The sequence below is a fragment of the Chanodichthys erythropterus genome, chromosome 9 (genome assembly GCF_024489055.1).
Source record: "Chanodichthys erythropterus isolate Z2021 chromosome 9, ASM2448905v1, whole genome shotgun sequence".
Taxonomy (NCBI): domain Eukaryota; kingdom Metazoa; phylum Chordata; class Actinopteri; order Cypriniformes; family Xenocyprididae; genus Chanodichthys; species Chanodichthys erythropterus.
In genome coordinates, this window is record NC_090229.1 from 5,239,651 (window position 1) to 5,292,227 (window position 52,577).

The 52,577-nt window shown below is 35.0% G+C and overlaps 4 protein-coding genes across 5 annotated transcripts; 2 read left to right on the top strand and 2 right to left on the bottom strand.

Moving 5' to 3' along the window:
• Positions 1-431: 431 nt before the first annotated feature.
• Positions 432-15,933, bottom strand: abtb1 (ankyrin repeat and BTB (POZ) domain containing 1). The gene is made up of 12 exons (XM_067394334.1): positions 15,693-15,933; positions 14,657-14,719; positions 14,515-14,570; positions 11,785-11,929; positions 11,537-11,696; positions 9,198-9,243; positions 8,987-9,103; positions 6,274-6,386; positions 5,667-5,765; positions 5,280-5,447; positions 3,082-3,282; positions 432-1,701 (listed from the first exon to the last, which is right to left on the bottom strand). Exons 1-12 carry the CDS (start codon positions 15,746-15,748, stop codon positions 1,495-1,497), a joined length of 1,431 nt encoding a protein of 476 aa, XP_067250435.1. The 5' UTR covers positions 15,749-15,933; the 3' UTR covers positions 432-1,494.
• A 1,488-nt stretch (positions 15,934-17,421) lies between these two features.
• si:dkey-222n6.2 (keratin, type II cytoskeletal 8) lies at positions 17,422-25,966 on the top strand. The gene is made up of 9 exons (XM_067393475.1): positions 17,422-17,522; positions 19,032-19,118; positions 20,247-20,455; positions 21,206-21,266; positions 24,331-24,426; positions 24,505-24,669; positions 25,156-25,281; positions 25,487-25,707; positions 25,899-25,966. The coding sequence occupies exons 1-9, from the start codon at positions 17,517-17,519 to the stop codon at positions 25,909-25,911; spliced, it is 984 nt and encodes a 327-aa protein (XP_067249576.1). The 5' UTR covers positions 17,422-17,516; the 3' UTR covers positions 25,912-25,966.
• A 527-nt stretch (positions 25,967-26,493) lies between these two features.
• Positions 26,494-40,186, top strand: si:ch73-233m11.2 (NACHT, LRR and PYD domains-containing protein 12). The gene is made up of 9 exons (XM_067394335.1): positions 26,494-26,783; positions 31,322-32,882; positions 34,353-34,514; positions 34,721-34,885; positions 34,989-35,156; positions 36,824-36,994; positions 38,034-38,207; positions 38,311-38,478; positions 38,997-40,186. Exons 1-9 carry the CDS (start codon positions 26,762-26,764, stop codon positions 39,064-39,066), a joined length of 2,661 nt encoding a protein of 886 aa, XP_067250436.1. The 5' UTR covers positions 26,494-26,761; the 3' UTR covers positions 39,067-40,186.
• A 144-nt stretch (positions 40,187-40,330) lies between these two features.
• Positions 40,331-51,702, bottom strand: gpd1a (glycerol-3-phosphate dehydrogenase 1a). Of its 2 annotated transcripts, XM_067394336.1 has the most exons (8): positions 51,566-51,702; positions 50,415-50,592; positions 47,594-47,734; positions 47,292-47,430; positions 47,089-47,201; positions 45,403-45,639; positions 41,240-41,346; positions 40,331-40,829 (listed from the first exon to the last, which is right to left on the bottom strand). In XM_067394336.1, exons 1-8 carry the CDS (start codon positions 51,607-51,609, stop codon positions 40,733-40,735), a joined length of 1,056 nt encoding a protein of 351 aa, XP_067250437.1. In that variant the 5' UTR covers positions 51,610-51,702; the 3' UTR covers positions 40,331-40,732. The 2 variants fall into 2 exon arrangements, with proteins under 2 accessions (XP_067250437.1, XP_067250438.1); XM_067394337.1 differs by lacking the exon at positions 45,403-45,639.
• Positions 51,703-52,577: the final 875 nt, after the last annotated feature.

Sequence of the window (52,577 nt, forward strand, 5' to 3'; positions counted from 1 at the left end):
GAGACGTGATGCAATGATGCAAAGATGAACAGCGACATGCTTGACTTTCCCGCGGAAACCCACCAGTACCACCCAAATTAGAGATAATTTTGAACACTGGCTGGTTATGTGCTTGCTCAAAAACTGATTTTGGATAATGTTTAACCAAAAAAGTTACGGACTGCAGCTTTAATGCATTAACTAAGATTAGCTTTACACCCAAGACTATATTACATATTGTAAAAAGGGGCATTATAGGTGACCTCACACAAACAACACAAGACAAACACTCGATTGTCAGGATCCTGTCACCAAACTTAGACCAGTCAAGGTGACTAAATAGAACCAGAGCAATGCAGGAAAAAAATGTTTTAGGTGGAGAAATACATTTGTGAAGGCAAATCAAACAGACCCACAAGTAATACATTATTAAATAATATTTATTTTTTCTCACCTATGTACAGTACATCCCATTCAGTCACAGAATCCCACCCATAAATCACATGAAAGGAAATTGCAATGCCAACGCATCCGATCATAAACCGATATTTCATGACTTTGACATTCATGAATGTTCATACACAAAAGCGTCATTTGTGGGATATTCTCCTTAGCACCCAGTTCAGTAACACAAACCTACACAAACTCAAGTGCTGTGACAGAAATGAGCTAAGGATAATGCTGAAGATTTAAACCACATCGTGCAGACGTGTCACTTTAAGACCAGCATAAAATAGAATAAATAAAAGGCTATGAAATAAAATCAAAGCAATGCAGGAAAAGGAATTTAGGTGGAGAAAGATTAAGGACAATCAGGTTTAGGAGCACGTTTCCTGATTATAATATTGATATTAAATGCAAATATTGCATGCACATTAGCAGAAGTCTTTCCTGTGGATGCAAAGCAGAGAAACTTCTATATCAGCGCTGGAAGATACATTTGTGAGTGAACGCACATTTAGAGGCATTAATAATAATTTGCTTAAACAAATGGTCACACATCAGAGAAAACACAAGTGAGATCTTCCTTTCAGAAGAAATTGCCTCATCGTTGATTAAATACTGACTCAAACCATATACGGTTTTGACTCTGCATCCACAACACTTCACAACAAGTTTCCTCTAGAGTTTGTTAAATATTCTGCTACATGATGCATCTGGAAGATTGAACAGTACATTTCCAAACATCATGAAGAACTAATATTAACTTAAACACAATGCTCACTACCAGCGAACATCAAAATGTCAGGCTTTTATCTCTTTGGAGGGAGTCTGTTCATGGAAAACAACAAAAACTAGAGACAGCAAGCTTCACTATATCACAACAGGCCACTGCGATATGATGCATCTGACTGCATATGTGCATGTGCAAGTGTGTTTTTGGTTAGAATCGACCATATTAGTTTGTTACTGCTAATGTGATGCTAGTTTGCTACAGATTATTTGTGCATGTAAAGCATTTCATAAATCATTCAGCATCCTGCTCCCTCCCAACCTCGAGTTCCTTGTTGTTTTTCAACACTCCAGCCCAATGCTGGCCAGCAGGAGCTCCAGGGCGCTGAGTTTCTGGTTGGCTTCCTCGATTTCGCTGTACGTCTGAACATCACTGGCGATGTGGAATCGGATCTCGTCCACCAGAGGGATGGAATCGGTTTCCTGCCTGGCGGCCACGTTCCCAGCGTCCTCTCTGATCATATCAGCAAACTCTGGCCTTTCCACCAGCTGAAACAAACATGACTTCTTTTTTTGAGCAAAATCTCCCAATGAAATGTATATGCAAATGTTTATTAATATGGCTGCTGGAGCAGAAGACATTGAATCTTGAGTATTAAATGGTATTTTTGTCATCAGGATTAATTCATGTTGAAATCAAGTTAAAACATGATTTTCGTAACAAATTTAACTTATGCAATGTGAAATTTTTACCAGTGAAACTGAATAATCAGTGGAAAATGGGACAGGACTTAATTTTATCCATCAATTAGAGGTTGTTACGCTTAAAAAAAAAAAAAAAAAAAAATTATATTTATGTAAATTGTTTTGTATTAAATAATTTATTTTTATATTTAAAAATAATATATATTTATATTAATAATATAAATATATATTTATATAAAAGAAAATGTGTTTTTGTATTTAAAAATATATATATATATATAATAATATGAATATATAATTTTATAAATTTATTATAATATATTAATAATATAAATCCATAATTTCATATACCAGTCAAAAGCTTGGACACAAAAACATGATTTTTAAAAACATTTTTTTTAAGTCTGCTCATCAGGCCTGCATTCATTTGACACACAAAAAAACAAAAAAAAAAACAAAGAAAATCTGACTGAAGACTGGAGTAATGATGCTGAAAATTCAGCTTTGCATCACAAAAATAAATTATATTTTAAACTAGAATAAAATAGAAAACCATAATTTTAAATTGTATTAATATTTTACAATATTAAAGTTTTTTCTGTATTTTTGATCAAATAAACGCAGCCTTAATGAGCATAAGAGACTTATTTAAAAAATGTTAAAAATAGTAATGTGTCCAAACTGTATATTGTATCTTTATATTATATAACAAATTTATATGTATAAATAGTTAATATCATTTGTATATTAAATAATTGATTTTTATATATAGTTATTTTAAATGTTAATTAATTTTATATATAATATACATATAAATTAATTTTAAATATTTAATATTTTTTAATGTATTTCTATATTTAAAAATATTACAATATATATATTTTTATATAAATATACATGTATATTTACATAAAATCAAATACTATTTCTATTAAACAACTCTTTTTTTATACTTAATTTTTTTATTATTAATAATAATAATAATAATATTAGAAACATTTATATAAAAAATGTTTATAAATATTTATAAATAATACAATATGTTATATGAAATCATTTATTTTTACATTTATAAATAATTTTATAATAATATTAAAATTAAAATGCACAATTGGCCCACAATAACACCAGGGACATTTATGAAGGATGTAAATAATGTGAATTTTGAGAAACATAAAAGCAGCATAACTGTGAATGAACACACGGCTGCTGTCCGTGACATACCCGCTCTATAATCTTGGCCATGTATTCTGTGCACTGGTCCTCCAGACGCGAGAGACGGAACAGTTTGGCCGTCTTCCACACGTGCAGCACGTTCTCCTCATTGAGCAGCGCGGCCAGAGTCCTTCCACACAGACGCTTCAGACCCGGTAACAGGTACATGTCGGCCACACACAGAACCTCATACACGTTCTCATGAGAGAGCTGGAAAACAACGACATTCCTGAAGCATTTATGAAGCATGATTTTAGCTCAAGAAGTACAATTTATGATACCACTGTTGTCAGGGTGCTTTATTAGCATCTTAGCAGCAAGAATGCAGCTAAATGATATGACTTTCCTTAAAAGTAGTGGAAAACTGTCCTGTAAAAGTATATGTTGAGACTGTTTAAGGTGAAAGTGGCACACCTCTGGCTTCTGGTTTCCTTACATATGAGATCTTCTAGTGTTAATGACTCCTAAATTTAGTAAGGCCCCTACGGGTGCCAGGTCTTTCAGTCAGGTTGTGTAATGCTCTACCTCAAGACATCCATCAAGGATCCTCCCTTCTTTCTTTCAAAAACATCTTAAAAACATTTTTTTTGTCACTGAGCTCTCTTTCACATCTTGTACTTGAGTGGACAAATTCACACAAAATTATGTTAAAAAATAGCGAGTATCCTAGCAAAACATGTTGTGTCTTAAATGAACGTAAACAGTCGAGAAAGTAAACGCATGTGTACAGTATCAGTATATTAGATCTGTGCATTCGCTCTTAAAGTGACAGCAGCCTAATATTCCTGCTGCTGTCTGTTTTTAATGTTAATCCAACAACAAAGGACAAAGAAAAAAATCACTCACTGCTCTTGACTGAATAATTTAATAAGGATTAATTAATAGGGATGTTTAATTTATACAGTGAAGACTATGCAGCGTTATTTTACATTTGCTTACTTTATTAAATTTCTACATGAAAAACCTAAAAAGCACTGTTTATTTCATTAGTATCTTTGTAATATTGTATTTATTTGTGCTTTTGCTTGTAATTTGATTATTTGTTCTTATTTTACTACTGGCTGTCTTTAATAATGTTTTACATTTTGTTTTGTAGTTTTAGTTTATCGAAATTGGAGCAGAGAATTGTGAATTTTCACTGGTATCTAAAATTTAGGTGTCATTACTACCTGTTATCTTTAAATATTTATGGCCGGTACATTTTCTTAAGTTGCATAATCGGTGTATAAATCGGTGTATAAAGCTAAATATATATATATATATATATATATATATATATATATATATATATATATATATATATATATATATATATATATATATATATATATATATAGCTTTAATTCAGTTTTATTTCAGTTTTAAACTTAAAAATTAAAGGATTAGTTCACTTCAGGATTAAAAATTTCCTGATAATTTATTCACCCCAATGTCATCCAAGATATTAATGTCTTTCTTTCTTCAGTCGAAAAGAAATGAAGGTTTTTGAGGAAAATATTCCAGGATTTTTCTCCACATAGTGGACTTCACTGGGGTTCAACGGGTTGAAGGTCCAAATTACAGTTTCAATGCAGCTCTGCAAGCCACCACTCATTACGTAATCATGTTGGAAAGGTCACGCGTGACGTAGGCAGAAGTACGGAGCAAGTGTTTACAAAGCGAACGTGCAAAGACTAAGTCAAATAACCTTTCCAATGTAATTACATAATGCGTGGTGCATCGCAGAGCAGTGCAAGATGAGTATTTGTGTTTAAAAAGTATATACATTTGTATTTTTTTTAGAAAATGAGCGATCGTTTCTCTAGATGAGACTCTTATTCCTCGTCTGGGATCATGTAGAGCTCTTTGAAGCTGCACTGAAACTGACATTTGGACCTTCAACTCGTTGAACCCCAGTGAAGTCCACTATCATCAAAAATTTATTTTCGACTGAAGAAAGAAAGACATGAACATCTTGGATGACATGGGGGTGAGGAAATTATCAGGACATTTTAATCGTGAAGTGAACTAATCCTTTAATTCAGTTAGTTGCCAAGGTTTTTTTAAGATTAGGATTATCATATAATATTTATATTTTATTTGTTTTAGTTAACGATAACAACACTAATAAATATCAGTTTGTTTTCTGCTAGAACTACACTAAACTTTAAAGTGTTCTTTTAACAGAAAATGTTAAGTTTCAGCAACTCTACAGACGTGTCTTGTACCTGAGTGTTGTCACTGTAGATGTAGTAAAGGATTCTTGTAAACAAATCGTGAGACACATCGTGAAGGCTGATGACAGGAATACTGGGATGAGCCTGTAAAGTTTCACCCTCGCTGAAATGATCCTCCAACAGAGCTTTGAAATAATCACTACGGCCACAGAAAAACGCCTGCACACACACACACACACGTTTAATCTTCACAAATACCCTTTTTAATCAACCACAAATAGAATATTAAAGCACAACTCTCATTATAATAATCAATTCAAAGTGATTAAAAATATAACCAAAGACTGATATTAGACTGATGTCTTTATTGCATTTGGGATGCCGTCCCAAATACAACAACCAGGGATTATATAATTATCAACATTACCAAACGCTGACCTTATGACAGAGGAAGTCATAGCCCTCCACCCGGAAACAGATATCAGGATAACTCGGAAAGCTGTCAGTTAGATCGAAAGGAAGCTGACCGTATCCAACCTACAAATCAAACAGAGTTTTAATCAGTTATGAATGTCACAACACAAAACAAAATATCACTGCAAACAGAATAGAAATAATATGTAAGGCAATATGGGAATAATAACTGTTCATATGCGACTTTTTTATTAACATGAGTGATTAACTTTATAATAAGTCTATAATACTGCAGCTCAACACACTTATCAACAATACCGTTCAAAAGCTTGGGGTCAGTAAGAATTTTTAATGCTTTTAAAAGAAGCCTCATGCTCACAAAGGCTGCATTTATACAGTTAAAACAGTAATACTGTGACATATCATCATTTCAAAATGTAATTTATTTCTGTGATGAGGAAATGACATTTTGAATATTACTATTTTAACCACCAGTTGCTAGGCAACCACACATCCCAAAATTGTAAAAATAGCACTTAAGTCACAGACCCTTCTCGTACGAATCCTCACCCTAGTGATAAGAGGCTATAGGTGTTCGAAGTGAGAAACGTGAGCGTGTGCCTCCTCTCACCCTGAGCTCCGCAGGAAGTGCACTGTCAGCCAGCAGAGCCATCCCATCCTGCAGCTGGAAGTCATGAGGATCCAGTGTCAACACCTTCACACACGTCCCGGGCTTATTAGACACTGACAAAGAGAGAGAGAGTGTGTTGAGAAGTTGGATTCATTTTAATAAATCAGTTTGTTCAGATGGTTCGCTGCAATAAAACATCTGATTTTTTTTACAAATCATAAGCAGCGTTGAGGGTAACGCATGAGTTATGTAATCAGATTACTTTTTCAAGTAACTAGTAAAGTAACATTACTTTTTCAACTTACAATAAAATATCTAAGTTAGCTTTTCAAATAAGTAACACAAATGACTTTTTCACATTTATCGACTGACAGCTCTCCTGTCCTCGTGTTGAGAGAAATAAAGGTCAGAACATGCATTTACTCATCGCACTTGAACAAAAACATTTATTATTCCTCAAAATTAATAAAAACAGTGAATTTTTATGCAAACCTGTAATAATTAACTATATTGAATTGCACAAATATAAGGTTTGTTTGAGCTGCGCCCTCTACCATACAGACGTAAATATGCATTTCCTTCAGTCATACGGTCTCTCTATTATTGTGAAGCTATGGGTTGTAAGTAGTTATTTTAAAAGTACAAAAATATATGTTATAACTTTTGAGTTTCTAAGCTACTTTAGTGATAAATCACAGGACAGCGTCTAAAATAGCTTGAATGTCCAAACTGGTAAGCCTTAAAGGGTTAGTTCACCCAAAAAATGAAAATTCTGTCATTTATTACTCACCCTCAAGCCGTTCCTCACCCGTAAGACCTTCATTCATCTTCAGAACACAAAGATATTTTTGTTGAAATCCGATGGCTCAGTGAGGCCTTCATAGGGAGCAATGGACATTTCCTCTCTCAAAATCCATTAATGTACTAAAAACACATCTAAATCAGTTCATGTGAGTACAGTGGTTCAATATTAATATTATAAAGCCACGAGAATATTTTTGGTGTGCCAAAAAAACAAAATAATGACTTATTTAGTGATGGCCAATTTCAAAACACTGCTTCAGGAAGCTTTGGAGCGTTATGAATCTTGTGTCGAATCATGATTCGGATCGAGTGTCAAACTGCCAACGGCTGAAATCACGTGATTTTGGCGCTCCGAACCGCTGATTCGAACCACTGATTCATAACGCTCCGAAGCTTCCTCAAGCAGTGTTTTGAAATCGGCCATCACTAAATAAGTCATTATTTTGTTTTTTTGGCGCACCAAAAATATTCTCGTCGCTTTATAATATTAATATTAAGCATGAACTGATTTAAATATGTTTTTAGTATATTAATGGATCTTGAGAGAGGAAATGTCACTGATCCCTATGGAGGCCTCACTGAGTCACTGGATTTCAACAAAAATATCTTAATTTGTGTTCCGAAGATTAACGAAGGTCTTACATGTGTGGAATGGAATGAGGGTGAGTAATAAATAACATTATTTTCATTTTTGGGTGAACTAACCCTTTAAAACACATACAACTGAAAGTTTAGTGAAGACGCAACTGGACGGCGCCAAGTCACGTGACTACACACGCGGTAGTATGTTTTTAAGGGGATAGTATTAACAGGATTAAAAAAACTAAATAACCGACATGGGAAAACTACATCAGTTAGAGGTTCTGAACTACTTTTCGTTTAATCGTCCAGCCCTACGCAAAAGTCATGTAACGTATTACTTTACATAAAAAGTAACTAAGTAACACTAAGTAACGCAATATTGTAAGGCATTACTTTTAAAAGTAACTTTGCCCAACACTGATCATAACTCAACAGTTTTCAAAAAACTCCTGAAATGACTGGGGAGTTTGTTTTTTTTTGTAGAAAAAAATATACAAAAACAACAAAAAAAACTTTCTTCAGTACTGAATTTTTGAAATACTGCTATTATCACACGGTTTTAAATTTTAAAAATGTTAAATACATTAATGCATATGGTATCATGAACTAATATTGAACAATATTTTGTGCAAGATAAATACTATTCTAATTTCTGGAATTAATCATACAAGTTGCATAGCAGTATAATTAGAAACATATTACCCCCTTATAAACCACTGCTCAAAAGTTTGGGGTCAGTAAGAATCTTTTTAAAGGAAATTAATACTTTTATTCACTTCTATTTAAATAAATTCTGTTCTTTTTTGAACTTTCTATTCATAAAAAAAATCATGGTTTCCATGAAAATATGAAGCAGCACAGCTGTTTTCAACATTGATAATAATCAAAAATGATTCTTTAGAAGCAAATCATCATATCAGAATGATTTCTGAAGGATCATGTGACACTGAAGACTGGAGTAATGATGCTGAAAATTCAGCTTTGATCACAGGAATAAATTACATTTTAAAATATATTCACATAGAAAACAGTTATTTTAAATTGTAATAATATTTCACAATATTACAGTTTTTCCTGTATTTTTGATCAAATAAATGCAGCCTTGCTGAGCAGAAGAGACTTCTTTAAAAAACATTAAAAAAGCTTACCACCTCCAAACTTTTGCACGGTATAGTGTCACTTCAAGGCAGTCAGTTTCTTAGCTACTGCAGTGCGGCTAAGTTTTTCTTTCAAAAGGACAGCTTGACTGTACAACAGCTACTTTAATTTACGAGTTTCAATTTAGCTGTACAGATTCACTGTTGTGTAGATTAGACTGGCTCCTCACCAAACTCATAAACCTGTTTGCACTTCACTTCCAGCTCCTCAATCAGCTCGCTGATCTTGCACTGTTTCGCCAAACGCTTGCAATCCTCCACGTAATTCACATCTATGTCCAAACGACCTGGAAAAAAAACAGCACAGGGTGAGGAAACACAGTGTCTGGCAGAAGATTACTAACACAAACTACTAACTCTTGGTCTTGGTCCGACGCTCACCAGTATAGAAATACTGCATAATTGCACCAAATGCAGCTGGATTGACCTGAAAAAAAGGAAATTGAAATTGACACATTAGGATCATGAAAGTTTGAAGCATGCTTGTGAAGTAAAAGGTTATAAGAGTGCTTCTTATTAATTTAACACAACCCTGGGGAGACGATAATTAAAGCAGCGCAGGAAGATGTGAACAGTAGCATTAACACTTTCTGAAAAAACTAAATAATCCGCTTTCATGTTTAATCCTAAATGATAAGAAGGTGGCACAACTTAATCAGAAAAAAAAAAAATGACACTTCCCAATTTACATATATTTTTATAAAGGTATAAAAAAGCAAATTGGTGGTGGTAAAGTATGCATAAATAAAACACCTTTGACATAATCTCACATACTTCAGGCAAGTGTTTTTTAATATCACTGAGATACTATTATAGCTTTTAATTAATATTTTGAATCAGGTTTTATTTTTATATTTTCTTTTTTCAAAGTTTAAGAAATGCTTAAGAAAATTTTAAATATGTCTATATAGTTTTTTATTAACTTCAAATATATATTATTTTAAATATATATAATTTTTAATATATTTATATATGTTCTAATTTTATTTTTAAATGAATTTAATAATATTTAATAACAATAAGAATAATATTTTATTTTATTATTTTATTTTAATATATATGAATAAAACATATATATATATTAAATATGTCTATATAGTTTTTATTCATTTCTAAATATATATATATATATATTAGGGGTGTAACGATACGCTCAGGTCACGATACGATACGTATCTCGATACGGAGTTCACGATACGATACGTATCACGATATTTTGAACAAAATGAAACTGAAATTCAAACAAGATTTATTAAAAAAAAACATTAACAAATTTCAATAATTGTCCTTGTTTTACACACAAGATCACATTTCAATAAAATAAATATAAAATTTTAATAAAAACCTTCTGTATTCAAATTAACAGTTGAATAGGGCTGTCTGTCACTAAAAATTTTTTTTTAAATTTAACATGAACTTAGAATTATGAATAGGGGCCGTTCACATATTGCGTCTAAAAACGTGTGGAAGGCGCGGCCGCACCGCTTCTCCTTCTTTCCAAAGCGCTTGCGCTCACGTGGCGTCGGTCGTTGCTATGCAACCTTGAACTGGGCTCTCCAAGAGGATCAGAGGAACAAGAGGATGTTTCTGCAAAGGATAAATGATTTCTAGCCCTTGCATTAGTTTTACTACGAGATATATTGATGGAGATAAGATATAAAAACCACCATGTACAGCTATGATCAGCTGTTCAGCTGAGCTTTTGATGTTTTGTTACGGAAAGGCCATAGCTGATCGGTTGATTCTTGTCACACGACCTGCGGTGCGCTTGCGGCATTCTGAGAAGTTGAGTATTGCATGCGCGTCGCGACCGCGTTGATCCCATTATGAGCGCGCCTGCCGCGCGGCTACTTTTGAAAATAATAACTGACTTGCACGCGGAAAAGACGCAATATGTGAACGGCGCCATAGAACTTAAAGCAAAGCATCGCAAGCGTCTTTTGCTTTTCTGTGAGCACAGCTGTTGCTGTGCACTGCGGTGAAAGAAAGCCACGACTTTTCTCACGCGACCATGCAAGAGACTGACATGAGAAACGTTTAAACCTGCTTGCAAGATTCAATGTGTGTCCGAAACACTTACTGAACTAGAGAGCTGATTGAGACACACCATCTACGATAAATCGTTACACCCCTAATACTTATAGTAATTTAAAAATGTGGTAGCATTGGATCTGGACAGGAAGGATAACTCTGGGAGTTGGAAGGGGTGTGTCGCGATTCTGCCTTCTCAAATCGCGATAGGTTCGTGGACCTGCGTATCGCGATTTCGATATCGCATATCGTTACAGCCCTAATATATATATATATATTATTTTAAATATAGATAATTTTTAATAAATTCTTATATATATATTCTAATATATGTATTATTATATTTTAAAATAAATTTAATAATATTTATTAATAATAATAATAATAATAATAATTTATTATTTATTTTTAATATATGGTAATATAACATTATGTATTATATATATATATATATTATAAATAAATTTAATAATATTTTATTTTTGTTATTTATTTTAATATATATATTAAATATGTCTATATAGTTTTTAATAATTTGTAATTAAATATATTCATTTCTGATGATTTATGACGTTTATTTCCAGTAAGAAAAATGTTTTTAGTTCTCTATAATTACCCTGCTACAGGCAGGAGGAATAGTATTGGGATGAATACAAATTGGAGTTTTTGTGTAGCCAAACAGCGCCTACCAGTGGATGTTTGAGTGCAATCGCACTCTTGCCCTTCCACTTGGTCTCCAGCATATGTGCGAAGTATTCAGATCGGGCACTCAAGATACACCGGTGGGCCTTGAACATCTCCCCGTGCACCAGAAACGTCACATCACTGTAGTTACCCTGCTCCAAAAGCCTACAATGAGGCAAAGCACCAGTGAGTTTGTGACAGTGACTGTGGTTTGGGTGTCTTGTATGTGTTTGTATGTGTTTGTGCTCCTCACGTCTGCAGGAACTGGTCGTAGTAGTCTCTCTGCATGGCCTTCGCAGTGATACGCTTGTACTCTTTGAGCAGGCGGCGGATGGGGTCGCTCAGCGCTCCGTACAGACAGCGTTCGCCGTCAAATGTGTTCGCCTCACACTTTGCTCCTGCCACAACAATGATGTAATTTACTTACACAAATACCAACAATACACTTGGTGCAATTCTTAAATTTTTTTTTAAAATAAAATACATTTAAAAAAAATCATTACACGGATAGTTCACCCAAAAATGTTGTCATCATTTACTCACACTCAAGTTGTTTCTTTCTTCTGTTGAACACAAAAGAAGATATTAAGAAGAATGTCAGTAACCAAACAGTTGATGATTTACGTATTTTTCCTGCTATGGAAGTCATTGGCTACTGTCAAATGTTTGATTACCAACATTCTTTAAAATATCTTCTTTTGTGTTCAACAGAAGAAAGAAACTCATACAGTTTGGAACAACTTGAGGGTGAGTAAATGATGACAAAATTTTCATTTTTGGGTAAACTTTAAGGACACAAAGTCCATTTTTCTTAGTGTGACCTTTTAAATAAAGTAATATGAAAATTTTGTATTAAAAAAAAAAAAAAAAAAAAAAAATTCATTGATCTTGACTGAATCCAATTCGAATCTTAAGTAATGAATGGTATAAAAAACTCAATTATTGTAAAAAGTCTTATAAAATGTATATATTATTTTTAATTATTTATATATATATATATATATATATATATATATATATATATATATATATATATATATATATATATATATATATATATATATACATACATACACACAAAATTTATTCGACACCTTGAACATTTTATTCATTAATACAGTTTATTCACTATAGTTTAAAAAAGGGTAATAAAATATGACAAGATCTCAGAGTTAAACTGTGTCAGAAAAATTATGTCAGATAACACTTAAACAAAACATGGTCAGGTCAAAGTGTCTGAATAATTTTTGGTTCCAAATTTGTATATATGAAGTATGAAGAATTTTTGGGTATAATACGTCACAGTTTACTTTATTTTGCTATCCTCACTTACATAAATGAACTATAGTTCCCTGAACTATAGTTTACCCACTAGTAAAAATATATAAAAAATATCTGAATCATTTTTGGTTTGACTGTATATGTATGTGTATACATGTGTATACAATTTTTTAACTACCTAAAACATACTATTTAGCTCAGTACCATATTTTGCAAACAACCTTGTTATGATCCCAAAAAATAATAAAAAAATTAATTGTGAAAAGCAGTGCAAAGCAGTTTTGTCTTTATTTTATTTTTTGTCTTAAATGGAAAATATAGGTTTATTAATTATTGAATTATTTATGAACTAAGCCATTATTTTTGCCCAACTAACTAAATCTAGGTTTCTAAATCTGGTTACCCATTCTGAGGTATTTTGTTTTCATTTATTTTATGGATTTTGTTATTAAATATTTATTTATTTTGTTATAAAAATATATGTATTTTTGGTCATTTTGGTAATAGGGACCTCATATACAATAAAAGTAAAATTAAAAAGCGCATATAAAGTTAAGTTTTATCACCTGAATGTTTTTTGAAGGTTACACACCGGGGGCCCGTTTCAGAAAGGAGGTTAAGTGAAAACTCTGAGTATGTTAACCCTGAAATGAGGCAAACTCTGGGTTATCCATTTCAGAATGAGAGGTATGTCAAACCCGAGAAAGCAGGTTAAGTCAAGCCTGTTTCTGAAAGAGAAGTAACTTATACTCAGAGTCAGTTACCATGGTAACTCACTCTGTGAACCTAACCTGGTCGGGATCAGGTTTTCTTCGGTAAACCCAGAGTTTCCTTCGGTCTCCTCCCCCTTTTTAAAGTGCAAGTGATGTTTAAATAGTTCAGTATTTTTGGCCATATTTCAAGTACAAATATCTAAAAATTCTTAAATCAAGATGGATTTTCTATATAACAAAAAGATATAAGATATTTAGTCTTGTTTCCTGGGGGGGGATCTAAATTAAGTGCATTTTTAAGTAAAATTATCAATATCTACCAGTTTGGTAATAAAAATAATCTTAATGCAAATGGAAAACAAGATTATTCAAAATGTCTATTTCTAAGTGCAAATTTACAGTAGCTCCGCCCACCAATGTCTGACCAGGTTAAAATTAATGTACGTTCTTGTTGCTGCAGTGGTGTGGGCGATAGTGTGTCGGGTTCGGAGAATTAACGTATGATGCGATTGACTGGGTTCAAATCCGCCTTCTGACGAGCTCGTTATTCTCCTTTTTCCCATCCCATATTGCATCAGAAAGGCATTTATTTTTAATAAAAATTAAGAAAATGTTCTAAAAGTGGAAGTAAATTGCCTAACAAGTGTTTAATAATGATAAAATCACTTACACTGTTATTATTGCATCCTGTTAAATTATTATTTTCTCCTTTTTTTGCATGTGGGATACCATGAAAATGAATATTAGTTCAATAACTTGCCATTCTACTAGTTTTCACCTTTGATATTATAACAGTGATAAGAATTAAACTTGCATTGACTCAGAAGTATGCGGTCATCATTTTGCTTGTTTCCGCCATGGAATAAAGAATTAAAAAGGTAATTGCAACTTTTTATCTCACAATTCTAAATTTTTTTCTTGCAATTGCGAGCCATCTTCGGAACAGATTACAACTCCCTGGTGAATTATAAATAATCGTTAACATTTACCGTTGGCAAGCAGGTACTGCACCAGCTCTTCATGTCCACAGAGACATGCGTAATACCTGAAGACAAAGACAAAAAGATATCAGTGGCTTCATCAAAACCGACATGTCAGACGGTAAAAATGGAAATAAGCGAGCAGTCTTACAGAGGTGTGCTGTCCCACTTATCTCTGATGTTCAGCTCTACATCTCTCTGTTCAACCAGGTATCTGGAGAAGATGAAAAATCAGTAATCAAATGCATTACAAACAACCAGCATAATAACTGAGAGAACCACACAAGCTCCAGACTAAGTACAGTAACTCTAGTACTGTATATGGGCCAATACAGCGACAACATGTTATCTGTCCCTCTCACATGCTTTTCCTTCTAATTCTGAGGCCTCACAGGGTCTTTCACAATTATATCACTGTAAATATTATTAAAACAACAAAATGACCCTGATAAACAACCCTGGTATATTATGGTGTTACAAGCAAAATATGAACACATTTTTCAATCAAAGGTGCTAGAAAGCGTAATTCTACACTGCAATGTAACATCATCTAAGCAACTAGATAATATATATGCCATGCAGTTGCTTAGAACTGCATATACAGTATCAATATAGCACATTTTGTTGCATGTGCAGTCTCTACAGACAACATTGGTCATGCACATTTGTTTATACAGTATCTAAAACTACATAGCCCATGCACAATGGTTGAAATGCACATTTGCTTCAATATGAATATAGAGAATATACATATTTTATAGGCTGTGCATATTTACTTTTATATGCATATAGGCTAGATCTAAAACAATACAGGTCATGCAAATGTGTTTAGATATGCATATGCAATGTCTAAATACTATATAGATTATTCACATTTGCTTAGATGATATGCATTGAAAAACTTGCACATACGGTTTATAGGAGTACATACACATATTTTTTTATAGAATACATTAGTTTAGGTATGACTAAACTGTATGTACAGACTATATAGCACATGCAAACTTGGTTAAAAATAAATCAGAGTCTAGAGTTTATTTAGGCTGTGAATATTTACTTGTGTAGTGTCTATGTCGTGTATATATATGCATATAAAATATTTTGAGAGTAAAGAAGCCATGTATATGTGTCCACATGCAAAACTTCAAACTAAAACAACAACAACAAGAACCCATCAGCTGTCTGACCTCACTCTGGCAATGTCGCCCTTTCTGCAGCTTGAAAACAGATCAACGGCGTCCATCTGCGCGGCGGTAAAGCTTCTCTGAAATGCATTGAAACGGCCTGTCTAACAGACAGGATCGGCTGCAGGCGCACGGACGTCGCTGTGGATGTGAAATCTAACGCGGAGCCTGTTTCCAGGTGCGATTTGCGATGTATGCGGTCTCTTTTCGGACTGAAAGTGCTCAGAAAACGTAAACAGGAAGAAGATTTGTGTAACGTTACGTACAGCTGAGTTTTGCGTGCGTCCCAACAGCGCCCTCTAAAGGATTGTGTGGGAATTCACCGACTGTTGCTCAAGCGTTCAACTGTTGAGACCTTTTTTACAGTCTATGGTTGAGACCTATTGAAATATATATATATATATATATATATATATATATATATATATATATATATATATATATATATATATATATATATATATATATATATATATATATAACAGTTATAGTTCATGCTATACTAAACGAAGAAATCAAATTGCGTTTTTGATGATTTTGAGAATTTGATTTATATTATTTGACGTGATTTTAATTTTGTTAGGAAAAATATAGTTTGTAAATATGAGAATATACAAGCTTAAATATAGATAAAGTTAATTTTCTTTAGATATTTCAACATGAGGCTTGATTGGTTCAGACAAAAAATAATAATTTGTCTAGTTAGATTCTCAACACAGAAGGCTATGTATAAATAAATAAATGATTGTGTTAATCACATGGCTGTGTGTACATAGCGTTCCATCATAAAAAGCAGAAAAAGCCATACAAAATATACTCATTTGAAGCAAATAGCCTGTATTTTTATATGTACACTGCAAAAGCAACAGAAGATTTGTGTGAAAAATCAATGTAATTTGTTCAGAAGCCACGGAGATACATAGCTACAAAAATTTAATGAAAAATTAAAAATAAAAATACAAAAATCGAAATGATTACATTGAATTAATGGGGCTTCACTGAGCTTATTGCTTTTATAAAACGGTTAGATAAAAAAGTAAAATAACTAAAAGCGCATCTCCTTCCGCTGGAAAAACTAGTCCCAACAAAAGAAGTTACATTATTACGCCATTAGATGGCGGCAGAGTACTTACTTTATTAGCATAGATATATATCTATGCTTTATGAGTAAGTAAAGTCAGTATAGTGAAATCTTTTACATTGAAAGAACCGAAACTTTTGAACACGGAACAAGACGCAACTGACAAATGCTTTGACTAGCGCTGTCAGTATCAGGGCGCGAGGAAACCCATTAACTGTTAAAAGACAATATCGCAGCGAACATTCAAATTGATTTTTTATTACGAACAGACTGACCTGAAGGAGACCGCTATGTGCAGGTACACTCGCTCACTCGATCCCTCTCTCACAATACAACTATATTACAGTAAGCTTCAATTAACAACAAAGACTACAGTCTTAAATGGACATCATGATTCAGATCGCATGTCACAAACCGCCAAGCTGTTGAAATCACGTGACTTTGGCGCTCCGAACCGCTGATTCGACACAAAAGATTCATAACAATCCGAAGCTTCCTGAAGCAGTGTTTTGAAATCGGCCATCACTATTTTAATCGTTATTTTGTTTGGTTTTTTGACGCACCAAAAATAACCACGTACTGTACTCACATGAATTGATTTAAATATGTTTTTAGTACCTTAATGGATCTTGAGAGAGGAAGTGTCATTGCTGACTATGCAGGCCTCACGGAACCATCCAATTTCAACAAAAATATCTTAACTTGTGTTCCGAAGATTAACGAAGTTCTTACGGGTGTGGAACGACATGAGGGTGAGTAAATAAATGACATTATTTTCATTTTTGGGTGAACTAACCCTTTAAGCAACTGAATGCCAGTGGGCGGGGTCTATGGTGCAATGATGTATAACTATTTGTCAATATCTTGCCCTTGTTACAAATCTTCCAATATCAAAACGAGCTGTTTTATAGCTTGATTAAATAAATGCTTTGTTTATAACGAGGAGGATGTTTAAGCTATGAAACTTGCAGGATATTTTAAAGGAGACCTATTATGCCCCTTTTCACAAGATGTAATATAAGTCTGTTGTGTCTCCAGAATGTGTCTGTGAAGTTTCAGCTCAAAATCCCCCACAGATCATTTATTATAGCTTGTCAAATTTGCCCCTATTTGGGAGTGAGCAAAAACACACCGTTTGTGTGTGTCCCTTTAAATGCAAATAAGCTGCTGCTCCCGCCCCCTTTCCAGAAGAGGGCGGAGCTTTAACAGCTCAACAACAACAAAGGTGGAGAATCTCACGCAGCCAAAATGAGGATTGTCAGTAACGGTGTTCAGCCTTACATTGTTCAAACCGGAGTCGACACTGATGGAGAGACTCAGGAAGAAGTTACAACTTTTAGAATGAAACTGGACGTTTCTGAATGGTTAGTGGATACATTTCTGTAGTTGCTGTGGAGTTGATTCAACTCATCCACTAGCATGTGCCGTCATGTTCATCTTTTGTGCAAATCCAGTGTTGAATTGATCCTCGTTTGTGAAGCAGTCCGGCGTAAAATGACAACAACACTCTACTACAACAACTCTTCCTCTTCTCTAAAGCAGAGTTTGTTGCATGTTCTCAGGGGCGGGGTTATGTAAATTTTAGGGTTAGTGATGTCACTAACCTGGGAAGAAGCTCATTGTAGTCCCAACCAGCAGTTTGTTGTAGTCCTTAAAAAGTGTATTCTGTAAAAGCAAATATCTCTCTTTGCATTGAACTTTGAGTGTCGTAACTTTGCAGATGTTGTTTATGCTCAAACAGCAACATTACACACTAACTAAAGTTAAAAAAGTGAAATCATAATCAAGAACCCCTTTAATCAAGACAATCAGTAACAGGAATATTTTCATAAACTCTTGTCTAGATATCTTAGTACTGAAATCAGTAGTTGTGCTTGTCATGTCAGTTTCTGTGAGAGTGCATGAATGTGGAGTATGTTTGCTCTGAACAGGTTTTTCGAAGTGAGGAATGCTGGTATATCCTCATTTATTAACAAACACACCCACCTGTCAGCAGTCATAAGTAGCCGAGCTCTGAGAAACCAGCGTCTGTCTACCTGTCCTCCCTCTGCACCACATCTCTCCATCTCTCCGTCTGTCTGGCCATGAGCGCTACAAATAATGACTTCAGCAGCCGCTCAGTGGGCTCAAACCCCCGCGCTGGTGCACAAATACCCCGTCGGGGTAACTCGTATTTCGGGTTTGGGAACGTGTCAGAGGTTGGGGACCCCATCAAGCCTGTGTCCGTTAACACGAGCCTTCTGACCCCTGTGGATCTTCAGCTGGACCCCGACCTGCAGGCTGTGCGGATCCAGGAGAAAGAACAGATCAAAACTCTCAACAACCGCTTTGCCACCTTCATCGACAAAGTGAGACATCTCTCTGCCTACTTTACCCTGCTAATCACTCATAATACATTACTGAGATGGTTAAAGGTCAGCTTTGTGATTAAATGTATTTTTGGACATGAAAATTATCAAAAACTTCTGAATATATTCTTATTTAGGCCTATTGTATGTTTTTATACTTATTTTTTTCTTGTTTGAATCTCAGCAGCCAGATCTGTTAATAAACTGTAGGAAAGAAATATTTATTCATTATTACTAATTTATTTTTTTCCTTTTATATATATATATATATATATATATATATATATATATATATATATATATATATATATATATATATATATATATATATATATTTTGATTTGAGCAGCCAGATCTGTTAATAATGTGTAGAAATGATTGAATAAATAAAAAAATAAATATTCTTATTACTTTTTTATTATTTATATATTTTTATATCTCAATCTTTACAACCAGGTCTGTTAATAAGCTGTCTATTAATATGGTTATTTAGTAATATTAATATATATTAATGTAATATTCATATCTATTAATAGCTATTAATATTAAAATATATTTAATAAATAAATAAAAAGATATGTTTACTTAATTGGTTCAATCTTTGAAATTTGTTAATAATCTGTAGGGGGAAATAAATAAATATTTTAAAATAATTTCTAATTAATTTAATTTTTATTTATTTTTATATCTCAATCTCAGCAGCCAGATATATAACTATCTATTAATATGATTAACTATTATTATTAATAATTAATATTTAAATAAATAAATATTTACTTAATTTCCTTTTTATTTTTAAAAATGTACTCACTCTCAGCCAGATCTATTAATAACCTGTTGGAGAGAAAAACCACAAATGATTTAATATATATATAAGTCAAACAGACTTTTCAATAAGTCTTCTATGAAAAAGACTATCAAAAATCTGAGATTTCAATATAAAGTCTTTCTCATTAAATTTTCACAAGATAAAATGATCTGAGCTGCCTGCTATCCATATTCATTTCACAGCATATGTATGACAATTATTGCCTGTTTTGTTTATATTTTGTATTATATTTCTACATTTCTCAGTTAAGTTGCAAGAGTGACATTTGAACAATAAACTGTTCTCATAAACACACACAGGTTCGTAAACTGGAGCAGGAGAACAAGCTTTTGGAGACTAAATGGGAGCTGCTGCAGAAAGAGTCTAAACCCGAGTCTAAGCTGGAGCCCATGCTGAAGTCCTACATCAGTTCCCTGCGGGCAAAGCTGGAGCGGGTGAAGAAAGACAAAGAACACCTGGACACCGAGCTCAGGAATGTCCACACACAGGTTGAGGAACAAAAACAAAGGTCTGTAATCATACACTTCATCTTCAGTCTTGAGCCCGACTCGAAACTACATTCAAACTATCATAAGCAGAACAGAGTCTTAATATTTGACTCAATATTCTTAATATTAATAGTCTCGACATTCTTACATTCAATATTACTTCAAAATTCAATGCAAAATCATGTATGGCATTGCTGTGAAAACTCTGTTTTGGAATCTTTATTTTTAAGAATGTAAACAACAACATTCCTAGCAATCATTTACCACGGTAACCACAGTTTTAGCCAAAATACCATGTGTTCATGAGGTACTAGTTTACTTGAATGTATGCCAAATATGATAATAGCAGGTTAAGATGATAATATGTTAAGAATCTGACAAATGTAAGTAATTTTACTGTGGTAAAACTGTGGTAATCTGGGTTTAACCATCACTGTCATCAGAAAACGAAAAATTAATTAAAACAACTGAACAAATCTGAGACATTCTTACACTGTTTGAACATTCCATTTTATTAGTTTTCTTTAATATTTCTATTTAGCTTTTATTAATTTGTATTTCAGTTTAGTTTTAATAATTTTATTTCAGTTATTTGCCAAGGGAACATTTCTCATTTTTGTTGTTGTTGTTTAAGTTTTTCATCTAATATATATAGATTAATATTTTGTTTCAGATCAATTTCAATAAATGAAAACTATTTTGAATTGTAGTTAACAAGCACAGCAAAGTTAACAGGGATGTATATATTAACATTCAGTTTGCTTTTACAGGTATGAAGATGAGATTAACAACAGAAACAAAGCTGAAAATGACTTTGTTCTTCTGAAGAAGGTAAGACAAATCTACTTACAGAAGATAAATAGCACAATAAATGTCTAGATAAATCTCTGATCATCAGGGCTGTTGCTTGCATTTGGCAGACACATTTATCCAAAATGACTAACATTGCATTCAAGATATACATTCATGCTTTCCCTCAGAAACAAACCCACAACCAAGAGCTGCACGATTCTGGTTGATAATCACAATTTTTTGTTTCAAATAGATATTGTGATCCTCCCGTGATTCTGAATAGAGAACTAAAACAAAATAAGGTAATTTACTCGAGGTTCTGACAAAATGTTAATCGCTGCAGTTTAGTTTAAAATGTTTAGTTCATTTGAATTAATTATTTTTTAAAAATCGGTTTGAATTAATGATTCAATGGCTCACTCATAAAGCAGTGTTTTTGAACAAATCTTTTTAACGAATGATTCAATGACAAATAAATTTTTAACAGCCACTTGTCGCCACCTAGTGGCGTAACGATGTAATCGATACAATTGACTGTTCGCAAAGACCCACCTCCTTGCTGTCTCACGCCACACATCATGTTCTCATGCAGTGAAAAATAAATTTTTCGGCAAAGAGGACACAAGACAGAGCAGGTTACTTTCTATATGAAACAAATTGTGTAATTTTTTAAAGAATTTAAACAATAAATACCATTTTGTGGCTCTTTAATGTGTTGTGACAGATCGCCTCAGATCAAGCGGCTCATGATCTCTTCTTATTAGTTAATTTATATCATTATATAAACATGAATGAACCACATTTCAACCACAGAAAGATGTCAGTACACAACATTTTTCAAGTTCAAGTCCACCAATGTTAATCTACTAACTCCCCTGACTGCTTTGTCGGACAAAATGGCGGATTTGGCGTTATGATTGGTTAGATCGCCTGTCAATCAAACTCCTGGCGAAGGGTCAATTGTTATTTGAACTGCCAAGTTACTTTCAAAAGGCGATTTGCTCTATTTTGATTGGCCTTCTGTGATTATGGATGAATATTTGTAACTAGGGGTGGGCGATATACCAGTAGACATATAAACCATCAAATAACTAACTTAAAACAAATGTATTTAAAGAACGAACACTGTATAACTAACATCAGCATGATAAAAACTGCCTAAAATGACAGAAACCATCTTTGGAAAAAAATATTTGATGTGTAATTTGATTGTTCAGTTTGTCTCAGGATACATTAGATTACATGGAGAGGGCGGGGTTTATGACCTATTCTGCATCCAGCCACCTGGGGGCAATCGAGACACTTTGGCTTCACTTTTCAGGACTGGTGTGGCACGCATGTTAAAGGTGCTCTAAGTGATCCTGGGTGGATGTAACTTCCTGTTGATGTTCGAAGTGTTGACAAAAAAAACAGAGGCTACACTCTAAAAAATGCTTGGTTAAAAACAACCCAAGTTGGGTTAAAAATGGAGAAACCCAGTGATTGGGTTGTTTTGACCCAGCTGTTGGGTTGAATCTTAAACCCAACCTGCTGGGTAGATTTATTTAACTCAACTAATGTTTAAAAATTACTTTATTGATCACTTAAAATGAACCCAAAATAGGTTAGAAATTAACATTTATTAATATGTTTAATTAATAATAATTAAATAATAAACATGTATTAAATTGCTTTTTAATAAATGTTCACCTTTTGCTATTATTGTTGCCTCTAGTATTTATGTGTCTGATTTGTAATTTCCAGTATATTTTGGGCTCATTTTAAGCCAGCCATATAGTCATTTATAGTCACCCAGCAGGTTGGGTCAAACATTTAACCCAACCACTGGGTTAAAACAACCCAATCACTGGGTTTGTCCATATTTAACCCAACTTGGGTTGTTTTTAACCCAGCATTTTTTAGAGTGTAGCTAGACCCTCCCTCCTCCTCCTCCCCCTCCCTTCCATGCTTCCTGAAACAGTCATGAACGCGCATTTAAAATCATTCTTGTTGGTTATTGGCTGGAGCATGTTTATTATGTTTCGTGGTCCAGGCTGCACCAGTTTGTTTTTATTGCCGTTCTTGGAGCTTGTGGTGACTACAGAGACCGCGTTTTTTTACAGTGTGTTCAGGGACAGGCAGCTAGCGGATAGTGAGGAGATGTTTGCTGTATGTGACAAAAAATGTTTTGGCCTAAAAACACGTGACATCGCTTAGAGCACCTTTAAATACACAAACATACATATGCGTAAAAGTGACATGTATTTGCAAGTAAACAGAGTAATTTATGTCTTAAGTCAACATAAACAGTTGAGAAAGAACTGAGAAATTGAGGAAGAACAACACACGAATATAATGGTCTTCAAGTGACAGCATCCGAATTTACCTGCTGTCATAAATGCTAATCAAACAATAAAAAAGAGAAAATCTCTCACTGCTCTTGAATGAAATCACTTTTGTAACTTAAATAAGAATAAATGTATATTTAATTTACACAGTAAAAACTATGCAGTGTTTGTTTAAACATTTGATTGCTTTATATATTTTATGTAGTATTTCTAGTGCTTTTTCGGGTAGGTCTATTTCATCTGTCTTTTTTCTATTGCAGTTTGTTTTCTTTTTTTCTGTTTATTTGTCTGCAGTAAGCTTTTTTAGGCTAGTATTATTTTTTGAAATGATACTGAAAATGGTACTGAATTATGAAATTTCAGTGGTATAAATTTTTTCTGACATTATAAAAACATTAATTAAAGCAAAAATAACTATATTGTGATATATATTGTGAAATAACAATACTGTGTGGTTGAAAAGACTGTTTGTGAAGCTGTTTAATGCCTAAACATGACAGCGGCTCTCTCTGGCTCAGCGGCAGCACCAACACAGATCTGAATGTTCGCTGTGATTTTGTCAAAGGTTTAACAGACACAGGAGAATCATTGTCATTTAGGAATAAGATTGTGTGGGTGCTTGAATCGAGATTGAGATCTTTTAACGATTAATCTAGCAGCTCTTTTTCACAACCCACGGCCCTGATGGTCAATATAACTGTGTCGAATTCTGCCTATATTAGTTGTTTGGTTGCAAAAAGCATCTTCCTTTCTAACAAGTGTAAATGCCCTGACAGGATGTGGACTCAACATACTTGCGTAAAAATGCACTGGAAGATGAAATAGCAGCAGTTCTGGATGAATTGAACTTTTTCAAGTGCTACTATGAACAGGTAATTCAAACTTAGATACATGAATGCAACACCTAAACACCTGAGGATCTTACAGCACCTCTCTCTCTCTCTCTGTAGGAGCTGCATGAGAAGCAGGCTGATGTGAAGGACACGTCTGTGGTGGTGCAGATGGACAATAGCAGGCAGCTGAACATGGAGAAGATCATCGCTAGCGTGAAGAGCCAGTATGAGGAGATTTCAGCCTGCAACCGAAAGGAAGCCGAGGCCTGGTATAAGAACAAGGTGAAGATCAGATCTCTGACTTGTGATTATCTTGGCAAATCTGTGCACATTTTGAGAAGTTGAGATCTGAAACACTAGAGGAGAAACATGAGATTATTGGAGCCTTTTCTCAAGAGAAAAAAAATCTGAGAAGTTGAAAAAGACTCAATTTACTTAATTTAATCTCATTGAACAACAGTTGAGATCTCATTTGTTATTTCCTGGAGGTTCTCATGTTTCAAACTGTTGTAATCACACACTTTAGACTTTTGAAACAGCTGCTATTTATATTTAGCATATTATAAATATATGTGTATTCATTTCTAAGCAGTTGACATGAAATTTAAAGTGGTTTAAAGGTGTGGTTGATTATGATTTCACTTTTTTAACTTTAGTTAGTGTGTAATGTTGCTGTTTGATCATAAACAACATCTGCAAAGTTACGACACTCAAAGTATATATACATACATTTCCTAATTGTGGATTTACCTGTGTTTTCCTCCTTAGTTTGACATGATCTCATCACAGGCTGACCAGTGCACCACTGAGCTGAAAAACAATACAAGTGCAATAGCTGATTTGAAAAGGCAGATAATGCGACTGCAAAATGACATAAGCTCAGCTAAATCACAGGTAACAGATCAAGATAATACTCTGCTATAGCAAAAGAGGATTTCTGCGTTTGAGCACTAGAACAACCATGAGCATCCTCAATAAACACACTGATAACTCTAACGCAGATATGATTTTTAAATGTCAGGGCTGTGAATGCATGCAAGCATCCTGTGAAATGACAATTTAAAGTACATTGTACGGTAATTCTCTGATATCATTACAGCGTGAGAGCATGGAGGAGCAAATCAAAGAGGCGGAGCGTTGTGGGGAGGAGGCGGTGCTTGATGCCAAAGAGCAAATTAAATCACTGGAGGACGCACTGAAGAAAGCCAAACAGGACATGGCAAGACATCTTCGTGATTACCAGGAGCTGATGAATGTCAAACTGGCTCTGGATATTGAGATCGCCACCTACAAGAAACTACTGGAAGGAGAAGAGAACAGGTGAAACTGTAAACCGAGTGCTTAATATAAAGTTTAAATGATATTTTTATTGTAATATATTATAGAAAATGTAATATATATATTATATGAATTATGAATTATCTGAAATAAGTGGCCAGAAGTAGGTATAAATAAAAAGTAAGAAGGTTTCAAATAATAACTCCGCAAATTTGACCTCTCTCCTGTTTTAGGCTTGGGCTGTAATCCAACATAAACATCCATCCAGACCATAAACACTAATGAACAGCAAGAATCCATCTGTCCACACATTCACATCACGTGTCAGTCAATCAATCTCTGCTTGTCATTGCTGAGTGAAGACTTCAAGAGTGAGCGAATGACAAAAAGAAGAAATTTTTTTTTACATTTTCATAGTTCATTTTTTTTTTTTTTCTTAAAAAATTGCTTTTCTCTTCCTATAAACACACAGAAATAAAATTATTCACTTTTATGTCCACAGTGTTTTATTACAGTCTTGTATTATTTATTTTTTTTGTTATACGAAGGTCATAATAAAAGAACATATGAAGCAACCATCTCTAAACCCAACCAAAAAAAAAAGAGAGAGAAAGAATAATATATATATATATATATATATATATATATATATATATATATATATATATATATATATATATATATATATATATATATATATATATATATATATATATATATAAATAAATGGTTAGAGGCATATAAATAAAAGAATGAAGTGTAATAATGTAACGAGTCACTAGATGGCGCTATTTGACTTCCTTTTTTTGGTTCCGCGTTCATGAGCGCTGCATTGACAGTCCACAAACAGACTCGGTTTTATACGCACGAGTGTATTTTTGTATTAGATCTTTCCTCTGTAGATCAGTTTTTGTTCACAGAGACATTAGAAAACTTTGTTCTGACCAGCCATTAAATATCAGGGGTCAGGGGTTCTTGTTAAACACACACAGCTCACTTCCTCGTTTTCCCCTGACAAAAGAGCGTCGACTGACCGCCTGACGGACACAGACAGCGCTGGACATCTACAGCAGAGTTTCTCTCTCTATCTCCAGTCATGCAGAGCGAGATTTCACATGGTGAGCAGAAACGGTTTGAGTTTTGAGTTTGAATCCTCTGACTTGTTGTTGTTTCGCTGTTACATGAGTCATGACAGACAGATAGACACGCTACAGAAGTTGAACTGAAGTGTTCATTTTAAAGACAGGAATGACGTGAATTTACTTAATTACATTTCTAAGGCTGTGGAAGTAATGCATTCTGGGAAATTAAGTGTTCTTTCACCCACCCTGGTCCACAAAAGTTAATTTATTAAATATGATGAAAAACATAAACCAAATCTATCTATCATAGATAGATAGATAGATAGATAGATACAAACCAGATTGCAAAAAAGTTGGGACACTGTACAAATTGTGAATAAGAAAGGAATGCAATAACAATATACAAATCTCATAAACTTTATTTTATATATTTTATTCACAATAGAATATAGATAACATATCAAATGTTGAAAGTGAGACATTTTGAAATGTCATGCCAAATATTGGCTCATTTTGGATTTCATGAGAGCTACACATTCCAAAAAAGTTGGGACAGGTAGCAATAAGAGGCTGGAAAAATTAAATGTACATATAAGGAACAGCTGGAGGACCAATTTGCAACTTATTAGGTCAATTGGCAACATGATTGGGTATAAAAAGAGCCTCTCAGAGTGGCAGTGTCTCTCAGAAGTCAAGATGGGCAGAGGATCACCAATTCCCCCAATGCTGCGGCGAAAAATAGTGGAGCAATATCAGAAAGGAGTTTCTCAGAGAAAAATTTATCATCATCTACAGTGCATAATATCATCCAAAGATTCAGAGAATCTGGAATAATCTCTGTGCGTAAGGGTCAAGGCCGGAAAACCATACTGGATACCCGTGATCTTTGGGCCCTTAGACGGCACTGCATCACATACAGGAATGCTACTGTAATGGAAATCACAACATGGGCTCAGGAATACTTCCAGAAAACATTGTCGGTGAACACAATCCACCGTGCCATTCGCTGTAAAACTCTATAGGTCAAAAAAGAAGCCATATCTAAACATGATCCAGAAGCGCAGGCATTTTCTCTGGGCCAAGGCTCATTTAAAATGGACTGTGGCAAAGTGGAAAACTGTTCTGTAGTCAGACGAATCAAAATTTGAAGTTCTTTTTGGAAAACTGGGACGCCATGTCATCCGGACTAAAGAGGACAAGGACAACCCAAGATGTTATCAGCGCTCAGTTCAGAAGCCTGCATCTCTGATGGTATGGGGTTGCATGAGTGCGTGTGGCATGGGCAGCTTACACATCTGGAAAGGCACCATCAATGCTGAAAGGTATATCCAAGTTCTAGAACAACATATGCTCCCATCCAAACGTCGTCTCTTTCAGGGAAGACCTTGCATTTTCCAACATGACAATGCCAGACCACATACTGCATCAATTACAACATCATGGCTGCGTAGAAGAAGGATCCGGGTACTGAAATGGCCAGCCTGCAGTCCAGATCTTTCACCCATAGAAAACATTTGGCGCATCATAAAGAGGAAGATGCGACAAAGAAGACCTAAGACAGTTGAGCAACTAGAAGCCTGTATTAGACAAGAATGGGACAACATTCCTATTCCTAAACTTGAGCAACTTGTCTCCTCAGTCCCCAGACGACTGTTATAAAAAGAAGAGGGGATGCCACACAGCGGTAAACATGGCCTTGTCACAACTTTTGAGATGTGTTGATGCCATGAAATTTAAAATCAACTTATTTTTCCCTTAAAATGCTACATTTTCTCAGTTTAAACATTTGATATGTCATCTATGTTGTATTCTGAATAAAATATTGAAATTTGAAACTTCCACATCATTGCATTCTGTTTTCATTCACAATTTGTACAGTGTCCCAACTTTTTTAGAATTGGGTTTGTAGATAGATGGATAGAACGACAGAACATAGAACGGTAGATAGATAGAATGACAGAACATAGAACGATGGATAGATAGATAGATAGATAGATAGATAGAGAATGACAGAACATAGAATTGTAGATAGATACATACAAACGACAGAACATAGATAGAATGGTAAGATAGATAGAATGAAAGAATTATAGATAGATAGAAAGACAAACAGATAGATAGAACGACCGACAGACAGATGGATAGATAGAACAATAGATAGATAATAGAAAAACGAATAGATAGATAGAACGACAGAACATAGAACGATAGATAGACAGAATTATATATAGATAGATAGATAGAAAGACAAACAGATAGATAGAACGACCGACAGACTGATGGATAGATAGAACAATAGATAGATAATAGATAAACGAATAGATAGATAGAACGACAGAACATAGAACGATAGATAGACAGAATTATAGATAGATAGATAGATAGAACAACAGAACATAGAATGATAGATAGATAATAGATAGATGGATAGATAGAACGACAGAACATAGAACGATAGATGGATAGATAGAACGATAGATAGATAATAGATGGATGGATAGATAGAATGACAGAACATAGAACGATAGATAGATAGATAGATAGATATAGAATGACAGAACAGAATTGTAGATAGATACATACATACAAACGACAGAACATAGATAGAATGGTAAGATAGATAGAATGAAAGAATTATAGATAGATAGAAAGACAAACAGATAGATAGAACGACCGACAGACAGATGGATAGATAGAACAATAGATAGATAATAGATAAACAAATAGATAGAACGACAGAACATAGAACGATAGATAGACAGAATTATAGATAGATAGATAGATAGATAGATAGATAGATAGATCAACAGAACATAGAATGATAGATAGACAGAATTATAGATAGATAGATAGATAGATAGATAGAACAACAGAACATAGAATGATAGATAGAACGACAGAACATAGAACGATAGATAGATAATAGATAGATGGATAGATAGAACGACAGAACATAGAACGATAGAACGATAGATAGATAGATAGATAGATAGATAGATAGATAGATAGATAGATAGATAGATAGATAGATAGATAGATAGATAGATAGATAGATAGATAGATAATAGATGGATGGATAGATAGAATGACAGAACATAGAACGATAGATAGATAGATAATAGATAAACAAATAGATAGATAGAACGACAGAACATAGAACGATAGACAGAATTATAGATAGATAGATAGAACGACAGAACATAGAACGATGGATAGATAATAGATAGATGGATAGATAGATAGATAGATAGATAGATAGATAGATAGATAGATAGATAGATAGATAGATAGATAATAGATGGATGGATAGATAGATGGATGGATAGAATGACAGAACGTAGAACGATAGATAGATAGATAATAGATAAACAAATAGATAGATAAAACGACAGAACATAGAACGATAGACAGAATTACAGATAGATAGATAGATAGATAGATAGATAGAACAACAGAACATAGAATGATAGATAGAACGACAGAACATAGAACGATAGATAGATAATAGATAGATAATAGATAGATAGAACGACAGAACATAGAACGATAGATAGATAGATAGATAGATAGATAGATAGATAGATAGATAGATAGATAGATAGATAGATAGATAGATAGATAGATAGATAATAGATGGATGGATAGATAGAATGACAGAACGATAGATAGATAGATAGATGGATGGATAGATGGATGGATAGATAGAATGACAGAACATAGAACGATAGATAGATAGATAATAGATAAACAAATAGATAGATAGAACGACAGAACATAGAACGATAGACAGAATTATAGATAGATAGATAGATAGATAGATAGATAGAACAACAGAACATAGAATGATAGATAGAACGACAGAACATAGAACGATAGATAGATAATAGATAGATGGATAGATAGATAGAACGACAGAACATAGAACGATAGATAGATAGAACGATAGATAGATAGAACGATAGATAGATAGATAGATTAGATAGATAGATAGATAATAGATGGATAGATAGATAGATAGATAGATAGATAGATAATAGATGGATGGATAGATAGAATGACAGAACGATAGATAGATAGATAGATAGATAGATAGATAGATAGATAGATAGATAGATAGATAGATAGATAGATAGATATGACAGAACATAGATAGAATTATAGATAGATAGATAGATAGATAGATAGATAGATAGATAGATAGATAGATAGATAGATAGATAGATAGATAGATAGATAGATAGAAAATAGATAAACGGATAGATATAGAATGACAGAACATAGAATGATAGATAGATAGATAGATAGATAGATAGATAGATAGATTTTATTTTTCATTATATTTAATAAATTAACATCTATCTATCTGTCTGTTCTATCTATCAATCTATGTATCTGTCTATCTATCTATCTGTTCTATTTCTCATTCTATCTTCCTTACATTCAAATTCGAATTGCAATCCTGCATTCTTGCTACCTCAATTCAAAAGGATGTCTAGATAGAAAGAATGAGAAATAGTTTGATAGTGTGATGTAATCAAGTACTTCCTTCATATTGCACATTTCTCTTTCCACAGACGTGCAGCAATGGCACAAGGAGGCCTTGAGAAACTCAGTGCTGAACTCAACTCTGCCCAACTCTCTTTTGGGAGGTCAGCCTGTGCGTGAAGTGATCCAGAGAGGCCACTACACCCCCCTCTCAGTTTCTGCGTATGAGGACACTTACGGTAGGGTTCAGAGAGGAGACTGGGAAGCTTTTGAGGATGTTATATCTCGAGAGTTTCCTCCTGGATCTGTAGGCCGCAGAGTGGTTCTTCATGGTGGAGTTGGAATGGGTAAGACTACAGTGGTGGAAAAGGTCATTTGGGATTGGGCGACTGGCACGCGCCTGCAACATTACGCACTCCTCCTGCGAGTGCCTGTTTTGAAGCCGGCCGCTCTCGAAGGGAAATTTGAGAGTTTGCAAAGCATGTTGGGCCGCACGCACACTCAGATCTCCTCTGAGACTCTCGCCGGCGCTCTCCAGAGCCCTCAATCTTTACTTCTTGTGCTCGACGGGCTGGAACAATTGCAGGACCTTCTATGCACTCCATCGTCCTCCTCTAGTCTCGTCTCAGAAGTACAACAAGAAGCGAGCGGCTCTGTATTGCTGTGCAGTCTTCTTCACGGATCTCTGCTTCCTGGAGCTTCGATGCTGATCACGTCCAGAGAGCAAGTCAAGCTTGAGTCTTTGAGATGTTTTGAGGTGGTCGGTTTCTCTCAGAGCCAAAAGAGAATGTTCTTCCAGAAGTTCTTTGGCGACGTAGACCTATCGGAGAGAATTTTTCAGCAAAGTGAGCAGGCGTTGGGAGTGCATGAGCAGTGTTTTCGTCCGGCCTTCTGCTGGACGCTTTGCAGTGTGTTTAAAACTCAGTTTGAGAGTAAAAACACCCCGCCTGAGACTCTTACTCACCTCCTCAGCATTATAACACACACGCTCCTGCAGAAACAGAAGATGGATGTCGAAGAAACCAGAGAGATTGTGTTAGGTTTGGGCAAACTAACAAATCCGGTTTGCTCCTACAACGATGTGTGTTCTTTTCTGCACCGTCCTGTGCTTTCTGCTTTCTTGTGCATCAGTGGTGATGTCACTTCCCCTGATACCACATTCTCCTTCCTGTCTCCAGTGATGCAAGAGTTCTTATTGGCCACCTCCTTTTATCTCGACCAATCAGTGCAGATCTCGGACGAGCGCTCTGATTTGTACTACACATTTCTAGTAGGGCTGTCGGACTCAGTCCAGCGCAAACCAATAGAAGACTCCGTGGGCAGGTTCGATGAAAGCCGGATGTCTGCGTTCTCTCAGTGGATGATGGGATATGTTTCAACAGTGTTGGCAGGTGTAAATGCACAGAAGCACTTTAGTGTATTTCGGCTTCTGCAACATGCACGTAACTCGTCTCTGGTCAAAGAAAGCGTCAGTAAGAGCCAGTGGCGGCAAGTGAGCTACAGTAAAATGCAGGAGCCTGACTGCGCAGCGCTGTCATATGTAGTGAGTTGCATGGGAGAGATGGAGCATATGAACCTATACAGAGGAGTACTAACAGACGAGCAGGCCAAGAAACTTATACCAGCGTTAAGGCTGTCGAAAAGCATTAAGTGAGTTTGACATTTTAGATTTTTACACTTATAACTTTTATTGATTTAATCTAGGTGTATCAAACTCATTTTAGGTTGAAAAAATTAACTATGTGTGGGCTGTATTACCTTTTTTAAACCCTAGTGTGCTGACTAGACTTTTTATTTATTTATTTATTTTTATTTAAAATATATATATATATATATATATATATATATATATATATAATATAGATCAGGCATAACATTATGAGCACTGACCGGTGAAGTGAATAACACTGATTATCTCTTCTTCATGGCACATGTTATTGGGTGGGACATATTAGGCAGCAAGTGAACATTTTGTCCTCAAAGTTGATGTGTTAGAAGCAGGAAAAACGGGCAAGCATAAGGATTTGAGCGAGTTTGACAAGAGCCAAATTGTGATGGCTAGACGACTGTATCAGAGCATCTCCAAAACTGCAGCTCTTGTGGGGTGTTCCCGGTCTGCAGTGGTCAGTATCTATCAAAAGTGCTCCAAAGAAGGAACAGCGGTGAACTGGCGACAGGTGAACTCATTGATTCACGAAGGCTGGCCCTTGTGGTCCGATCCAACAGATGAGCTACTGAAGCTCAAATTGCTCAAGAAGTTCATGCTGGTTCTGATAGAAAGGTGTCAGAATACACAGTGCATCACAGTTTAAGTATGGAGCTGCATAGCTGCAGACCAGTCAGGGTGCCCATGCTGACCCCTGTCCACCGCCGAAAGAGCCAACAGTGAGCATCAGAACTGGACCACGGAGCAATGGAAGAAGGTGGCCTGGTCTGATGAATCACATCACGTGGATGGCCGGGTGCGTGTGCGTCTCTTACCTGGGGAAGACATGGCACCAGGATGCACTATGGGAAGAAGGCAAGTCAGCGTAGGCAGTGTGATGCTTTGGGAAACCTTGGGTCCTGCCATCCATGTGGATGTTACTTTGACACGTACCACCTACCTAAGCATTGTTGCAGACCATGTACACCCTTTCATGGAAACGGTATTCCCTGGTGGCTGTGGCCTCTTTGAGCAGGATAATGCGAAAATGGTTCAGTAATGGTTTGAGGAGCACAACAATGAGTTTGAGGTGTTGATTTGGCCTCCAAATTCCCCAGATCTCAATCCAATCGATCATCTGTGGGATGTGCTGAACAAACAAGTCCGATCCATGGAGGCTCCACCTCGCATCTTACAGGACTGAAAGGATCTGCTGCTAACATCTTGGTGTCAGATCCCACAGCACACCTTCAGGGGTCTAGAGGAGTCCATGCCTCGACGGGTCAGGGCTGTTTTGGCTGAGAAAGGGGGACCAACACAATATTAGGAAGATGGTCATAATGTTATGCCTGATCTTGTATTTTAAAATGTAATTTTTTCCTGTGTTAATATTAATATTAATTTCTTTACAAAAAAAAATCTTACTGACCCCAAGTTTATAAAAAAATACAATTAAATTCCATTGTGTCTGTCAGTCTGTCACAGAGTCGTCTCAGTTTAGCCTCCAACACCCACCTGGCAACAGTGCTGGCTGAGGGCCGGACGACCACGCTGGATTTGGCCTACTCCACATTAGAAAAAGAATCAGTCAAAACTCTCTGCCATGCCCTCACACGCTCTGCACTACAATCGCTCAAGTAAGATCATTTGTAATGTATGTGCCCTTATTAGAAAAGTCAGCATCACATTAGGAATGTGACTCAATCCTGTATTTCGAGAGCTTGTGTGCTACTGCTGTGCCACGGCTCCAACAGCAATATCATTTTTAATACACTGGATTACATCATTCTTGGTGCTTGCTTTTGCTGGAATACTTGCTGAAATATGTTTTCACCATGTGTAGTTTGTGTGGGTGCTCATTGGATGCAGCTGACTGTGAAGCACTGGCGAAGATGCTCTCCGGAGGCTCCCGACTGCGTGTGCTGAACCTCTTTGGGAATAAACTAGAGGATCAAGGCCTTATTCATCTCAGCAGTGCACTGGAGAACTGCAGACTAGAAGAAATCAAGTACTCTTGCACTCTCTTGATTATTACGTCACTCTTGTTTAGAAGCGGAAATGTAGCAATGAAAGCAATACGGTATGTTAACGGCTGTTTGTTGTTGTTGCAGTCTGGATGGGTGCTCACTGACAGCGGCATCCATGTTTGCACTGTCTTCAGCTCTGAACAATGGTTTTTCAGAGCTGAGGATGCTAAACCTGAGCCGGAACTCACTGAAGGATGATGGGATGGAGCTGATCTCACAAGTGATACAGAAACGCCGCCTAAACACATTAAAGTAAAGCATCCATACATGTGTTTGGGTGACAACACACATGGCTAACAGCTTACATCTAAACACCTCTAAATAGCAAATATGTGACCCTTGATGACAAAACCAGTCATAAGTCGCATGGTTATATTTGTAGCAATAGCCAACAATACATTGTATGGGTCAAAATTATCGATTTTTCTTTGATGCCAAAAATCATTAGGATATTAAGTAAAGATCATGTTCCATGAAGATATTTTGTAAATTTCCTACCGTAAATATTAAAAAGTGTATTTTTGTGAGTGGATATGCATTGCTAAGGACTTGTCAGCTTTAAAGGTGATTTTCTCAATATTTTGATTTTTTTGCACCCTCAGATTCCAGATTTTCAGCTGTATTTTGGCCAAATATTGTCCTATCCTAACAAACCATACATCAATGGAAAACGTATTTATTTCGCTTTCAGATGATGTATACATCTTGTTTTGTGGTCCAAGGTCACATATCTTTGTCTCTACACATATAGAGTAATAAACTGTCAATGTGTGTTTTTTTTTATATTCTGTATAAAAGTTTGTGTCTTTTTTGTTTTTGAAAGAAGTCTCTTATGCTCACCAAGGCTGCATTTATTTAATCAAAAATACAGTAAAATAAAGGAAATAGTACAATTTATATACATACATACATACATACACACATATATATATAATATATAATTTCTTGCCGATTCATATTTTTGTGGAAACCAAGATACATATTTTTCCAAATTTTTTGATGAATATAAAGTTAAAAAATAACAGTATTTATTTAAAAATAGAAAACTTTTGTAACATTATAAATGAATTTACTGTCACTTTTGAATAACTTAATGCATTTTTGCTGAATAAAAGCATTTATTTAAAAAATCATAAAAATCTTACTGACCCAAACTTTTGTATGGTATGTATATATATAATTACAAAATTATATATCAGTGGTACTAACAGTACTGTTAAAGGTTTAGTTCACTTCAGAATTAAAATTTCCTGATAATTTACTCACCCCCATGTCATCCAAGATGTTCATGTCTTTCTTTCTTCAGTCGGAAAGAAATTAAGATTTCTAAGGAAAAGACTCCAGGATTTTTCTCCATATCGGTACTTCCGCCTACGGCACGCGTGACCTTTCCAATGTGATTACGTCATGCGTTGCGAATCGCAGAGCAGTGCAAGATGAGCATTTATGGATAAAAAGTATATAAATCTTTATTCTTCGTCTGGGATCATGTAGATCTCTTTGAAGCTGCACTAAAACTGACATTTGGACCTTCAACCCGTTGAACCCCAGTGAAGTCCACTATATGGAGAAAAATCCTGGAATGTTTTCCTCAAAAACCGTCATTTCTTTTCAAATGAAGAAAGAAAGACATGAACATCTTGGATGACATGGGGGTGAGTAAATGATCAGTGTTCATTCCTTTAAGTTCACTAATGGCATCAACAAAACATTCTTTCCTTGAAACAGGAATTACATGCACTACATTTTGAAAAGAAAAATATGTTTAGAATATATTTAGTGGCAAATTAGAGCCGACTCAAAGTTCACAAGGATAATTGCAGCTATTTTACTCTACTGACAGCCCTTTGTGTAAAGCTTTTCATTAAACTACTAACTGGAACTTTGTTTAATTGATCACATTTTTTTTTTTATTGCAGAGCATCTGACTGTGAGTTGACTGGCTCCTGCTGCCCCTCTCTGGCAGCTGCCCTCCAATCAGAAAAATGCTGTTTGACTGAGCTGGACGTGTCCGTGAATGAGCTCGGATCAGGAGTGATGCAGATATGTGAAGCCCTGATGTCTCCTAAGTGCACACTGGAAATACTGGCGTATGTATGCAAATGAGTTGCTTTTTAACCACATTGATGATGATTATGTGAGAAAGACAGAGAGTTGAAGTGTGTTATGAATATTAGTTATACTTTTATTCAGCAAGGATGCATTAAAATGACAATGTTTCAGAAGATTTCTATTTTCAAATAAATTTGTTTATTTCCTAAAATCATGAAAAATCACTTCATTAAGCTACGAAAGAGGATTAGGGCCAAGCAATAATAAAAAAATAAAACCATTTCGAGATTAAAGTTGTTAAATTGAGAAAAAACTCTTTAAATTTCGAGAAAAAAGTCGAGATAAAATATTGAGAATAAACTCATTAAATTATGACTTTATTCTCAACATTTTATTCCCACATTTTTCTCGTAATTTAATGACTTTTTTCTCGTAATTTAATGATTTTATTCTCAACATTTTATCTCCACTTGAAATTTAACATCATTTTCCTCGAAATTTAACAAGTTTATTCTCAACATTTTATCTCGACCTTTTTCTGGAAATTTAACGATTTTTTCTGGAAATTTAACGTCATTTTCCTCTTAATTTAATGAGTTTATTCTCAACATTTTATTTCGACTTTTTTTCTCAAAATTTAACGAGTTTTTTCTCGAAAGTTAACAACTTTAATCTCGAGATGGTTTTAATTTTTTATTATTGCTTGGCCCTAATCCTCTTCCGTATTAAGCAGCACAACTGTCTTTAATGAAATAAATGCAGCCTTGGTGAGCAGGAGACATCTTTAAAAAACAGAAAAAAATGCTACCAATCCCAAACATTTGTACGGTTAACAGCGCAAATGTGTTTTCGAGGTCGAGAACGTTATTGCATTTTGATGAAAGCTTATGAAAGCAATCATTTAAACTTTTCTTTTAAATAAGTTGCAGTGAAGAATTGTGCGCAATAAGACTAGTTACATTTGCGTGTGTGAAGGAAGTAAATTTTGACAAAAGACATGATAAAGTAACGTGAAAAACATTGATTCCCGGAGGCTTGATGATGTGAAATCTAAGCAGTGATTGTGTTCTATTGTAGTTTGTCGAGGTGTGAGATGACTGAGGAGGTGTTTCAAGTGCTGGGGAGTATTTTGACGTCTGGCGCATCAAGGCTTATCAGTCTCTCGGTAGGACTGAATGATGTAGGCGATGCTGGAGCCAAACACATGTGGGTGGCGCTGAGACACAAAAACTGCAAACTACAGCACCTGGAGTGAGTGATATCCTCATCCACCTGCTCCCAACAGCAACTAGCACGATTAGAGAAACGCATGAAATCTGATGATTGAAATGTCTGTCGCGTCTTGTTTCTGCAGTCTGGAGATGGTGTCGCTGACAGACGCTTGTGTAGACGAGTTATGTGAATCTGTTGCTGCCAGCAGCACTTTATCAACTCTCATCCTAAAAAACAACCAAATGACGGACTCTGCCGTACCACAGTTGGTGGAATTAATGCTGGGCCGTCCTCAAATGAAAGAGCTAAAGTAAGTTCAGGCTATGAATGTACATGCTCATACAGCAAAATAAATAAATAAGATATATTTTACCAATTTTAAATTTTAAATATTATTGCATATTTTAAATTTGTGTGTGTATATATATATATATATATATATATATATGTATGTGTGTGTGTGTGTGTGTGTTCAATTTAAAATATGCAAAAATTGCCAAACATATTTTGAAAATAAAAATATAAATGATATAATAATATTTGAATTACGTTTACTTAATTTTTACTTTATAAGTTTAGTTTGTTTGCTATTTCATGTTTTTTTTTTATATATTGTAAATGCATTTTCTTGCCCCTTGCACTACATTTTCTAATATATTTTGTAATTTAAAGTTTTAAATATAATATATTTTAAATTTGAAATATATGCTTTCTTTAGCATATATTCTACATACATTTTGGCAGAAAGAAATGCTGTATGATTGCACTTCAATATGATGTACTGTACAGTATGTGATAATGCATTATTTTTCTCATATTTTCTTGCAGTGTGAAGTATAATGACTTCAGTGAGGATGTTTTTGACTTGATGGAAACGTGCCCAAATATCGTTTACTAGAAGAATCTCAGGTTGGAACACCTGCAAATAAACCTGCATAAAATGAATTGCATGCATGCATATTAATGCATATTCTATTCCATCTGTTCCTAAGCAGCAAGTCATGGCCTGATGGTTAGAGAGTCAGACTGGTAACCCGAAGGTTGCGGGTTTGATTCTCAATGCTATCAGGAAATGACTGAATGCCCTTAAGCAAGGCACCAAACCCCCAATCACTCCTCGGACGCCACAGTAAAATGGCAGCCCACTGCTCCGGGTGTATGTCCACTTTTTTCAGTGTGTGTGTGTATTCACTACTCACTACTCCTACTGTGTGTGCTTGAATGGGTTAAATGCAGAGAACAAGTATGTGCTTCCTTACTTGGCCTTCACACTTGACTTTCAATATTTTCTAAATGCCGATAAATCTATTGTGAAATGACAGCGTTTCCATTAACCGATGTTATGCGACTAAAACTTTTTTTCCTCTTGTGATAAGTTATTCAAAATAATCATGTTAGTAGATTTAAGTTTATCGCAGCCACAGCACTAGCCATTATTTTTAATCTTAGGAGATGCAGGTGTGTTATCCAAGAATTAATGGCAAGAAAAGCCCCTTATACTTGGGATCAGCCATGTATGAGGTATTTCTGGGTGTTTCTCCCTCATATCTGCTTCGATGTCTTGATAAATTGTGGCATTTCTTTGTTGTTAAGAATCTAGTATTTCTTTTGTCTTTTATGAGTTTAATAAAGAACTCTGTCTCATCTTCTATCCAAACATACCGCGCCATTTTTAAAGAGTGATCGACTTTTACATACGGCAGGTGACCTGTAAATGCAAAAACCTGTTTCCATTCCAGTTTTGCAAAATATTCCTTTTTTGAATTGCCTGAAAAACCACTTCATTCGAGTGTAAAACTATGGGAGTTTTTGCGAAATTGACGTGTTTCCATTGGCATGTTTTGAATTTGTGCAATTTGAAGGGTTTGGAAATTCCTTCTAGTGGCTGTTTTACATGAAATTGCCCCAAAAAGTATGAATGTCTTTGCATTTGTAAAAAAAATATATATTATAAAGTACTAGTATCTATTTGATAGAAATATATCAAAAAACAGATCACAAAAAGAAGCTTGTTGGGTTTCATAGTTATAAAACAATAGATACACTGCTAAAATTCTTTCATATATTCCCTCATTTTTAATTGTGATAATTTTTAGGGCCACTGTATATCAAGTCTGGTTCTTACACAAAATGATTTTCTAAAATAAATAGACAGCTGGAGCTCAGAGGTACAGTGATTTATTTCACATTATATATTAAGAACATTCAATTCAGTGTGATTTTGAGAACTTTAGTGGCACTTATAGTGGAGCGCTCAGTCTGGCATTTGAGGCTTTATACAGAATAAAGTGGCTGAAAGGACGGACTCATTAGAAATGACAAAACAGTGCACTCAGAGAGCGTCCTCATGTGACTTTGGTCGCTCTCATTGTAACACGCACTCACACCCTGCTGAAAAGACCAGCTTCGAGCACCATGGATTTGCATGCTGCTTCTGTTTGACGAAGATGAAGCTGTCTTGCTGGTTAATTAAACTAGTTAAGAAGTATTTAAAACACAACAGCAATGCTATTCTTTTCAGCAGGGCTCACACACATACTCAGTATTGCAGCTCTGTCCTTCTTTCACTGATGTTCTGGATGGTTCTGCAAACAGTGGATGAACTCAGTCACAGGCCGACCCTCGTAACAGATCTGATACACTGCATTAAAAAGGGGAAATCTGTGGGAAGAAAATGTTCAGATGTGTTCAACTAATTGCATTGTGCTTGGTCTTAATGTAAATGCACAATGAAATACTGCAGATATGAGCTCCTTCGAGATTTTCCCATGGGGTTTTATCATTTATGCATAAAATAAAGCGTGGTAAACATAACTTGACAATACTTTGACACAATGTACACTGCACACACTCACACCCCAAACTGTCTCCTTTAGTTACTTATTAAAAACAAACGTTTGCAAAAATGAACATAACTACTTCAAACTGCATATTTGCTATGGGTGTGTGTATTTTACATTGTAGAATAAAACATCAAAGTATCATTGTTGTTTACCACAGGCTTTATTTTACATATAAATTGAAAAACCCAGGTTCTGATGTCATTCCTGCACCACTCTATCAAGTCTTACCTGTCGAGTACGCCTTTGTTTTTAAGTATCTTGTGGACTTCAGCGGCTGTGGCGGGACCCTGCAGCTTCTGACCATTCAACATTTCCTTTTCAAGCTCTTCGAGAGACTGAAACAGAGAATTGAATGGCTAAAAACGCTGAGAATGATTTGTTTACTATATTTTTATTGCACTATTCTTACTGCTAATTTACTTTACTTTAAATGGCCTGTTTTGCACTATTCTCATTGTACACAAAGCTACAAATGTTTTTATTTTTTGTCATGCTAAATTGAAAATGGAATTGAAATCATTTTGTTGACTATCTTGGCATTTCAGTATGCATCACACCTGGTTTGATATCTATGAGAACGTATACATGCACACCAATATGCTGATAACTACCAAAAATCAGTTTATTGAAATTACCTGTTTACATGCAAATCAATAACAATGCAAGTAAACCACATTTACAAGACTGTATTAAAAAATACAGGTTATTCTCTGTATTTTTACATGGATGCTTAAACGTAAGCATCCTAGTATTTATTATATCAGCTGTGATGTTAAATAAAGCATTAAAAACTCTATTTCAAAATGTCAGCGGGAAATTAGCGTGGACTCATATTTGAAGTTTCTACAACTGTCCCACTTGTCCTTTAGTTGCATGAGATAAGAACACATTTGAGTGAATTCAGCTTAATTGGGACTTTTTTTGCCATTGAGTTGACTGGGAAAAAGTGAATTCAATCGCCATGAATTCACCCCTATTTCTTTGTTCAAGAAAAAGTCTGAGTTTGTGATATATTTCTCCTCCCCTGTCACGAAACACTTGCTGTGTGGCTGGATCTGCTGTATAAGAATGCTTTTTGGAAGGTTAAGGTGTGAATCGGGGTAATGGGCAAAAATCTAACTCTGTTGATCGGTTTATTCTTAAGCTGTTTATGACCTTACGCCAATAAAGGAAAATGGTTAAATGCGTTTACATTTATTAAGCGTAATCAGTTTAAAGGTGCCTTAGAACTTCTTTTTAAAAGATGTAATATAAGTCTAAGGTGTCTCTTGAATGTGTCTGTGAAGTTTCAGCTCAAAATACCCCATAGATTTTTTTTAATTCATTTTTTTAACTGCCTATTTTGGGGCATCATTAACTATGCACCGATATATAGGTTGCGGCCCCTTTAAATCACTAGCTAATATATACTAGCTATAGCTAATATAACCCTCAAAATTGTTCTTTACAAAGTGTTCGTCATGCAGCATGTCTAATCATGTAAGTATAGTATTTATTTGGATGTTTACATTTGATTCTGAATGAGTTTGATAGTGCTCCGTGGCTAAAGCTAACATTACACATTGTTGGAGAGATTTATAAAGAATGAAGTTGTTTATGAATTATAAAGACTGCAAGTGTTTAATGATGAAAATAGCGACGGCTCTCTTGTCTCCATGAATACAGTAAGAAATGATGGTAACTTTAACCACATTTAACAGTACATTAGCAACATGCTAATGAAACATTTAGAAACACAATTCACAAATATCACTAAAAATATCATGATATCATGGATCATGTCAGTTATTATTGCTCCATCTGCCATTTTTCACTATTGTTCTTGCTTGCTTACCTAGTCTGATGATTCAGCTGTGCACAGATCCAGACGTTAATACTGGCTGCCCTTGTGTAATGCCTTGAACATGAGCTGGCATATGCAAATATTGGGGTCATACATATTAATGATCCCGACTGTTACGTAACAGTCAGTGTTATGTTGAGATTCGCCTGTTCTTCGGAGGTCTTTTAAACAAATGAGATTTATATAAGAAGGAGGAAACAATGGAGTTTGAGACTCACTGTATGTCATTTCCATGTACTGAACTCTTGTTATTCAACTATGCCAAGATCAATTCAATTTTTAATTCTAGGGCACCTTTAAGAATGCGCATGTAAACTCACTCTTATTATTCACATTTTAGACTAATACTGTTTTTACTGTAGTTTTGATCAAATAAATGCAGCATTAGTGAGCATTTCAAAATCATAAAAAAATATAGCTGCAAGCAGCGTTTATCAGGGTTCAAGTGCTTTAAGGCCTTTAAGCACATGCATAAAAGGTATAATGTTTTATTTATCAAGCCTGTGGAAAAGACCATTTACATCCAATACAGGCAATTTACCATAGGAAAAATGTGGTTTATAAAGCTTTTGAACAGTCATCGAGGTTGAGCCAAAAACCTAGGACTAGTTCACCAAAGTTGGTTTTTGAAATACATGAAGGTGGCTGATTTCTTTCGAATTTCTCACAGGCCTCTAGGGCCATGAGTCAAACAGGCCCAGCAAGATTCGTTCCAATCGGCTTCTGTTAACCTTGTCTGATAGCTGCTCAAAATTCATTGGCCGCCACCGGACGCATTTTTTGAGATACGCAAATGTCCTCAAAGGCAGTCATGGCACCTTGGACCAAGACACCGCATGCCAATTTTCAAGTCAATCAGACTTCAGCTTGTGTAGTTTTAGCCATTTTTTACTTTTTTCCATGTTATAGCTCCACCAAGTGGCCAGTCGCCACATCCTTCTACACACGACCACGGAATGAACTCTTACATATGTGTGCCAAGTTTGGTTCCGTTTACAAGTTATAGCCATTTTAGTAAAAGTGGCTCTGTCCACTTTGAACGTTTTGGCAGCCCTTAGGGAATGTAAATCAAAATTTCAACCTTTTTTTTGATAATTATTGACAATCGGATAATTTTGCTGCACTGGTTCGGACTAGTTGACAAAAGAAGGTTTTCAAAAAATCCAAAATACCCCCTCCCAAGAAAAGGATCCCAACGATATAAGACACTTGGACACAATAGTTTAGGGGTTATGAGCGATTTCGTACTTTTCACCACTGTAGCAACCCGTCAGGGCTAGCCTCAGTGACATTGTAGACGGTTTGAGTACTACTAGCCCTAGAATTAAAAATTGAATTTATCTTGGCATAGTTAAATAACAAGAGTTCAGTACATGAAAATGACATACAGTGAGTCTCAAACTCCATTGTTTCCTCCTTCTTATATAAATCTCATTTGTTTAAAAGACCTCCGAAGAACAGGAGAATCTCAACATAACACCGACTGTTACGTAACAGTCGGGATCATTAATATGTACGCCCCCAATATTTGCATATGCCAGCCAATGTTCAAGGCATTACACAAGGGCAGCCAGTATTAACGTCTGGATCTGTGCACAGCTAAATCATCAGACTAGGTAAGCAAGCAAGAACAATAGCAAAAAATGGAAGATGGAGCAATAAAAACTGACATGATCCATGATATCATGATATTTTTAGTGATATTTGTGAATTGTGTTTCTAAATGTTTCGTTAGCATGTTGCTAATGTACTGTTAAATGTTACCATCGTTTCTTACTGTATTCACAGAGACAAGAGAGCCGTCACTATTATCATTTTTAAACACTTGCAGTCTGTATAATTCATAAACACAACTTCATTCTTTATAAATCTCTCCAACAGTGTCTAATTTTAGCTTTAGCCACAGAGCACTATCAAACTCATTCAGAATCAAATGTAAGCATCCAAATAAATACTATACTTACGCGATTAGACATGCTGCATGACGAACACTTTGTAAAGAACAATTTTGAGGGTTATATTAGCTGTGTGAACTTTGTTTATGCTGTTTAAGGCAAGCGCGAGCTCCGGGGGAGGGGAGCGTAAGCATTTAAAGGGGCCGCAGCCTGAATCGGCGCATATTTAATGATGCCCCAAAATAGGCAGTTAAAAAATGAATAATATTTTGGGGTATTTTGAGCTGAAACTTCACTGACACATTCAGGGGACACCTTAGACTTATATTACATCTTTTAAGAAGACGTTCTACGGCACCTTTAAATAAATTTAAGACAAGCTGCAGTGGGGAAGATTTACAGTGTAAAAATACTTCAATTGTGATCTGTACGGTTCCTCACACAAAACAATTGTATGACGTTAAAAGAATTGAAATAAAGTCAAATGGACTACTTTTATGGTATTTTTATAGAACTTTGTGAAGCTTGACAGCTCCATGTTTGCTTTTTTTACTGTATGTATTTCTTTTGTTGTGTTCCACAGAAGAAAGCCATACAGGTTTGAAATGGCACATTTTTGGGTGAACTATCCCTTTAAGTTCTTGGTGTCTCACCTTGCCAGTCTTGGCGAAGGCCTCTGCGACTTTCCGATTTCGTCCTCCGTAACATGTGGTAATGAGATCAGCAACGCCACAGCTCTCCAAGAACGTTGCAGAAGAAACGGAGCCGACGGTGCAGAACAACCGAGCAAAGCTGATCATCTCCATGAGACCCAGTCTGATCACCGCAGCCTTTGTATTGTCACCGAAGCCCAACCCGTCACAGAAACCTGCTCCTACTGCTACTATATTCTGTAGGAAGACAAAGAGGGTCGAAATGTCCGACACGTTCCTCTGAGCTGAATTACAACAAGCACATTATAATGTGATGTTTGGAACTGCTAAAGATCCGCTGACACTATATTTTTTTATGGTGTTTGTGTTCTTGCAGTGCACTATAAAGTTTGTTTGGTTGCAGAGACAAATGAATGTATTCATTTCGTTTGCAATGACAGGAGGATGAGTAAATGATTTATGACATTTTTGGGTGAACTAACGCTTTTAGACTTTCATTTGACTCTGCAACCTAACAAAAAAAGTGTTTTCTCCTATAGCTCAAACTGTAGAGCCATATGGAGGACGAAACCTGCAAAAACAATAAATATATAAATACGTGAATAAATAAATCCATAAATAAATATATAAATAAATGTGCAAATAAATACATAAATCCACATATTCCTGCATAAATAAATACATAAATAATTAAATGAATGCTGGGGTGAAATAAAATGTTAAAGGAAACGCTAAACTGAAAGTTTTTCCTTTTAATCGTTTATTAATTTTTGAATGTATCTCCGTATTTATTTTTGCTTGGCATTCTCATTGGCTTACACTGTTGAAAATGGTAGTATGGTATCTGCTGATGCAGCGCATAGCAGCTGCAAAGGGGCCTTAGTTTTAGGATTGATATTCGCTGCATTTTCACCTAGGCTGCTAAAGGGACCGTCTGCAAATTCCACTCAAAGTCCAAAAATATAAACGTCCAATCATTCATTCAGATGAATAATATTTACAAGGTTACAGTAAATGCTAGTGGGCAGACTGATCTACTGTAAATGAGCTTCTAACAATATCTCACCTGCATCTGAGGACATGGTGGTTGAATTTCAATTATGAAGGAAATGAGGCTGCGTGAGATTCTCCAGCTTTGTTGTTGTTGAGCTGTTAAAGCTCCGCCCTCTTCTGGAAAGGGGGCCGGGAGCAGCAGCTCATTTGCATTTAATGGGACACACACAAAAATGGTGTGTTTTTGCTCACACCCAAATAGGGGCAAACTTGACAAGCTATAATAAATGATCTGTGGGGGATTTTGAGCTGAAACTTCACAGACACATTCTGGAGACACTAGAGACTTATTTTACATCTTGTGAAAAGGGGCATTATAGGTCCAGTTTTAGTTAGCAATAACAACACTTCTAAGTTAGTGGTGCAACTGTCCAAATTCTTGTCAGTGTATACAGACCTACTGGTTTAATTGTTGTGTGTTTATACATCATGCTTCAAACACCTCTTTACAGCAAAAGAGAACATTATAGACTGTAAAACTGACACTTGCCATATCAAGACAGACCAGTATTATTACTGCTGTTGATAAAACAACTTCTTGAGTTAACTGTTAAACTGGATATCACATTATTTTCAATTGTGTCACATGCACCACCCTTTGACTATTTTGAGGTGTAAAATGTCAAAGCAAACCTTCAGAGCACCACAGATCTCCACCACATCTGCTTCCTGTACGACCGTGACCCGGAAGTGATCCGTCTGCATGAGTTCTTTAAGCAACGCCCCCTCGGTTTGATCCCTGCAGCCTTACAAACATTAAACACACAGACGCATACCCTCATCCGAACACAAATTGAACATATGAACACACTAACATCACTTTTTATCACCCTCACCAATGGTGGTCTCGCAGAATTTCTCATCCGCCACCTCATTGGCGATATTTGCTCCCATCAACACGCTCATCTTGATGCCCAGCTTCTCGTGAATGACCTCTGAGATGAGCTTCAGTCCATCCGGTCCTTCATCCACCCCCTAAATGAACCCACATGCACAGTCATAGTTTGTTATCTGTGTCAAATGTGACAGTCTTGTGATCTTAGAAAGCAACTTTCCTCTTTTTTCATGCTGAGTAAGAAAGAAAATGCCACAGAAATGACTTTCACACACAATGCATGTATTCATGAGTGTACAGGACCTTGATGAGTGACATTCCAAGCGCATCCTGTTTGATATTGCCCTTCATGGTGTCACAAATACGGCCGATGAATTGATGTGGAATCACAAAGAGCAGAATGTCAGCGCTCTTGGCAGCGTCGAGCAGATCTGGCACCGCCACCTGTGAGCGAGAGAGACGAGAGAACGAGAGAGGAATAGAGAGAAGGGAATCTGTTTGATGCTGTATGATGAAACCTGCGGAAACATACATTCACTCAATATATTCACTATAGGATTGGTTGCACCTAAGGTGACCGACATATTGCCTTATTCTGGGGGGTTTTGGCAGGGTTTGTGTCCATTTCAAGCCAAAACAATCTTGTTCACATTATTAATCCTTCGGGTTATTGTACCATATCTCTGCCAATGGTTTTCTAGGCCTCTAGCCCAGTCCTGGGACAGTGATTATAGTTATAGGCTCAACCATTTGGCTGACTCTCAACCATTTGGTCTACCGGTCATAATGACGGAGACAACACATGCAGCTTTGTCAGCTTCTTATTAGTAGCTTGAGTGCAAGTGGATGGTTTCCTTTGTAAAGCAGCAAGTGCCTCCCAAAGGTTTTTGGGAAAGAATCTAGTGGCTCAGCACTCTCCTCCAGACTTCTCTATTGTGTGAACTTCCTCTGTAGCAGAGCAACTATTTGCTGTTGAGACAATTTCCCAAGCAAAAATGTGAACTGAGCAAAAAATGTGATCTCTCTGGTTGAATCTTGTTGCCAGATATATATTGTATCATATATTTTATACACACACACACACACAATTAAATACCATATGCAAATTAAAACAAGTGTATATATATATATATATATATATATATATATATATATATATATATATATATATATATATATATATATATATATATATATATATATATATATATATATACTGTATATATATATATATATATATAAATTGATACACTTGTTTTAATTGCATATGGTATTTAATTGTGTATATTTGTATATAACTGTGTAGTTTCCCTTGCACACTTGTATAATAAAATTGTTTTTAATACACTTTTATTATATCTTTATTATATTAAAATGATCATTTTTATATAATAAAAAATTTAATATTGATATTTTTATTCATTTTTGTATATGCTAATAAAAAGTTTGCATATATGCATCAAAATATAATCAATAAAGTTTTTAAACTTTAATTTATTAAAATACAATTTCTTACAACATTAATTTCTTATTTTATTATATATGTAATTTAAAAAAGCAACACTATTTTCTCATAATACAGTATTTTCTATATTCAAATAATATATGATCATTTATGCATAATACATCCTATATATTTTAATAATTAGGATTTCACACTTTCAAACCATTTATTATTTTATTATACAAGTATGCAAGTAAAACAACTTAATTTTTTTATGTGATAAAAGAATATATTGTTTTATTATATTACATTTTTGATTATTTAATTATATATTGTTTATTATATTAATGGATTTTATTAATAATTAGGACTGTCGATTTAAAATTATTAACACATTTAATGCACTTGCCCCATCCCAGACCTATAGGTCATTTAACATTTCATACAGTTGATGATGAAAATATGATGCAGGGCAACAACTCACTGCGTGTAAAAGCAGAATGTAGTTGGAATGTCCCTAAAATTCAAGATATTGGAAAAAAAAAAAAAAAAAAAAGCTCATATGAGATTTTGTCTCATATTTACATTATATGATATGTTGAAGCTATCTCACACAAGTAACGAGAGCAATATAACACAAGTGCTATTTTTTAACTGAATTTTTCTTTATTTTTTTATTTTTGTCCCGAATGCGATACTGATTTTATACAACAGTTCAATAAATAAGAAGTTAATATTGTGTTATTTTAAACAAAATATTGTCTGTTTTTGCTACATTTTGCCAAAGAAAGCAGAAAGCAGAACTGTTAGTCTCCAAGCAATACACAATGGCGTTTAATTTCTGAATCCGTGTTTTGAACAAACTGAGTGAACCAATGATTCAGTGATCTCTGTGAATGGGGAAACATCAAATTCTCCAAAACTGTTTGCCAAGCTTTCGATTCAATTTCATATTTGAAATCACCAATGACATCTGACAACAACTGTCTCATAAATGTTGTTTCTAAATGCTTGAATCAAAACAATTTCAGGCAGGAACAAGCGAAAAAAAGTGCTAAGTCCTAAGTGCACGTCTCTATAGGAAGCGTGCAAGCTTTTAACAGCAGCTGCAGTGACGTGTGACTTTACCAATCAGTGATTGGCTCTTATTTAGAAGGCGGGACTTATTCCGCCATATTGCGTGTTGCACTTTCTCCCGTTCATAATAATACGAGTGACGCGTCTTGTGTTATTCTATAGTCTTTGCATTTACTTCACTCCTGAATGAATCAGCCATTTGAATGAATCGAATGAATGAATGACTCAATGACATCATTAAGACACTTACCGCCACCTACTGGCAGTTTAGTTTCTTATTTAGAGTATGGTATAATTTAATTAAATTAGAAAATAATTTCATTTGTCCATATTAATAAAAAAAAAATGTTGAATCAAATAAAATATCTATGTTGAATCTATGTTGAATCAAATCAAATATTTCTTTCTGAAGCTGCTTTTTATAATGTCTATTTAATGCTTGACACAATAATGACTTTAAATTACTTTTGGGGGTAATTTCTCAGCCAAATTTGATGTGCATTAATTAATCGCCACATCATGTAATTAATTAGATTAAAAATTTTAAGTCCTATTAATAATATTTGTCTTTCATAAATGATATTCAAATACAAAGTTTCTTACAACATTTTCTGGAAGCTTGTGTCCCGGCAAATACTTGACGTTCTCGTGGTCTGTGTTTATGACCTCTGTGAGTTTACGCCCGTTCACCGTCTCTTCAAACACCCACATGTTAACCGTGGAGTCAAACTTCGGATTATTCCTTGCATTTGTGCCAACTATCTTAGCAATAGCAGAACCCCTACGGACATGACAGAAAGAGAGAGAGAGTTCATCATGTGAAAGGTTGCATGCAACATTACAATACAAGGTGTAAACTAACAAAGGACTTTACTCCCATCACAACCCCCCAGATTTTTACCAAAAGGGAGAATTTGCATTTCAAGAAACACAGAGGTGATAGTGATCAAAGCCTGTTGTGTCAGATCAGATCAGAGTTGCGCACTGGGGGTTAACTAGTCTTTACAAAATACCCAACCATATCAATTTTGCAGTATTGTTTGATAAATTTAATATGGCTCTTAAACTGAATACATAAACATACATTTGGATTGTTGTATATAAGCATCTACTTTTGGAGTCTTGTTTTGGAGTGTGACCATATATAGAGTTTTAAAGGAACAGTAGCCTATTTCAAAGCTTCATTAAGACCTCAATCATCAACAGCAATCACGTTTACCTTAATAAATGTCTATGTGAATGTGTAAATGATTAAAATCATAAAAGCTCAAACAATTCAATAACACAAAAGTAGTCAAATTTTTTTTGCATGCATTGTATGATATAGTAGCTGTCAGTACATTTCAAACATCAGAAATGGACATAATACTGAAGCCAGACAGCTGTATGACGGATAGTTTAAATGCATGGAACATAAATACTGAACCTAACCAGTGTGACTGACTGGAGCATGTGCTCTACTTGTTTTGCATTGCAGTAGTGTTACAAATGGCTGGTGTAAACAGTGAGAAATAGTATTCAAGTTAGTCCAAAAGCACATTCACAGCTGTTGAGCAGAACTCATATTGTGTAGGATATCTATATCCTTCATATCATTGTCTTCTGTTATGCCCTTTCAAATGTCATAACCTTAAACTTCTTTAAACAAGTGACTCATTGAAGCTTGTGCGCCTTTGTTTAATGTTTAAACTAATAGTCACATGATTCTGAACCCTTAGAGTCATTTCTAAAAGAAAATCCAAATATTTTTTTACCAGTTCCCAGAGCCGACGATGCAAACTCTTTTAGGACTTGACATTGCGCTGAGAATCTTCCCCGGCTCCTTCGCTCAATTACAGTCACTCTGATCTGTCAATCAAACCGCAGCGCAGCGAGCTCACACTCTAGTGTTGTCCGCTAGGCCACGCCCCCTCTGTGCTATTGGCCACTCAGAGGGCGAAAACAGACCCCGTCGACTCCGCCCACTATCCGCTGGTGGGTGTGTTTACAAAATCTCAAAACAAGTGATTCATTATAAGTAGCCTATGCAAGTAAAAAGTGAAGTGACAACAAACACAAATTCTGCACTGACACAAACTTTAGTCTCAGTTGGACAAACTAAAGCATGCTGTACCTTTGATTTGTCTACTAGCTTAAGGACTAGATGTAAAAATTATAATCTATTTTTAATATGAGCAATCAATAGGTTATATAGTGAGATGAGAAGTAAAAAGTAGACTTGCAAAACCTGTCAAAAATGGGATACATAGTATAATGGTCTAAAAAATATGCTTTATGCAAAATATATATTTTTTTTTTTCTTTATCTTTTGATTGTGGTGAAATGTCACATGTTTATGTGAGATCTAATCAAACATGGAGGTAAAAGAGATCGACTGATTTATCAGAAAGGATCTGAGTGGCTTAAGATGGCAAAATGACCTTTGAACAATAGAATCCCCTTTTATGGAATAAACGGAATACCAGAACAGTTCTCAGGGGTGAAAGGTCAAAGTTCCATGGGAGAAATGATGCCGGCTCAGGAGAGGAATTCCTCAAATCACAGTGAGCTTATGGATTTATTTGGAGAGTTAAAACTTTTGTGTTATTTTAGTTTTATTAATACAATATTTATTCATGTTTTCTATTTTTGTATTTACAGTTTAATTTTAAAATTTTGGCAATTTTATGCTATTTTTATAAGTATTAAAAATTTCTATTTTTCTTTATTTTATTTTAGCATTAATTTTAGTCATTTTAGGACTTCAGGTTAAACTGAAATACAGTT

Excerpts from the sequence above, each read along its gene's own strand:
- abtb1 (XM_067394334.1), bottom strand. The coding sequence starts at position 15,748 with ATGGACGCCGTTGATCTGTTTTCAAGCTGCAGAAAGGGCGACATTGCC. Across the intron at positions 14,571-14,656 it reads AAGTGGGACAGCACACCTCT|GTATTACGCATGTCTCTGTG; the intron begins GTAAGACTGCTC and ends CTTTGTCTTCAG. Across the intron at positions 6,387-8,986 it reads CAAACAGGTTTATGAGTTTG|TGTCTAATAAGCCCGGGACG; the intron begins GTGAGGAGCCAG and ends TCTCTTTGTCAG.
- si:dkey-222n6.2 (XM_067393475.1), top strand. Across the intron at positions 19,119-20,246 it reads TTGCCACCTTCATCGACAAA|GTTCGTAAACTGGAGCAGGA; the intron begins GTGAGACATCTC and ends AAACACACACAG. Across the intron at positions 24,670-25,155 it reads AGGCCTGGTATAAGAACAAG|TTTGACATGATCTCATCACA; the intron begins GTGAAGATCAGA and ends TTTCCTCCTTAG.
- si:ch73-233m11.2 (XM_067394335.1), top strand. The coding sequence starts at position 26,762 with ATGCAGAGCGAGATTTCACATG. Across the intron at positions 32,883-34,352 it reads AGGCTGTCGAAAAGCATTAA|TCTGTCACAGAGTCGTCTCA; the intron begins GTGAGTTTGACA and ends TGTGTCTGTCAG. Across the intron at positions 34,515-34,720 it reads TCTGCACTACAATCGCTCAA|TTTGTGTGGGTGCTCATTGG; the intron begins GTAAGATCATTT and ends CACCATGTGTAG.
- gpd1a (XM_067394336.1), bottom strand. The coding sequence starts at position 51,609 with ATGTCAAGTCCTAAAAGAGTTTGCATCGTCGGCTCTGGGAACTG. Across the intron at positions 47,431-47,593 it reads TTGGAATGTCACTCATCAAG|GGGGTGGATGAAGGACCGGA; the intron begins GTCCTGTACACT and ends GGGTTCATTTAG. Across the intron at positions 45,640-47,088 it reads AGATCTGTGGTGCTCTGAAG|AATATAGTAGCAGTAGGAGC; the intron begins GTTTGCTTTGAC and ends GTCTTCCTACAG.